At 45.2% G+C, this 72,089-nt stretch overlaps 3 protein-coding genes and 1 long non-coding RNA gene across 4 annotated transcripts in view; 2 read left to right on the forward strand and 2 right to left on the reverse strand.

Moving 5' to 3' along the window:
* Positions 1–5,770: 5,770 nt before the first annotated feature.
* On the forward strand, positions 5,771–11,608 carry LOC127295437 (probable apyrase 1). The gene is made up of 9 exons (XM_051325395.2): positions 5,771–6,550; positions 7,795–7,923; positions 8,007–8,063; positions 8,211–8,303; positions 8,501–8,706; positions 9,426–9,520; positions 10,018–10,235; positions 10,901–11,090; positions 11,179–11,608. The coding sequence occupies exons 1-9, from the start codon at positions 6,188–6,190 to the stop codon at positions 11,289–11,291; spliced, it is 1,464 nt and encodes a 487-aa protein (XP_051181355.1). The 5' UTR covers positions 5,771–6,187; the 3' UTR covers positions 11,292–11,608.
* Positions 11,609–13,373: 1,765 nt separating this feature from the next.
* LOC127348930 (transmembrane emp24 domain-containing protein p24delta3-like) lies at positions 13,374–14,522 on the reverse strand. Its single transcript, XM_051374784.2, has 2 exons — positions 14,050–14,522; positions 13,374–13,460 (listed from the first exon to the last, which is right to left on the reverse strand). The coding sequence occupies exons 1-2, from the start codon at positions 14,482–14,484 to the stop codon at positions 13,374–13,376; spliced, it is 522 nt and encodes a 173-aa protein (XP_051230744.1). The 5' UTR covers positions 14,485–14,522.
* Positions 14,523–23,767: 9,245 nt separating this feature from the next.
* LOC127295438 (obtusifoliol 14-alpha demethylase) lies at positions 23,768–34,297 on the forward strand. The gene is made up of 3 exons (XM_051325396.2): positions 23,768–23,849; positions 30,009–30,574; positions 33,175–34,297. The coding sequence occupies exons 2-3, from the start codon at positions 30,098–30,100 to the stop codon at positions 34,174–34,176; spliced, it is 1,479 nt and encodes a 492-aa protein (XP_051181356.1). The 5' UTR covers positions 23,768–23,849; positions 30,009–30,097; the 3' UTR covers positions 34,177–34,297.
* A 37,751-nt stretch (positions 34,298–72,048) lies between these two features.
* The window catches only part of LOC127295439 (uncharacterized), a 3,262-nt gene continuing 3,221 nt past the window's right edge, over positions 72,049–72,089 (reverse strand). The window contains exon 2 of the long non-coding RNA XR_007847841.2: positions 72,049–72,089. This exon is cut by the window's right edge and continues 323 nt beyond it. This is a non-coding gene — a long non-coding RNA (uncharacterized lncRNA).

Genomic DNA, 72,089 nt, shown 5'->3' on the forward strand with positions numbered 1-72,089 from the left:
CAATCTACTAATATGATTTACTTCGCATCCATCGAACAACTTCTCGAGCTCGTTGTACACCTCCTTGTATGCCATCATGCTATCATTGACTGCGTCACATTGGTTCATAACTTGCTGAGCCACCGGTTGTGAGTCGCCAAAGATTTTTAGTCGAGTTGCACCGCAGCTTTCGCCATCTTCATCCCGTGTATGAGAGCCTCATATTCAGCTTCATTGTTAGATGCGTTAGGGAACGTCATCCGAAGGATGTACTTCAACTTATCGCCTTCAGGTGATATGAGCACTACTCCTGCGCCAGCCCCTTCTAGTCTTTTGGACCCATCAAAGTTCATGGTCCAGGTTCTCGACAAGTCTGGAGGTCCTGTGTTTTGCAGCTCCATCCACTCTGCGATGAAATCTGGCAAAACTTGCGACTTGATTGCTTTTCTTTTTTCATACGTGATGTCCCGAGGGGAAAGTTCTATTCCCCAAAGGGAGACACGACCCGTAGCTTCTGGATTGTTTAGTATATTTGACAAGGGAGCTTCATTGACCACTATGATCGGATGTGCCGAAAAATAGTGGCGCAATTTTCGTGCTGTTGTGAACACTCCATATGCTAGCTTTTGGTACTGAGGGTACCTTTGTTTTGAGGGCGACAGAACTTCGCTCACGAAGTATACTGGCCTCTGCACTCCATGGATTTTGCATTCTTCTTCTCTTTCGACTACTAGCACCGTGCTAACCACTTGAGGTGTGGCTGCAATATACAGCAGGAGAGGTTCCTTTTCCTTTGGTGCCACCAAAATTGGTGGTGTCGAAATTTTGCGTTTCAAATCCTCGAAGGCTCTATCGGCCTCTTCGTTCCATTGGAATTTATCTCCTTGCTTTATCAAAGCGTAAAATGGTAACGCTTTTTCTCCTAGCCTGGCGACGAATCTGCTCAATGCTGCGACTCGCCCAGTTAGCTGCTGTATCTCTTTCAACTTTGTTGGCTTCCTCATTGTTACTATAGCTTGTATTTTGTCGGGATTTGCTTCAATCCCTCTTGCTGAGACTAGGAACCCCAGGAGTTCTCCCGCTGGGACACCGAAAGAACACTTCGTCGGGTTCAACTTTAGGCAGAATTTGTCGAGGTTGTCAAAAGTTTCTTTGAGATCCTCGATCAGCGTTGCCCCCTTTTTTGACGTTATGACGACATCATCGATGTATACTTGCACGTTTTTCCCGATCTGTGTTGCTAAACACTTCTGCATCATCCGATATGTTGCTCCCGTATTTTTTAGACCGAAGGGCATTGTCTTGTAGCAGAACACGCCGTAAGGTGTAATAAACGCTGTTTTGGCTTCATCATCTTCTTTTAATCTGATCTGGTTATAACCAGAGTATGCATCCAAAAAGGAAAGACGTTCACACTGCCGTGGAGTCGATGATTTGATCGATCCTTGGGAGGGGAAAGTGATCCTTAGGACAATGTTTATTGAGACACGTAAAGTCGACGCACATGCGAAGGACTACCGTGTGTTTCTTCGGCACCATCATCGGGTTAGCTACCCATGTAGCTTACGTAGATATCTCTTTGATAAAACCAGCCTCCTCGAGTCGATTTATTTCGGATAGCATGGCTTTGCGGTTTGGTTCGAAAAACGCCGCAAAGGTTGTTTGATTGGTCTTGCTACTTTGGATCCAAGTTTAGGTGGTGCTCGGCAAGTTCCCCTGGTACTCCCGGCATGTCACCGGACACCATGCAAAGATTTTCCAGTTCTCACGGAGGAACTTGACGAGCGCGCTTTCCTATGCGATATCCATATTTGTTGCAATGGATATCGTTTTTTTCGGGTCTGTCGGGTGGATTTGCACCTCCTTAGAATTTTTCTCGGTATTGAAAGTTGACTCTTTATTTGGCCTTCCAACGTCTGGCAGTACGTCGGAGTCTGTCATGGTTGTTGACGCCAAATACTCAGCTTGGATCCCGAGACTTTCTCGATAGCCGATGAAAATCCTTGTCGCATTTATCGGCTAAAGCGAAGCTTCCTTTGATCGTGATTGGTCCCCTTGGTCCAGGTAGCCTCCACAACAGGTATGTGTAATGTGGCACCGCCATAAATCTAGCGTATCTTTGGTCGTCCCAACAAAGCGTGGTACTGCGACGGAAAATCTACGACTTCAAATTCCAGCCTCTCGATTCTATAATTCTCTCGGGTTCCAAACCGAACGTCGAGGTTGATTTTTCCAGTGGATAATTTGGCTTCTCCGGTGTGATACCGTGGAACCTTGTGTCTGTTGGCTTCAGGTTCGCTAAGGATATGTTCATCTTCCTCAATGTATCTCGCATACATGAGGTTTAAGCCGCTGCCGCCGTCTATGAACACTCGAGAGACGTCAAACCCTGCAATAACCGCTGGTAGAATAAGTGCCGATCGCCCTGGTCGAGGAACTTGTTGCGGATGATCCGCTATGGTGAACCCAATATCTTGCCTGACCAATTAAGATACTCGACAGTTGGTGGAGGCATTTTTCTGCCATAAACACTTGTCGTGAGATTACTTTAGAGCTCTATTTGATGGCCTTGCCTTCGAATCATCGACACCGCTCCATGAGAATTGGGATCAACGTAAGGTGGTGGTGGGGGTGCTGCTGCTATTCTGAGCTGATGTCGATTGTCGTCTGTGATTGCGGGAGGTGGTGGCAGGTGGATCTCGCTCCTGGGTTCCCGAGGATTTCTCTGCGCTGCTCGAGCATTAGCGTGCTCTGCATGCCTTAGCATTGCCTGAAAATTTCGACAGTCTTTCTCGCAAGTGCCCTGACTGTCTTTTACCGTTGTTGTCAATGAAAAAGTGCATCCGACACGGCCCGTTCATCATCTCTTCGGGGACATGAAAGGCCTTGGGAACCTGGGCCCGCTATTTTGTCCGTTGTTGCGAGAATCATCCCCGTTGTCGCTTCGCTGCTCATCGCTTCTTCCGATAATCATCTCTGTTGTTTCCTCCTGTATTTGTTCGAAACCCGCCGAGATTTGTCCCGAGCGTCGTAATGCATGCCGAGGAAACCGTCGCCTTGGTTGATAGTTTCGCCCGGTCCTCTTCTCGCGACCCGTGTCGTTTGTTATAGACAACATCTTCTCCATCTGCCCATTTGTTTGCTATCTCCATTAACGCAGACATCGTTCTTGGATTGGTTCTCCCCAAGTCCTCGACAAAATCTCCACGCCCGATTCCCGCAACAAACGCATCTATTGCTCTCTCGTCGGATATATTTTCTGCCGAGTTTTTGATGATATTCCATCTTTGGATGTATTTTCTCATTGACTCATCGGCTTTTGTCGACATGCTCTCAACTCCTCTAACGACGCAGGTTTTTGCACGTGGATCTGAAGTTCTTGACGAACACGTCCTCGAAACTTTCCCACTGTCGATAGATCCCGGAGTGAGTTTCTTTATCCACGATCGTGCGGCTCCACTCAAATGCACCTGAATGCTTTGCGTGGCTGTTGCCCTGGTTCCTCCCGTGAGCTTCATCGTCTCAGATAGTCGACTAGCCAATCCTCCGGATCTTGAAGGCCGTCGAACTTTTTGAAATTGTCGGGTAGCTTGAATCCCGAAGGGACTCGAGTTTTTCGGACTCTCCTCGTGAAGCATGGCAAGCCGCACATATCTTCGTCGTTAAGCTCCGGAGATTGCCGATGATCCCTTCGCTTTGTCGTGCTCGTCGACTCTTGCTTGTGCCGCCGTATCTCTTGCTCCACTTGGCCCTTCGTGGGCTGCCGCCGTTGCTGCTGCAGGTCGTGGACTATTTTGCCTTCTTGTTCCTTCGGGAGGCATTGAAACGAACGCTGTCCCCATAGCTCCAACTCCTGCTATCGCCATATTGTATAGTGTTTCCCTTGGATCACCTGGAGGTGGTTTAGACGCGAGGATAAAAGCTTGTGTCGCCATATACCCAGCTTCTGGTGTCTTAGGGATAATGTTTCCTCTTGTGTCTATCGACATAAAGGACATGTCGAGGTTTTGAACCAAGTGCTCTCTTTCTTCTTCGGGTATGTGTTGTAACCTTGATCTTCCTCTGTTCCGAGCCTCCCTGTGGCTATCACCCGAAGTTCTAGATTGTCGACTCAGATCTGCCCTTCTCCTGCTAGATGCAGAAGCTGCTTCCTTTCTCCTGTTCAACTCAGCTGTCTGTTTTTCCAATTCCCTCGCAGCTCGTGCGAGCCTATATTGATATGCTTGCAATTCCTCTGGTGTGGCCGTGGTAGCCATTGGTTCTGTACCGTTCATAGCTCTCGCGGCTCGTCCCACGCCGTTTGTGAAAGTTGGACTCTATCTCGCGGCTCGGCCCGACGTATTTATTGCCCGTGCCTTGTCGCAGATTGGAGGGATCGACGTATGGATTTCCCAGATCGTCGAAAGCCTCAGATGTTTCCTCTTGATCTTCAATGGCATAAATCTGATGATACTTTGTACTCAGATCTATGTTGGGTTTGGTGGTATCATCGTTTAGATTGATGAAGACCTTGCCCACTGTGATAGATTTGTCGATGAAGTCATAGCTGTCGACATCACTTGAGCCATCGCTTATATATGAGTCCGCAGATGACTCAAACGACATGTCGTTGAAGATCTTGGCGAGTTTCTCTCTTGCTCTGGTGCTGACGTAGCGTGTCGCCGAAGTTTCTTCTTCTCCTGACTCGGTTGACGACGCATAGCTTGAAAAATCGGAATCGACCTTCGACGATCCCGACGAAATCGGAACTTCGACACGATACGATCCTTCCTTCTCGACGCGAAAGTGAAACCTTCCGAACGTCATCTCCATGGGCTCCGCCAGATACGCATATGCATCCAAACGGGAGGGTGGGTGAGGAACAAAATCGACAAGACCGAACGATCCGTTTACCTCGATCCATTGTGTTGCTTGCAGTTGATGATGTCGAAGATCTTGAACGTGCCATCGAGATCAGATCCTTACGCCTCTAATTCCCACAGACGGCGCCAATTGACAAGGTATCAACTTGTCAATGCCTATGGATTGTAGGCTAGGGTTTAGTTAGAAGTAGAGGGCAAGTAGATCTCGAAGGTTTCAGCCGAAAAGTACTCGACGATTATGAAAATTAGGGTTTGCAGATAATGATTTGATGATCTCCTCGTCCCTCGACTCCCCCTTTATATAGGAGGTGGAGCCGAGGGATTCGTGTAGTACAAATTACAGAGTCCAGGACGGTTTCTAACTCATCCCGCCAGATTACAAAATAACACTTCCTATTACAACTCTATCTTTCCTTAAATACATCTTGGGCTCTCGAATCCTCTTATTCTTCGGGTAGTGGGCCTTCAGTAAACACCGGGTACTATCTTCGGCAAGCCCATTTGGGATGCCTATGTCAGGCGACGACGGGGCGGGGCCGTCGAACGCGCCGCCGGGCGGTCAGTAGTCTAGGTTTAGATGAAATCTAGCCGTTTGCATTCAAACTTTGTAATATATAATCAAAATTGAATGAAAACCTTTATTTTCGTGCACAAATATTCATTTGGGGGCGGCGTTTGGGGGACGCGGCTGGGGAGCGACGTCCCCCAAACGCGGCACGAACAAAACATGTCCCCCAAACGCTCGATCCGGCGCGGTTTGGGGGACGGTTTGGGGGACGCGACTGGAGATGCTCTTACATTACGAAACATAGGATATGAAACTGGAGTTGGAGCTTTGTGGAAAACAACTGGATCGGACACCGTAGTTCGAGGTGTGCTGACAGTATAGCCAATTGGCGTCTGCAGCAGGAAGCTGGCCCAGGGAGCAGCGACAGTGCTCCACGCGCCTTTCACGTCACCAGAAACACAAACTAACCACAATCCTCGTCTGCCTGCCTGCCTGCCCTCTCCCCCTTTCCCGATCCTGTCCTTCCTCGAATCCAACCAAGCAAATTCATCATCACCCAACCCAATTCACCACTTCGCCGCTCCGATCGCAATGCCGCCCCGGGGACGGTCGCTGTGAGCCGCGGCGGGGGAGAGATCCCGCGCGCCAACCCCCACCTCGACGCCGTGCGAGGCCGCGCGCGGCCGCCCCGACCGCCGCCCTGGAGCCGTCGCAGCAGGAGGCGGTGAAGCCCTCCCCGACCAACGGCCGCATCCGCTACCGCTCGCCCTCGGCGGCCGATCTGCTCCCGGTCGACGACCTCACGGTCGGCCCGTCCGCCGCCGATGCCGCCGCCAGGATGCGCCGCTTCTCGGCCGCCGGCGCGCGCCAGCAGCAGCAGGGGGAGGCCGTGGCCGACCGCGTGCACCGCTACCGCGGGGTGCTCATGGTGCTGCTCTCGCCGCTGCTCCTCGTCTCCTTCGTGCTCCTCATGATGCCGCGCTCCCCGGCCTACGCCACCGCCCGCGGGGCCTCCGGCGCGCTCGTCGCCGCCGGAGGCAGGAGGTGGGGGCCCCAGGCCGTCGGCGGGGCTGGCGACGGATCCAACAGGTACGCCGTCATATTTGACGCCGGGAGCTCCGGGAGCCGCGTCCACGTCTACCGCTTCGACGGGAGCCTGGATCTCGTTCCGATAGGCAATGAGATCGAGCTATTCAAGCAGGTGACTTGGTTGGGACCTTTCCGGTTTACTTATATATTTTTTAATAACAAAATGTGCTTGGCCTTGTCAGTTGGATCTGGTTTTGGTATTATTATGATCTTATTATTATGCGACAGCTTTAGTTGAGATCGTCGTTCCTAGGTTTATATTTGAAACGACATAGTTTCATTCCTGCAAAACATGTACTGTGTGAATAGACAAAATAACTTACTTTAGATGAATAACTAGTGCATAATATAGATTGCCACACTTCATGAGGATATATTGTTATACGGTAGCACGGCTAGATCATTGAACCTACTAATTACTATCTAGTACCCTCACAATCACAATTAGAAAACTATTGATATGTACATTGGTTGATTGTTAAAGACTTTTAGAAAAAATAACACCAATGGTGCTATTTGTGTGAATGCATTTGGCTTTGCAATGCTAGAGTAGCACGCAAATCAATTCATGAGAAGCTTACAACAAATCCATTTCCTGTGTTTTGATTATAAATGAAACTTAGCCCTTTGGCTTATCATAGGCTCTAGTTTGTTGGGAGCATGGCTGTCTTTGTTGTTCATATCTACCCAATGAACTCAAGAACCTTGTCTGGGCAGTCTATCTAACGCAATCAACTGTTACCTAGTTAAGTGAACCTTATGGATGATCATGTCTATCTAGGTAACTAGGCTGAGTTCATTACTCGTCTACAGTCAGCTGAACTATGGAATGATGTATGTCAAGCAGAATTAGCTAGTATTTTCTGAAATATCAAGAAAAATTGAATGTTCTACCTGCTTTACCTGAATGATGTTCTAGAAGAAATATTGGGAAATTTGTTGAATTTTAGAACTATTCAGTGCCAAACCACATCATATTGCAAGTACTGCTATGGACCGCTGGAAATTAGAGAACCCAGCTCGTTTGTCAATTAGTGTAAGGTGATCTTTATCAAACATAAAACATCAGCAATTGCTTATCATTGTCAAAGCTACCTCCTGTTCTTGGCCAGAAAAGTAGGAAGCACCAATTTATTATCGTAAGGCTTGTCCTCACTTCTGGAAAGGATTTATGCATGATCTTTAGAAGTTTCATGGACCTTGCAGAGAAATATGTTTGTTTCTTCCTAGACACAAAATGATCTGAGTATTACTCCTTTCACCCTGTAATATATTTGAATAGAAAAGACAATTTTCTGTGGAGAAAAGAGTTGGGGAACTAAAATTATCTGATTTTCCATATCTTTTTCCTTTCAGAAAACACCAGGCTTGAGTGCTTATGCCAAGGATCCACAGGAGGCTGCTGAGTCACTTGTTTCTCTTCTTGAGGAAGCTGAAAAAGTAGTTCCCGTAGAATTGCGTGACCAAACACCTGTCAGGGTTGGGGTGAGTAATCATTTACCGTGTCTACAGAATTTCGCAATAGGATTTTCTGGTGATTTTTTTTTTATTGTTGAACCCTTATGCAGGCCACTGCAGGTCTCAGAGCATTAGGAGCTGAAAGATCGGAAGAAATTTTGCAAGCGGTAAATGTTCTCCTTCTGATAATCCATCAATAACATGTCTTATTCATGTCATCTGTCAAGATTGGATCATGCCATTTTCATATAGTATCGTTTTATTTTTAGCTGATATGTCGTTCTTTTGGTTATTATTAATTACCAATTCTGCAGGTTAGGGATCTTCTGCGTGACAAGAGTTCGTTCAAATCCCAACCAGATTGGGTCACTGTTCTCGATGGATCTCAGGAAGGTGCATTCCAGTGGGTAAGATCAATGCAGTCCCAATTGTATATACATTTCCTCCAAAGATTGTGTATATACGTTTAATCCATAGAGAGTTTTTGGTCTTGATGGAAGTAAAAAAAAAACTTTCCAAGGGCTGCTCTATTGTCACCTTCACCATTCAGAAGCAACATGAATTCTTCTTTTACATCAACATGAATACTTTATTGTTCTTATAGGTTACCATCAACTATCTGTTGGAGAAATTGGGAAAGCCTTACTCACATACTGTTGGAGTGGTTGATCTAGGTGGTGGTTCTGTCCAAATGGCTTATGCTATCTCAGAAAAGGACGCAGCAAAGGCTCCTCTAGTTCCAGATGGCGAAGATTTATATGTGAAGAAGCTGCTGCTTAAAGGAACAACATATTATCTTTATGTTCACAGGTATGCATCAAATAAGTTATTGCAGTCCTAACTTCAAATGTCCAAAGATTGTTGAACTTTATGTCCTATTATTTTTCTGCCAAGATACTACACCAATTATCTGTAGAACCGTTTATTAAAGGGGCAAATTTTGCCAAATCAGTCTTTTGGCTATCTAGTTATGGTGCCTCGAGTAGCAATGACCTACAAATATCTTGGATTTGGAGTTTAGACTCCTAGGTCATAAGAACTGTAAGGAAGGCAGCCATCATTTTGGAAGTTGGTACCAGACAGTGACCACTGCCCATTGTAAGGTGCAAGTTTGAGCTGCCCAATGGCCCATCTAGTTGTCTGGCTTCATGACTTGCATTAGCAGAAGGAATCGAGTGGAAGTAAACTACCCAATGAGTTCTGGGTTGTCCCATTTGCATCTCCTAGACAATCTTGCGCAGCTGCCGTCCACCCTGCCACCAACCCCACCCCCTCCAAAAAAATTAGGACTTGTAATGTTACTTTAAATTGTTTTTTTATAACAGAATAATCAAATTTATCATCCTGCTATGTTTTAACTGATGTGCCATGGAGGTCACTACATATGTCCTCCAACCCAGTTTGTCTCACACCTCTCTGATATAGAACAATATTGTTACTACTACTACAAACTGACATCACAATATTTATTTCGTCTAAATAAGATAGGTAAAGACCATTCTCATAACTGCAAGCATTGTTTTTCTCAGTTATTTGCATTATGGTTTGCTGGCGGCTAGAGCAGAGATCTTAAAAGCTGGTGAAAGCAATGATTACAGCAACTGTATGTTGGACGGATATCATGGTATGGCTGCTTTCTTTTGCTTTAATCTTCCAAGCCCATACCCTGACGTTTAGAACTGATACATCATTTCGTTGTTACCTTTCTAGAATTTTAAATAAACTTCATGTGAATTTACTGAAATTATGTCAGCATCATAATGACAGACGCTCATTTTAAAACTAAAACGTTCCTATTTTTCATGAACATTCAATATTGTTCTATCTTATGCAGGGATTTGTACCCTGTGCCAAAATAAGCAACATCTGGTGTCATCCTGTAGAATTTTGCATGCCTTCAAGTACTAATAGAATATTACAGTGTTGTGTATAATAGAGGCATTGATAAACTCAAAGTTCTCTACTGTCAGTTATGCTCAGTAATAGTCTTTTATGTGTATATGCATCTTCCGGTGTTCCCGTAGATAAAAAATTCCTTTGAATTCACTGTGTCAATTGTTTCTTTCTTCTGATCGTGTATGACAATGTTGGAATTTAATTTCCGTTTGCATTGTATTATAGGGAAATACCAATACGGTGATGATACATTTGAGGCATCAGGTTCGCCGTCTGGTGCTAGTTTTTCCAAGTGCAGGGCTGTTGCAGTGAGAGCTCTTAAAGTTGATGAACCGGCATGCACTCACATGAAATGCACATTTGGTGGTGTATGGAATGGTGGTGGGGGAGATGGACAAAAGAATCTGTTTGTAGCATCATTTTTCTTTGATAGGGCGGCTGAGGTAAGTCCTTTTGAGTTTTGACAGAGAAGACTTTTTTCTCAATCAGAAGAGCATTTGTCATGCCGCCACTGCATTGTTAAACCAAGCAGTTAACAATAGTTGAATACCTTCAAAGCAAAAAATAGCGAAGCAAACAGATAATACATACTGATCAAAGTAACATACAACACAGACCCAGCAAATGTTTTTCATCTTGGATAAATGTGTTTCAGCACAACACCTACCAGAGCCTTCATGTTCCAGTTCACCTCAAGGCTATCCTCAGTAGTTCCCACTCTCCAGCCTTGTAAATTGATTGATCTGTAGCCACAACGGGTCATAACAAATGCACCAACGCTGTAACAGGAGCCTGACTATTCTGGGCCCATAACATCCCCTTCAGTCTAGTCTAACCAAAGTTTTCCTCTGAAAAAGAACTGCGCCCCTTAGTTTCCAGACACACATCATGCTGCGACACAAATAGTATTTAGCGCACTGCGATTGTTATCACTTGACTACCACCTAGACATATTCAAAATCGTGTATGTTAGGAATCCCTAAACCACCATAGTTTTCCTCTGGCATAAATTGATGGCTAAGCTTTCTTATTGTTCTTAGGCTGGTCGTTATTGACTTGCTTACCCCTGTCACAACACACATTTAATTGTCTCTCATTGTCTACTCAGGCTGGTTTTGTAAACCCGAAGGCAGCAGTTGCTAAGGTTAAACCGTCAGACTTTGAAGAAGCTGCAAGACGTGTTTGTAAATTGAATGTGAAGGAGGCACAAGCCACCTATCCTGATGTTCAAGAGAAAAACATTCCATATCTTTGCATGGATCTTGTCTACCAGCATACATTACTTGTGGATGGATTCGGTATGGCTCGATGGAAAAGTACAAACAATGCAATAGCGTTAGAAGCTTTCGACATATTTCTTGATTTATTTTGCCTGCATTATTTCAGGTGTGGACCCCTATCAAGATATTACGTTAGTAAAGAAGGTGCCTTATGGCAATTCATTTGTGGAAGCAGCATGGCCACTTGGTAGCGCCATTGAGGTTGCATCTTTATCATAGGCAGAAACAGCTTTGGCAGTAACTTAAGACCCCCCAGCATATAGTTTTGGCTTAGCTTACCATTCTGGAATAGTGAGTTTAGATCCTAAAGTTTGATGTTAGGATTTTTCCTTGATTCAACATTTGTTCTCCATCTTCCATTTTATTTATTTAGTCTTTAAATACATTAACTTATACAAGAGGAATATAGCTTGGAGTTGACCCGTGGGGCCATTTGAAGGTCTATTTTTTTGTACTAAAGAGAGCCAGATCAGATACTTTGTAATCCTTTTGGAATTCGATGCAGATGCATAAATCTATATTGTGTAATTCTGTTTTGTGACTCCATTAGTTTCATACTTTCATGTTATCTTTTACTCCTTCCTTTCAACTTGGTTAAATTACTATTTTTTGTAATTAGTCTTTTTTGAACATAAAAACCCTGTTAGTTTAAAAAACATATTTCAATAATGGTTACTAGGTCTAGGTGTAGTCCTAAACCATATTGGGTTGAGATCGTACAGAACTTACGGCCATATTGCAGACAAAGGACTGCCTGGAATCAGTTCGGGGTTTCCTTGTCACTGCCGAAAAGCATATAGCACACTTAAGTGAAGAAACACAGAAATTAGCAATATTTTCTTTTTCATTAAACGATCTGAATTTATTAATTAACTGATCAAATTACATCAGAAAGAATATTGAACACATGCAAACAACAAATGACAGTTACATCAATTTGGAGATTTGGAGGCATAATACAAAACAAAAAAAAAAATCTCTGAAGCTTCGTTGAGCCTCTGCATCTCACCCTCCCTGGCATTTGTGGTGACCAACGCAGTTTATTAGGATCGATAAGCGACACAAATTCAATGAGAAGAGCTCAGGCTGGAAGAGAGAAAAAAAAAACTTTGAGCAGAAGTCGATTGTGTTACCTTCCACTGAAATATATCATCTCCTCATGTATGAATCGAGCAGAATCATCCAGGTTCTTCAATTCTCCAGCCATTGACTAGGCAAGACAATATTGAGTCTTATAACTGCAAGTAAGACTTAACTAACTCGATGAAATACTAAGGAAATAAGAACTTTTTTTCCTTACAGTTTGCACACAAAAAATCCTTGCGTTCAGCACAAAGCTGTGTTTCCACTCACTAAAGTTAGCTCTTAAGTAAACTTCTCAATAAACACTGGAGACCAGCTGAAGATAAAATGACAAAAAGACTTGTTTGTTATCAGGGAAAGTGGATGGGCATTGGAGCAAGAACCATTCTGCTGAATTCATGTTTATTCACTACTGTTCTCTTCATGTTATCCTTTTGCAGAGAGCTTGTGGGTGTGAGGAAAAGGATTTTTTTTTGCTTTGGCAAGAGTACGAGTGGATTAGGAAATATCACCTGATGAACTGAGAAATTGTTTGTTCCCCAAAGGATTTGGGTCGGTTGGGGTTATTAACCTTGATATTGTGAACATTACCCTCTTGTGTAAAATGGTTATGGAAGTTGGAGAATGAAGATGGTCCTTGGCAACACATTTTGAAGAAAAAATATCTCCAAAAAGAAATATTATCTCAAGCTACTGGTAAATTGGGTATTTCCATGTTTTGGTCAGGACTAATGAAAGTTAAGCACATCTTCTACACATTCTGCTCTAAATTGTGCATCCATAATGCCGCTAGGGCAATGCGTTGTTGCAGAGGCTGGGTGTAATTGGTATCTCCGCGATATTAATATATACTCTTTGCCGGAAAAAATTGTGTATCCTTTCCTTTAATAATATAAATTAAACAAATTAAAACCTTTTTTGTGTGAATATGTCTTTTTGGCTTACATATTGAAGTTAATGTAGTATGAGACTTTGAACAAATTAGTAGGTGAAACTTTGAACAGTTTTTGAGACGAAGGGTTTCAAAGCCCGGCCACTTGTAATAACATTAATAAAACCCAGAAGAGACACCACATACAGAGTTGTGCCGAGGATATCAGCTTAAGTTAGGTACAAGAAAATGGAACAAAACCAAGTTAGGGATTACAGCAAGCAACATAGAAAATGAAGGAGGAACTAAATCTGAGCAGTGGCCTGCTGGACCGAAGATGCAGGGGATTAGGAGTCGACGAACAGCTTCCTAAGCATGGTTAGGATCATCTCCAGGACTGAGTTATCCTTCGCTTTAGTGATTGGCCACCACTGCTGAAGAAATAAGATAGTTTTGAACACTTAGTCAGACTATTGACGTGGAAATTTATCTGCGTTGATAAGCTTTTTTGTAATAGTCCAAAGTGCCCAGCATTGGACAGCAAAATAAATCCGAACATAATACGCGTTCCGTTAGAGAAGCCCCGGAGGATTCTATCGGCAGCCTAGCATTTGGCAAACACCACTCCACAGAACTAAGCAAGCAAGAAAAAGAAGAAGAAGTGGGGAGCGAAGTGCTCGCACAGAGCACAGTGATCGTCAGAAGGGCGAAGGCCCATGACGCTAAACTTTGAACAGTTGACTCGATCAAATCAAGAAACGATTGCAAAATTTTAAGCAGAAAATAATAGCTTTTAAAGTTTTAATCATAGGCATCTGGATGGATTGCATTTCCCCCGCAAATATTCGTGTAATGGTGGCCACCAGAATGCAGCAACAAAATGCACACTGGTTTCAGCATCTACGTTGATCAACTTATGGACTTCAGAAGAGATAATTTAGGAACGAAGTCATCATATGGACCAAGCAGATGCAACATCGGATTATTCAGGGAAAATAAGAGCTCAAAGTGCGAGAAGCATACATCAATCATCTCAATGCTTCCATATTTGCCAGTGGCGACGGTGGCAAGGGGTCCCTCGGCGTGGGCAATATTGCCGATGGCCCACTGCAGGTCGACTGAGATCATGGCGCCGCGCTCGTAGTGAGGTGTCCAGAAACACGCCATGTATTGCCCGTACCCCGCCGCCTGGAACACAAACCGTCCTCTCTTGACGCCCTCCATCAGGTGCAGCTCCTCGCCCTCCGGCCCCATCACGCGGACCGAGACCGTGGAGGCGGCCGCCGAGGTGGACTTCGCCACGCGATACGACACGTGGATGTCCGCGCCGTCGTGTAGCAGCTCGGCAAAGCACTTTGAAGTACCTGAAGGCATGTCGAAGACGAGCGCGTCGACGGCCGCTGCGGCGGCGGAGAGGAGAAAGACGATGACGGCGAGGAGCCGCGTCAAAGTGGTCATTTGGCGTGCGAGGCGAGACCTGGCTGCTGCGCGTGGGAGGGAGCTAGGTTGGTGCGCCGTTGCCGGAATGCGGGTGATAAGGGTATGAGTTGCGCTGCATATGCTTGGCATCGGCGGCGAGACAGTAATCGCCGGCGGTTGATTATTTTACAAATATGCGCAGCATGCTTGCTTGCTTGTCATCGGTGGCGAGATTGGGTGGGCAAAGTGGTTGTGGATCCACATACCCAGCATATGAGTTCAAATCTCCACGGACATAAATTTAGATTCCTACTTATACTTGAGGTTTAGGTTGAACCCTGTACTCATCCAATTTAAATTTATTGTGAGAATTATGTTTTAATTTTAGTTAAGATTAAGAATTATGTTTAATAGTTGTGTGCATCTCTAGTTGATGCAGGGCTTGGGAAGTGAAATCTTCCAATTTTAAAATACTTCTAGATGAAAAAAAGGTTTAAATTAAGGAGACCCATTATCACCAATGTTATTTAACATTGTGCATATAGTAACTATCGTTATTAAGCGTGTAAAGGCTGATGAGAAAATTAAAGACGAATCCCCTCCTTGGCAATCGATTGCTCAAGCGATCAGTCTTGGTCGGCGCGGAGCGCTCGCGCGGAAGCGCGAGTCAATTCCTTTTTTTTGTCTCGTAGTGTTTAATTACGTTCACATGCAGATGTGTGTTCACACCGCTTATGTTCCCACTTGCATGTTGCATACGACCAAGAGCGTTCACACTGCATGCATGTATAAACTATCTCATGGGTTTGCATTTAATGAGCCAACTTTTCAGCACGAGGCTAGCTCTCACAAGTTTCTGCATGCATGCACGTTCTTTTTTTCAGCACGAGGCAGATTCTCAATTCTCTTTATTTGCAATTCCCTTTTGACAATTCTCTTTTTTTGCAATTCCCTTTATGTTGTTATTTTGTACGGTAATTCATGTTTTTCGATTAATTTTTATAATTCTCTTTTTCGGGCTAGTGGTTTTTAAGGGGGGAAATAACGGGTGGGAAGATCCACTTGCAACTCAAATGAACCACCACTTGCTACTCAAATTAAGTACTATTTTTTAAGTTGTAAGCTAACAAAAGTTGCTAAAATATTCTAAATTAAATTTTACCGTTGATAAATAACGGGGCACCGGGTTGATAACTTGTAAACAAAAAAAGAGTCCCTACATATTTTAAATTAAATTAAAATTTTAGGGTTGATATTTATTTATATTTATCATTGATAAATAGCGGGTCACTGGGTTGATAGCTTGTAAATTAAAAGAGACTCGCTAAAATGTTCTAAATGAAATATTTTTTAGAGTTATTATTTATTTATATTTACCATTGATAAATAACGAGGCACCAGGTTGATAGCTTGTAAAATAAAAAATGTTCGCTAAAATATTCTAAATGAAATTTTTTTTATGGTTGGTAGTTATTTATAATTACCATTGATAAATAACGGGGCACCGGGTTGATAACTTGTAAACTAAAAAGAGTCGCCAAATATTCGAAATAAAATTAGATTTTTAGGGTTGGTAGTTATTTATATTTACTGTTGATAAATAACAGGACACCGGGTTGATAGCTTCTAAACTAAAAAAGTTTCGCTAAAATGTTTCAAATAAAAATAACTTTGAGGTTGATAATTTTATACATTTACCGTTGATCACTCAAGTACGGAGGGTTGATTATTCAAACAAACAGGGTTGATAACTTTTAGCCGGAAAAAAAGTTTCTCGAAACATATCAACATGGGTGCTAGTTTTGAAGATCTCGTTGAGACGGATTTATTGGTGAAAGCGAATCTTAATTTTGAGTTGTCGTTTGAAAGTTAAAACGTCTTGAATTTTCAAATTTGGAAAAGATTCCGCTGACATCAACAAATTCGTCTATTTGTGCATGCATGCAGAACTTTTTCTCAATAGCCTTCACCAGGTTGATAATTTTATACATTCACCGTTGATCACTCAAGTACGGAGGGATTGATTATTCAGATAGAGAGGGTTGATAACTTTTTAGCCCGAAAAAAAGTTTCTCGAAACATATCAACATGGGTGCTAGTTTTGAAGATCTCGTCGAGACGGATTTATTGGTGAAAGCGAATCTTAATTTGGAGTTATCGTTTGAAAGTTAAAACGTTTTGAATTTACAAATTTGGAAAAGATTCCGCTGACATCAGCAGATTCGTCTATTTGTGCATGCATGCAGAACTTTCCCTCAATAGCCTGCACCCGGTTGATAATTTTATACATTTATTGTTGATCACTCAAGTACGGAGGGGTTGACTATTCAGATAGAGAGGGTTGATAACTTTTAGCCCGAAAAAAAGTTTCTCGAAACATATCAACATGGGTGCTAGTTTTAAAGATCTCGTCGAGACGGATTTATTGGCGAAAACAGATCTTAAATCGGAGTTGTCGTTTGTGAGATAAAACATTTTGAATTTTCAAATACGGATTTAGAGTTGCTAACACGGCTTTCCCTAATTGGACTGTCGGAAACCGATTGCTCTTCTTTAACCTGACGATCGAGCGCCAGCTAGGGCCGCCCAATTAAAGGGGTGGTCCCTCCATCTGGTTGATGGTGGACTATCTATTCTACAGTATGCCGATGATACAATTCTTTTTGTGAAACATGAAATGAAGAAAGCAAGAAATCTAAAATTAGTCTTGCCAACATTTGAGCAATTATTGGGGTTGAAAATTAACTTCCATAAGAATGAATTGTTCTGCTTTGGCGACGTCTAGGACGACACCTACCTAAATGCCAAGCGATATATAATTCCCATGTCCTACGATATCTTAGTTACCCGAGATTTAATTGTTGGTACCTTCATACCTTGTTCTTATCTCAGTTACCGGTAAGTACTCATTTCTCGTCGTAATAGTGTACCCTCATGCGACCTAGTCACGGGCTTGCAAGCGACTGAGTGTGTATTACCGAGAGGGCTCAGAGAATTTATCTTTACATTACTTGGATGGATAAATCCCACTCTCGATAACATACAACCCAACAAGTATCTTATAGAATACATAAGAGATAGCTTTATGATCACCTAATAACGTAGTGACGTTTGCAACAAGCTATGCATTCTTCCAATACCCAGGAGTTGTATAATCTCATGAACTATGTAACGATATGAGTTGATATGTTTTGATTAGTTCAAGTCCATCATATTATTCTTCCTAATAATATGACCTCGCTAATAAGTGACACTATGTCCATGGTTATGAAAACAGATAACCAACACTTATTTTACGAACTAGTATAGAGGCATACTGGGACACATTGTGTTCATATTCCACACATGTATTATATTTCCGGATAATACAATAAGCATGGTATATAAACATTATCATGAACATGAATTGGTGACAATACATATTCCTTTATTATTACCTCTTAGGCACCAAATCCCTTCACTCTAACCTAGTACGCCATTGGTAGTGGGCTAGCAGTGGCGCACCACTAGTAATTTGCGCCACTACTAGCTATATTGACGATAACTGCTTTCCTACTAGTGATAGGAAAAGAACCAAATATGATGAAGTGATTCTTAGTTTCCATGATGCCAACCTAGAAGTGTGAATCCTTAGGTTTCCAAATAACCTAGGAAATTTCCATTGAGCCTACATACTTCCTCCTGAGTATAGTCTGCCAAACCCTATTTTCAGTTAGCAACTAAGCTAACCATTTACCATGCAACGATATATTCTTAACCTCTAGGTCGTGAACACCAAGCCCTCCATAATCATTTGTCCGGCAGACAATATTCCATTTGGTAAGCCGATACTTCCTCTTCTCGCTATCTCCTTGCCAAAAATACCATGACCAGAAGTAGTCCAATCGATACAAGACTTCTTTCGGAAATTGGAAGAAGGATATCATACCATATTCTCGTTGGTACTGAATTGCTCACCGCGCCTAAGATAAAGGGAGGGATGGGGTTTAGGGAACTCGAGTTGTTTAACCTGGCTTTGTTAGGCAAACATGGCTAGCGTTTTATGACTCATCCAAATTCCCTATGTTCTCGGATTCTAAAAGGCGGATATTTTCCGAATTCGAATTTTCTGCATGCTACAGCCCAAATAGATGTTCTCCTATATGGAGGGGCTGATAAAGCGCATTGGTGCCGGTAGCTCTATTTCAGTTTGGCATGATAGCTGGATCCCTGGATTCAGACTATGAAATCGTCGATACAGCTTGGGAATGAGGACGAGAGGGAGATTATAAATCTTGTTTTCTGATCTATTTGACCACAAAATAGGATCTTGAAAGATTGATATAGTCCGGAGAAACTTCATCGTTCCAAAGGCCGATGCGATTCTCAATATTCCTTTAGAGAAGATGGATGTATATACTGTAAAATCAGCGTATCGTGTTCTAATGAGTCGCAACGAGCAAGCTGCTCTATATGAAGGAGCGATGGCGGAATCCTCAGTTCCAGAGAAACAATTATGGACCACTCTTTGGAAGTTGAAATTTATGCCCAAGATTCGTGTTTTTTGGTGGAGGGTACTGCGAGGTATACTTTGAAGCATCGACACATTGTTCCAATTGGTAGATGCAAAAAGATTCTTGCGTCGGATGAGGACCTAATGGATGCACAGATCAAGTGTGAGCATGCACGTAAGTTTTGGGTGGAAGCTCAATCTTGGATGGATTTCCGCTGGCACGTATGCATAGTTGTCAGAATCATGATTCTGATATGCGATTCTACGACTTTACGACCCATATTGAGTCAAACGATTTAACAATTTTGCCTAGTAGAATCAAAGATTTTACGATTCCAAAAGTTAAGGTCCTACGGTTTACGATCCTACATAGAGGTTCCGATCCGATCTAGAATCACGATTCTGATAACATTTATCCACTCAGTTGGTCACGAGATGATTTTCTGATTTCGATCGATCCAAGAGTTATATGGGTGATCTGGAATTCGAGAAATAGCTGGACGCACAGGGGAAGTTTTGATACTATTAACTCGTTGAAAATGGCTAAGGAAGCGATTGCCGTATTGAAGATACCGCAGAAGTATACGACAATTCTGCCTGGTCATGGTTGGCGACCACCTGATGCTAATGTCATAAAAATTAATACGGATGGTGGTCTAGCAATGGAGGCTCGCAAGGGAGGAGGTGGGGGAGTTGCAAGACTAGCATCCTCTTTCGTTGCTGCTTGGTGTAAACCCTATCACGGTATTACGGATCCTCTCATCGCCGAGGTTTTGGCGCTACAGGATTGTGTCATTTATGCACAGCTTCGAGGTTTTCCTGACGTGGAGATGAAGATTGGTTGCCTGTCGATTGTAAGGGTGTGTTTGGTAGATCGGGTCTACCCAGAAAATCTCCTCCCAACAGAGAATTTTGGGCCATCCAGTGTTTGTTAGGTCGGGTCGGCCGAACTGGGCAGTGCCCACCTCGCACGAAAATACGCCCTCAGCCCTGCCCGATAGAGAAGCCCAAATCGAGCTTCGCTCCTCATCCCGGTCGAACTCATCCCGCAAAGAACTGTAGCGTCACCCGCACACCCCCCAGACCCCCACCCGCACGCCTCATTTCCCCCCATTCTCGCTCTCCCCGTCCCCCGTCACCTGCGCGCGCCTCCCTGCGACCTGTGCGCCGCCCGACGCCACGGCCACAGGCCAGCTCCGCGCTGGACGTGCTCCGCCGCGGCGGCCACGGGCCAGCTTCGCCACCGACGTGCTCCGCCGCCGCCCGACTCCGGCATGCGTCGCGGCCTTCCCGACTCCGGCCCGACGCGCCGCCTCGCAGACGCCGACCTGCGCCCTCCTCCTGCGTCCCGTGCGCCGCCCTCCTCCATGCGTCTGTGCGCGCCCTCCTCCCTCGCGTCCCGTGCGCCGCCCGACGCTGGCCTGCGCCGCCCGACGCCACGGCCACAGGCCATCTCCGCCACGGACGTGCTCCGCCGCCTACCGACTTCGGCCTGCGTCGCGGCCTTCCCGACTCCGGCCTGCGTCGCGGCCTTCCCGACTCCGACCTGCGCAGCCACCTCCCCGACACCGGCGTGCGCCGCCACGCCATGGACACGGGCCAGCGCTGCCACATCAAGCTAGGGACCCGATTGCTTTTGTAATCTACGTACAGGGACTTGATTGCTTTTTTCGTTTTCTTTTCATGGGCCTTTCTGTAAAACTAGGACCTCAGCCTGGTTGAATGCATCGGTGACCACCAAACATGATCTTGTCATAGCATGGGTGAAGGCACCCGACCCACCAAACACATGGCAAATTCTGGACCCAACTTGTATAGGGTGAGAATATCTCAGCTGAGAAAGACAATCTGTGGTGAACCGACCTACCAAACACACCCTAAATCTCCGGAACTCTGGCTGTGACTGTCGCTCAGTAGTGGCACCGGTTTTACAAGAAATTGGAGAATTAGTTCCTAGTTTTAATCATCCGGCTCACCTTTGTGCCAAGTTGGCATGCGACCTGACGGTGACGGATAGCTGGTTCGATTGTACTCCCGACTTTCTGGTGGTTAGTTTGATGGCTGATCAATCAGGCTCTGTTATAGCTGAGTAAAAAAAAGGAGAGAAGGTTTAATTAATCAGAAACCTGACACGGCGCAAGTAGTAAACGAGCATGCATGTGGCGCCTGTCTGCCGGTGTTTGCAGAGGGATGAAGAAGATATAAATTTTTAATTTCTCCCGGAAACAAAATACTAATTCTGACAAAGTCCTAGCCGCCACCGCTCCAATAAAATCAGCCACTGCAACCGCTACAATATCTCATTAAGTTACTGTTCAAGTGGCTGCATTTCAATCACCAATAATGCAAAGCAGTAAGACGAGCAAGTGACCAATGATGCATATATATTTAAAAGTTCTTTGAATTATACTACTTGAAAAACTAGCAGACTCAGTGATACCTATTGCTGGTAACCTCACATATGTCGACACAATGCCTTGGGAAGGATGGAGACATGTCTAGCATCTAATTAGTAGAAGTACTTCCTCAGTTCCTATGTGGTGACCCACCGGTTTTTCGAGCTTTAGTTTAACCACCCGTTTAACCAAAAAATATGAGTTATTTATCATTGCACTATTGAGTTTGTCTTCGAATAAAAAAAATTAGTGTGTAAGTTTTATAACAAATAACACATATATTATAGGTTAAATTAACGGTCTAAGTTTTTAATAATAAATAACACATATGTTATATCATCACGTGTTGTGAGCCCTTGAGATGCGTTCATGTCGTCACTCAGGTCACTCGGAGCGGTTTTGTGCCGCTTGCTCTCCGGTCGCTCGTGCTCGCTCCCCAGCTGCTCGTGGTTGCTCCCCTATCACTTAAAAAAATGTACTCCTTGTCATCTTTCGTGACCCAAAGTTGGGCTGAGGTTGTGGGTGACTCGTCGCTGCATGTGTCTGTGCCGCCAAGGTCCCGTTTGGGGTGTTGCAACGATTCTGATGCCATCGCCAATTTTGAATTTACATTGAAGTCCCAGTTTGCTCTGCTACCCATGGAGCTCCTTCAGTTGCTCGTCGGCCACATCAAGGAGGTGGCTCGTCCCGTGCTTGAAGAGGTGGCAAAAATCAAGCTTATGTTGGTGTGTGTTACTGGTTCTTTGGAGCACGCTTATGGTGAGTCCACTGAGCAGGAGTCGTCTGTCAGCGGAAAAACTCAGACAGCTACTACTAAAGAAGACTCGGTCCTATAATGCCGAGTTCCTAGTAAAAGTTATGGTTACTACCCGGAGAGGAAAGTGATTCAGATTATGAAGTTTCCGAGAGGCGCCTAAGGCTAAGATAAGGTTAGGGAAAGAAGAAGACAACAAGATTATGGCTGGCAGCCAACTCATCGAGTAAAGGCTTCCACGGCGGGTTGACCAAAATGAGGATCCCAAATGGCATGTCTTACGTTGATCATGATGATGTCGTCGGTCATGATGATATGGTCGTTGACATGCCGCTGGAGGCTCGCACTCTTCTGCTCGAGTCCACTGGGCACAAGTCGTCTGTAGTTGGGGAAGAATGTATCTTTGGTTGTTTCTCCTCTCATTTACGCCTTGCGCATCGCCATAGGCTGATGTTCTGGTTACTTCTAAGAGCGAGGGCATCGTTGCGATCATGGCTCCGGTGATGCGGATCATGCACAAGCTACATGAGTTATACGGGAAGCCTTCTTCTCCTCTGTCGATGGTTCATCCACGGGTGGACTCTCTTGGAACCTCGACGGTAGCTTCCACACCACTACTACTGCAGCCCATCGACCATGATGACAAGGTTAATGAGGTTAGGGTATTGTTTGCGGCCACTAGGCATGGGGCAAGGGGTGTCTTTGAGTGACGAGGTTGATGAGTTAGGTGTGTTGGCACCTAACTCTGAGGCTCTATTGGAAAAAAAGATCTTTGCAATTTACTCGTCAGTTTAAAGGCAACTAGCCTTAGATATGGCAAGAAGATTGGGAAATACACTTTGGCTCATAGGAGCATATGCTCTCCCATTATGTGAATTCACATTTCAAAGTATCAAAAACTTCTAAACTAAATTTTTACATGTACTATATATTTTATGTTGGTACACAAGTTTTCAAAACAAAAAATATTTTTCTGTGGCTCCTGTAAAAAAGAAAAAAATTGATGTTGTAACACGACTACGTACATGACATTTTTTTGTCTTGTTTGTACACACCACAAAAAATGTTGTTTTTTCACGAAAACTTGTGAACTAACATAGGATGCCACGATGTATACCAAAAAATTTATGTCAACTTTTTTTACATTTTTAAAATTGTTTTTTATTATTTTCTATAATGGGTGCATATGCATCCGTGTGCCAAAACGCCACCTCCAAGAAGATTACATCGGGAACATATCATAGAACATAATTAGGAAAGTGGGAGGGGGCTCGCAACGAAGGCTGCTTGATTGATGATGGACCCAATTCGAGTTGCCGTGTCCGTTTTGTGGGTCTCTTTCCGGCGAGGTGATCCATGTGTTGTTAGTTTATGGTTGTAGTAGGTTGAGAGGCCTTGTAGGTTTGTCTAGTTGGTTGATCGCTTGTGATTTTGTTATAACAATCTTACGCCTAGTTTTTTGTTAATTAACTGGATCCTTCTTCTTGTTTAATAAATTAGTGCAGATTTGTTTCGAAAAAGGATCACGCAAGCAATCGCCTGATGAGTTGACCTTGTATTGTATATGTTTGGTATCGTCGTGATGTAGATTCCTTTTTTGCTCTAACTTTTTTTTTTTTGCATCACTTCGTGGCTAGGCTATATATAAATACGTGTGAGACCACTCGGGATTCCACGAAACACTTGTGCCATTCTAGTCCTGAAGGTGTATTGTGCGGTGCTAGTTGCATCTATCCAGCTCACTGGAAAACTCCTTGTTCAGGTATATAACAGTCGATCTTGTTCTTACTACTATTATAGCGTTATCCTCCAATTTTATTAATGAAACAACAGTGTCCAGAAATTCATTTTTGATCTCATACGCATATACTCTCTTTGTGGCTGTTTCGATAGGGGAATAGTAGCTCTAGTTTTAGCAAAACACGTTTATTTTGTAGAAAATAGGGGGTTTACTAATTTTTCTGTTAGGAACGAGCGTATAAAAAATCATGTTTGGCATAATACCAAGTGTGTACTGTATATGCAGCTCTTCCCCAAATCGCTATTCCTCTCTCCCTCCTAGCGTATCCACTTCTTCCCCGTTGATCTTTCTAAATTGTTCCTGATTCTCGTTGGGGAATGGCACCTGAGGCCGCCCGCTAGAAGGTCGTCGCGCTGCTGAGCGTGGCCACGGGCCCAGGCGTTGTTGTCCTCAGTCCTCACGAGTTATGATGCAGCTGATGGCCGAGAGGATCGCGGGAGCCCATGCCACCGCTGGGTTCTGTTTAGCAATTTACACAAAAATGATCCTTTTACATAAGAATTGCACAAAATGAATCTCCAGCTAAACTATTTCACGTTTCTAACTTTTTTGTGTGGCTTCCTTCGCAAGGCGCCACACCCTTCTATGTGGCGTCATTCGCAAGGGCGCCACACTCTTCTGTGTGGCTCCCTTTGCAAATGCGCTATACCGACAAATGTGGAGAGTCGCTGCGGAAGTCGTGCCCGATCCGTGTTGCGTGCGGTCGGTGGAGCACTGCGTCGGTAGGAATAGCCCTGGGAGGAGCCCTCTCTCGGGAGAGCCGCAACGACAGCTCTTTGGCTTCCCTCTCCCCTATCATATCTCTCCTCCGCGGCGCCTCCCATCCGGCCTAAGTGCATCTTCACCGGTGCTTCTGATAGCGGTCCTGGTAGTTTTTTGGAGGCCGGAGGCGAAAATGGGCTCGTACAGGCGCGCCCAAACGGCGCCGGCCAATTTTGGAGCCCAATAGAATCGCCGACAACCCTGTGCTGGCCCCTTCGCCAAGGGCGCGAATCGGGCGCGCCGGCGCCTCGCGAGGCTGAAAATTTTGGACGTGGGAGCCGCATGTCAGCCACACATCCGAAAAGTCGACATCGGCGGTACTGGCGGGGCCGACGCGTCAGCGACTCATTCAGTTTTAACCTAACCGTCGCCTACCTCTCAACGGGAGTTAATTGGGGCGCAGCGGCGGTGCAGTTTCCGCAGACGCGCAACGAACCGTCCCGCCGCGCGCGCCTTGCTCTTCGTGCCATCGTTAATGAGCGCCACCACTCCCCGCTCCCCGCCTCCCTCCGGCCTATAAAAAGGGTTGTCTCTCATCGTCCCTCTCACACACAAACCCTAGCGCCTCTCTCCCCAACCCTAGCCGCCACCATCTGAAAAGAGAACGCCATGTCTGGTCGAGGCCGAGGTCGCGGCCGTGGTCGTGGCCGTGGCCGCGGCAGAGGTGCACGCACACTGTCGCCTGCGACGCCGTCGTCTTCATCGTCGGACATGGACGAGCAGGGCCCGTGATGTTCGAGTTCGTCCTCGTCCTCAAGGGCGACCCACGCGGCATCTAGCGGCTGCCCGACACCTTCGACGACTTCGCCGCCGGCGACGACCGCCCGGGCACACTGCATCTGCGGGAGGCTGCGTGCGGCTACTACCGGTGGATCGTGGACGTGATCTACAACGCGCGCGGCAAGATGTACCTCCACATCGGTTGGGAGAAGTTCGTGCGCCACCACCGCCTCCAAGCCGGCTTCGTGCTCGTGTTCTCCTACTTTGGCGACAGGGACATGAGCATCAAGGTGTTCGACGAGACACGTAGCCGCCGCCACTACCACGGCGACAGCACCGAGGAGGACGACGACTGAGTGTTGTTTCTTCGCAGCGAATATCGGCACGCATGTTTTTGGATATTCTTCATCAAAAGAACCAACAGGGACACCATCACCAGCTGGATTTTCCAGCTTGGGTGACTGGGTGTGCCCTCGAGTGTTCTTTCTTGGGAGCGAACACACGAAACCTACGATGGCCGGCCTAGTTAGGTTTAGTTTTTTTGCAATATTCTATATTTGTGTCAACCATGGTTCAAACTATGTATTAGTTTGTGGAAAACCATGTTCCAAATTATATCTTCATGTAAACCACGTTCCCAATTATGTATTAGTTTGTGGAATAAAATATTTTTTATTTATGCATACATTTATGATTTTAACTATCGGGGCCGCCATTTTTGGGGGCGCCGGTGTGGGAACAGCTCCACCAAATAGAGGATGCAGTGCCGGCGTCCCCCAAACAGAGATGTCGGCGCCCCTGCCGGCGCTTTGGAGGCTGTCGGTGGAGATGCTCTACTCCTGAGTCCTGACTCCTGACCCGCGTACCCCGTCTAGCGTATAGCCATATAGGGGGTTCTGGCGCACATCGCAAATTGGAGGGTCATCGGCTCCCACCCACAGCCCCAAACGGGCTCCCAAATCATCAGAGCATCTCCAGTCGCGTCCCACAAATCGTCTACCAAAGTGAATTAGAGCGCACCGGACAAAAATAAAATGTTCCCAGCCGCGTCCCCTAAACCCGTTTTTTGTCCAGCGCAGCCCGATACAGTGTCCGGCGCCCCGAGACCGTCCCCGCCCCACAGGGGATGTTCCGGGCACGCCGGACACGAGGAAAAGTGAGGAGAGGCGTGGCGGGACCGACGCGTCAGCGGCTCGGTAGCCTAAAACCCTGTCGCCTACCTTTGGCCAAGCGACGTTAATGGCGTCCCAGTTTTCCCAGGCGACGCAGGGACGCGTCTCGTCGTGCATGAACGCGTGGCCGTCTGCGCCGGCGTTATTGCGTGCAACCACCCGCTGCCGCTTCGCATGCCACCGTTGTACATTAAGAGGCCCTGCGCTTCATCCCAATCTCTCGCCGCTCCCAAATCTTCTCCTCGCCGCCCCCAAATCTTCTCCTCGCCGTTCCAAGCAATGTCTTCGTCCTCCCGCAAGATCGCCGCGGCGAACAGCTTCGGCCGCGGCAGCCTCACCGTGAAGGAGGCGTGGGCGCTTTACCGCGCGGGATATCCCGCCCCGCCGGATATGCGCCTGCCAAGCGGCGGCGGCTGGAAGATGGCCGTGAACGGCATAGGCGTCCCGCCGCCACCGCCGCCGACGCCAGGCACGAAGCGCTGGAAGGACGCCATCAGGGCCCGGCGGGCTGAACTCGACGCCGAGGAGCAGGCCGATCCGACATGGGCGGCCAAAAACAACAACGGCTGGTGGGGCACCTACTTCCAGGCGAAGTACGACATGGAGATGCGCAGCACCACCGGCCTCGTCGGTGGGCCGAACAGCTGGAATAGGAAAGGGCGCGCCCTGTTCTGGGGCGTTCTGGGACGCACCCTACAGAACGTCATCGATGGCATCCACAACGACGCTCCAAGGTTGGAGGCGCCGTCCTCACCGCCACCGTTTCCCGCAGCGCAATGGCAGCCGAGGAGGACGTACTCGTCCTCCTCAAGACCGGCCCGATCGACGCCGTCCTTGTTGTACCATTCCGCGCCCTACACCGTCCCCAATCGCGTGGTGAAGGAGGAGCCGGCGACGCCCATCAATCTGAGGCGCGGCGGCAGCGGCAGTGGAAGCCGGCGTCAGCAAGAGAGGCGCAGCGGTGCCCTCCTCATCCCGAAGCTGGAGGTGAAGGAGGAGCAGGATGACGAGGAAGCGGTGAAGGCGGCGCGACTAGCGGAGTACGAGCGGCAGCAGCGGCTCATCGCCAGCAGCGACGACCCCGAGGACTGCCCAGGGCTGCGAGCGGCGTACTTGGCGTTGTTGAACGATAAGGATGCCTGGAGGGGCGACCTCGACACGGCGATCGCCATGTCCATCCACGACACCGTCAAGCCTCTCGTGGACCTCACCGACGACAGTGAGGCCGGACCAAGTGGCCTGGTGAAGGACGAGCCCGATGAGCGTGTCAAGCAGGAGGTCATCACCGACGACATGTACAACTTCCACCAGTCCTACGACGCCTCCGGCCGCCTCAAGTACTTCTAGATTACGTTTAGTTTAAATTTAGTCGAATCTCGTTCGAATCTATATAATATATGCCAAGTTTGGATGAATTTAATCGAATCTCGCTCAAGTTTAAAATGTCCGAAATTTTGTTTGGGGGACGCGACTGGGGAGCGACGTCCCCCAAACGCGGCACGAACAAAACACGTCCCCCAAACGCTCAATCCGGCGCCGTTTGGGGGACGCGACTGGAGATGCTGTAAATTCAAATATTGCAAATAAACGCCGATAGCATAGTTTTGCGCCCACAAACCGATCACATAGCCGATTAGCCGCGAGAATCAGAGGGCGAGATTGTCCACCGGGGAATCGGGCACGACGATGGTTGGCGATGGCGGTGTAGTTGTCAACGGTGAAGCATTTATCGGCGGTGAGGTCGAAGCATCCTATGGAGTCGTAGGCGCATGTGGAGTTGCGACGCTGGTCTGGGTCGATGGTGGAGTTTGCCTCTAGGACATGATGATGGCGCGCTGCTCAACATAATCGTTCATGTCGCTTGTGTCGATGAGCAGGATCGCCAATTCATCCTTCCTCTTCTTCGCAGCGACGTTGGCCTTGATAAGGTCGAGCTTCATGTCCTGACACTCCGTGACCAATGCCCATCTTGCCGCCGCGACCTCTTCCATCTTCGCTACCTGCTCTGCCCGGGTGGAAGAGTGCAGCTTCCCGAGGGCAGTGCGCAACTCCCTCCACTTCTCACATGTCTCAATCTGGGCGAAGGCGTGGATGAACTTGAATTCGACATCCTCGTTTTCCTCGTGGTAGGCGGTGATCATGGCGAATTCCAAATACACGACATGCTTGGAATTTGCAGGTGTGGATGGTGTTTTGATCACACGCAACCATGTTTTTTATGATCGCTTGGTTTCAGAGGGGGTGTTGTGAGGCTATACGATATGTTGCCACCATCGGACGTGCCTTGGTTCCACGGTGAAGTCGGACACGGAGAATGGCATGGATCCGGCAAATGAAGTGTGGCAATGTAAGTTTGACTCCTGAGGGTTTAGGCATTCTGGCTTGGTGATTTGTGACTTTGAGCAGCAGAATTGGCAAGTGAGGGTGACAACTAACAACACATGAAGAATTCAGTGTCTTGTGCAAGGTGAAAATCCAAGATCTAGCCTTAATTGGTTGTGCCTGATAATGATGTTGTTGAATGCATTGTTTTATGAGCGTGGACTTTCTCCAGTGTGAAAATCCATGATCTTTGATCAGGACGATGATAACGCTTGTGCACTGTTGGCTTCTTTAACATGTCGCTTTTGGAGTTGACGAATTTCTGATGCTGTTTTGGTGGTATTTCGTCGGCTATTATAAGAAACTGGTCATTGTAGCGGAACTTTTCTTTTATATTTTTTTTTTCTTTTTTTTGGATGTGTGCATTCATATTACCATTAGGGCACTACGTTTTTGTAGAAGCTAGGTGTAACTGGTATCTTCACGGTATTAATATGTTCCCTTTATAAAAAAAACTAAGATACTTTAAACCAAATTCTGTGAAATAAATACAAGTGAGCCCATAATTTGCACTATATATTTGGGATACATGTATATTTATACGTAAAACAGGATTATGTGTAAAAAATTATACATACCACCTACAAAATAGTACATATAGTATCAAAATAATCGTATATATACTTGATACTACATGTACATATTTTCTGGTATGATAGATACCATCTACGTTGTGTCAAACATACATGCATGGGTGTAACTATGCACGGGTGTGCATGTAAAGTTTCTAAGAAAAAACGATTTTTTTCGTCCGTGCAGAGAGACAAAAATAAAATGTCTCGCGAAGGCCCTGATTTTAAAATCAAATTTTATCTTTTTCAATATCAAATTTATTTTGGTCATTGAAGGAAGTCTATCTATATACTGGAAACATAGAGCTCTAACTCATCACAATACTTTACATCGTGATGTTCTAATTACATTTATGAAACCAACTTTATATATCCTGTTGACTGCTACGATTAAATTCCCCTCTTACATTTTAGGAGGTAAATGGAGGCATGTTAAAATTTCTCGCTTTTTAATTTTTATACAAAATAATCTCAATATATTTAACACCTATGTCATCTTCATGTTTATACAGTGCTGGCAGTGGCGGCGCCAGAAATTGGAGCCGTGCTGGTCGTTTTCGAGTTTCTTTGGTTAATCTTTCCAAACTACTCCGTACAAAGGATGGACTCGACAGTCAGTGCTTTTTGTTTCGTCGTAGCCCTTCTTTCCATCACTGCTGTAGTCACAAAGATTGCAAGAAAAAGTATTGCATCTGATGTAATGTCTAGAAAACCTCTGCCACCCGCTGTGAATATTCTTATTATCTTACGACTTCTCCCAACGATTTTCACAACGGAACTACCAGCTATCATTGACTCTCTTCATGAAAAATTTGGTAGTGTATTCACAATAAGTTTATTTGGCCCAAAGGTAACATTTTTGGTCGGACCAGAGGTCTCGCAACATTTCTTTCAAGGGATGAAATCAGAAATCAGCCACGGTAACTTACTTGAATTCACGGTCCCCATGTTCGGTAAACATGTTGGCTATTCAGTAGATGCTGCCACTCGCAAAGAGCAATATCGCTTCTATATGGATGCACTAACCAAGCCATCGGCGTTGAGGAGCCATGTTGATCCCATGCTTCAAGAAGTGGAGGTACGTGCGAACTGACTCTTGCTGACGCGTTGTCACGTGTTATAAATTCTTTTTTTTTTGCGGCTACACTGTTATAAATTCCTAATTCCTCCTTCATGGTATTATTATATTTCATGTAAAACTAAACTTGCAGCATATTGTATTAGGTCGAGAAACATATAAACTTCATATTTAGTAAAAAAAAAGGAAATAAAAAGGCACGTGCATCAATCTTTTTTTTAACATGGGTAGGGTCCGAAGACCCTAGTAGCTGCATTGAAAATTAGAGAGGCGCAAGCATGGAGAGGGAGGCAGATCTGTGGTTGAATCTGTGAGGTGGGTGCTACAAACCACTATAGACCTGGCTTGTGCTGGCAAAGAAAAAGAGAAGAAAACACCAAAGCCTAAACTGAAGTGGAAGCCACCAGATGAGGGTACAGTGAAAATCAATACCGATGCAAGTTTTATTCAGGATTCTATGTCTGGCACTACAGGGTTGGTTGTGAGAGATCACCTAGGTAACCTGATTAGGGCTCAAGCGAGATGGCAACAACACGCGGCGAATGCACGCGTCATGGGGGCCATGGCAATCAGAGAAGGCGTTAACTTGGCTATGGAGAGAGGATATACGAGTGTCATAATCGAAAGTGATTCAAAGGAGGTGGTGAATCTTTGCAATGGAGACGGGTCAAACCGATCGGAGATCATGGCTATTTGTCAGGAGATAGCAGAGTCTAAGATAGCTTTTTCTAGCTGTAGCATTAGTTTCATTGGGCGAGATGTGAATCGTGTTGCCCACTTATGTGCTCAACAAGCTAGTTCTGATAGGAGGATGTGCCTATGGATCAATTATAATCCTGGCTTCCTCGCAGATACTCTAAGGAGTGATTGTAATCCTATCAATTAATCAATAAAACTATCTGAATCGCAAAAAAAGAGAGAGGCGGTTACAAATAACAGAAAAGCCCCTACAGGTCAGGGGAATTCTGGATAAGGCACGAGCTTTTACATATAAGACCCTAACCGAAAATTGGAAAAAGCAATCAGGTCTTCTAAGCTCTTCACCGCATCTGGAGCACGCCGTCGAGTTGCTCCGCCACCAAACTGACACCGGCGCCGGGGACGAACCACTTGGCACATCATCATGGCAGGAGCGGTTGTGCTTCCCCACGGACTTCTTGGTCTCTGGGAAGTAACAACACCTGGAGAAGGGCCGCCAATCGGCCAGCAGATGCAGGGGCGGGGTGGTGACGCCGGCGAAGGTCCCCCGCGGAATAACTTCCCAGGATGAACGCCGCCTCAACGGCGGGGTTGTTGAAACATCCGCAGCTCTCGAGAAGAAGAAACACCACCACCAGTGCATGGTAGCAGCAACACCATGGCCGTCCTCTCCCTCGCCGCCATGGCCGACCGAGAGGAGCAGCTTTGGTGTGCTACCCCGACACCAGAGGCAGCAGGGATAAGATCTCCATCAGGCAGATGCGGAGATGACGACGTGGTTGGGCTCTTCCTCGCCTCCACGGCCGGCCAGGAGCCCTTCCACAGCGTTGGTCGTCGGCGTAAAAGCGCTTTCCCCCTCGCCTCCAAGGCCGGCCAGGAAAAGTCGCCGCCCGCCGCTTCCTCTCTGCAGCAGGAGATACACCGCCTCGCTTTTATTTGAAGGAGCGTCGGTCCTCTGCCTCTCTTTCCCCTCCGACCACCGGAGAGGAGGAAGACGTAGGCAAGACCCTACAGGAGCCGAGATCCAGGCGGCGAGATCTCGTCCTCCGCTCAAACTACTGGGCAAAAAGCCCCCTACCGGCAGACCGCCGCTAAACCTACCTACGGTATATACTCCGGCGCCTCCCCTCCGGCCATCTCTACCGGCTACGCCGGCGAGATCGGCCTCGGGTCGGCCCGGTGTCTTCGAGAGGGCTCTCAGGTACTGTAGAGAGGAAAGAGAAAGGGAGGGGGAAATGAGCTCTAGTCGCTGCATCAATCGAGGCTGGGGCTATGCCTCCCTTTCGAAAAAAGTTAAAAACTTTATAGCGCCTCAATATTATGCTTGCTGTTTAATTAAGAAAAAACTATTGAGGCATATGTCGTAAAAAAAAACTGTAGGTCATTTCTTTAGCACAGTGCATTGCGGACAGGGCGTTTTGCACCCGGGAGCATATGCTCCTGGTTTTTTAAATGAATTTATTATAAACTGTAAAAGAAAAATTGACAAAAAATGTCTCGCATACATCTTGATGTTCTATGTGTTTACGAAGTCGTTTCACGAAAAATCGATATTTTTTGTGTCATGTATGAAAAAGGTAAAATTTGGTGCTAAAAATAAGCTCTTGAGGGGACATTTCCTTATCTTTTTTACATAGGACACAAAAAATATCGGTTTTCCATGAAACTTAGCATGCTCGCATAGAATGTCGACATATGCGCGCGGAATTTTTGTTTAGAAAGTTTTTTATATTTAAAAATGTTTTTTTCCGGTGGAAGGAGCATATGCACCCAAGATCAAAAGTGCATTTCCGAGTGCATTGCACACTACACAGAGCACCCAATAATTTCCTAGATAACCATTTTCCTAAACAAGTTTAAGATGATTGTCTTATTTTTTAATTATGTATATATATTCCCAGGACTACTTCTCAAAATGGGGTGAAGATGGTATAGTTGATCTCAAATATGAACTTGAGTATCTAATAATGCTCATCACGAGTCGGCGCTTTCTAGGGAAAGATGTTCGGGAGAAGCTGTTTGATGAAGTCTACTCGTTAATTCATTGTATTGGAAATGGTATCAGCCTTATCAGTGTTCTGTTTCCATATATCCCAATTCCTGTACACAATCGACGCGACAGAGCGCTTGTCAAGCTGGAAGAAATATTCTCTAAACTCATAAGGTCACGAAGGAACTCGAGTCTAGTTGAGGATGATATTCTACAGAAGCTGATTGATTCAAAGTACAATGACGGACGATGTACCACCGAAGGAGAGGTTTGTGGCATGACTCTCGCTATGATCTTTGCTGGAGAACACACAAGTTCTAATGCTAGTACTTGGACTGGAGCTTCTTTACTCAGCAATGCCAAGTGGTGGTCAGCTGCAGTCGAAGAGCAGAAGCAAATCATTCATGGATCCAATGGTCGAATAGACTATAGTTCATTGTCAGAAATGGATGTCCTACATAGATGCATCAAAGAGGCACTGAGGATGCATCCTACAGCACCAGTGTTACTTCGCAAAGCCCATAAACAATTTGTTGTGCATACAAAAGAAGGCAATGAGTATGAAATCCCAGCAGAGCATACTGTTGTAGTCCCTATGCTAACCAACAGTATGTTGCCTTACATTTATAAAGACCCTCATGTGTATGATCCAGATAGGTTTGCTGATCCCGGGAGAAAGGAAGATAAAGTTGGTGGAAAAAACTCTTACATATCGTTTGGAAGTGGAAGTTTTACTTGCATTGGCGAGGCTTATGCTTACTTGCAACTGAAAATTATATGGAGCCATCTGATAAGAAACTTTGAGCTCAAACTAATTTCTCCTTATCCCAATACGGACTGGAGCTCGTACACAGTAGGGCCTAAAGGGAAGGTATTGGTAAGTTACACGAGACGTTGTCTGTCCAGCACTTAGATTGTCATAAGTTACTTTGCAGTTTGGTTTAGCTGGGTGCAACTTTATGTATTCTTCGCCTTAATACGACAATTAAGTCAATAAACTTCCTTTTATTGAAAAATATTTGTATATTTCTGTATCAGAGAGACTGCATGTGTTTGTTTGTTTCTCGTGTATAATGTCCATGTACTTGTATGCATTCCACAAGTGGTTGCAAGAAAACTATATTTCTTGCATATCATCATCACTGAAGAAAAATAGCATGCAGAAAAGTATTATAGCAATAGCACTACACCAACCTGAGGTTGGATGGTTAGGAGGGTGGTTGTACCCCCAGCCCACCAGAGTTCAAACCCCAGGTTTGACATCTGTGTGTCTCATAAAGGCGGAATATTCATTCAGTGGGAGGCGACGTTCCCGTCGATAGCGAGGCGCCTGTGGTAACTTCGTCAATTTGAAGATCCAATCCGCCGGGTCAGTCTTCCGAAGGTGCTCATAGGGGTAGGGTGTACGTGTGTGCGTTCATAGGGGTGAGTGTATGCGCGTGTATGTGAGCGTCTGCGTTTGTACTGTGTTTCTCAGAAAAAAAATAGCACTACAGCAACGCAAGACTGGTTCAGCATCATGGGCATACCCAGAGGGTGGGCAAGATGGGCCGTAGCCCACCCTAAATTTTGGAAAATCATTTTTGTCATTACAGAATTTCGAACTTCCGAAGCCCATTATACAACAATGTGGGTATTTTCCTCTCATGGGTCGGCTCGAGTCACACGTTTGGTTATTCCTTCGACCAAAATTGTTAAAATCCTTCGACATCACCAGTCTAGATGCATGAGTCTCGAGCAAATGCCATATCTACATATTTAACAAATGATGTATAATAATTTAAAAAAAACAGTCCCAACATGTGACCTATACATGTATGGTGATGTCAAGTTTTTCATCCCAACATGTGGCCTATACATGTGACATATACCCAAATCAATTATACATCGCCAAACATGTGATGCATAATAAATTTACCCCGCGTGAGACACCAACCCTTTCCACCCTTGTGCACCTCCGCCGACTTGGATCTAAGCTAAAAATGCATGGGACGTCGTCACCAACAAGGAGGAGCGCACACCACCACCGTCGCCTGCGGAAGATGAGACACCGTCACCGTTTGCGCCGTTTGCCGTGCCATATTTTACATCATCTTGTGTGGCAGTCGTGCCCTATTTTGCATCATCTGGTAAACCAAAAACGCACGCGTACCCTATATTTCAGTTTTTAGATGCCCTATTATACATCATCTATTAGAGATGCTCTTATTCATTTGGTCCAAAAATAACAAGAAAAAAACACGTGGGTTAGCACCAAAGTTTTTTAGAGGTGTGCCCACCCTCCAATTTATTCTTGGGTCCGGCACAACCTGATGGCTATAAATACCGAGCCACACTCCTGAAAGTCACCATCGTGGTTACACGACACGTATAAGCCGCCAAAAATATCTAAGGGTGAGAAGTAGGAAATATGAGTTAGGGTTTATTTTATGGTCACTTTGAGTGTCCGACCACAATTAATCAAAGTCCCATAGTGGGTCATTGGTTGTTGGAAAAACCCACGGCCAAACCAAGAAACATGCCCAACCGAAGGCCACATCACGCACACCCACATCGGATAAGCCATGAGGAAGGGTGTGCGGATGAAAACTACTTTTTATATTGTATGAATTTTATATCTCATCCAAAATGTTAATAAATAATAAAATATATTTGAAGAAACACACATATAAACAAATATATAAAAAATCGGCAAGGTTGACTATAAATCTTCTGAGATATTTTCTCCGGCTAGGTTTACTATAAATCTTCCGTGATAATTTATTTTTCCGAGCTGCATCTTGTTTTTTCAAGTCGGGTTTTGGACTTTCTGGATCAATCACTATGCCATGTTTGTGTATGATGAATCCTAAGAATTTTTCCGGCTGCACACCGGATGCACGCTTCAATGGATTCAACTTGAGCCTGTACCATCTCATCCTTTCAAACTTCGAGTACATCTCCAAGAAGTGCGTTGAATACCAGCTTCATTGCTCTCTGATATGTGGCACCATCATTCTTCAGCCCTAAGTTCATCACTATCCACTCAAAGAAACCAACAAAATCGGTGTCGAAACTTTGTCTTGGCCGAATCTTTTTCGAGCATGAAAATTTGGTTGTACACCGCGTTGCCGTCTAATATGTTGATGACTTTGTGTCCTAATGCATCATTGATGAGCATGTCATCTATTGGCATAGGATATTCATCCTTAGATGTGACCCTCTTGAGATATCTGAAGTTTACCCTGGTCTTTGTCGGATCATTTCTTATCCATAGGCACAATAGCGAAAATCCACTCGGCATACAGGCAAGGATGAATAAATTAGTCTTTAAGAGTCGACCGATCTGCTCCTTGATCCGATCGTAGATCTTGGGATTGAATTTTCTAGCATGCTGCTTATGAGACTTAAAGCCAGATTCGATGGCAGCATTGTTCAACAACCTCTCGGCTTAACCCAAACATCTCATGGTATTCCACGTGAAGAAGTCCATGTATTCTTCCACATACGTCAGCCTTGGAATTGTGTTTTCTCCAATTTTCTCCTCCTCTAGAGGATCGGCCCGACGTAAAGCCTTTTGATCCAACTTGTCTATGTCATATGGTTATTCAATCGCATTCATATCATTATCTCAACCCTATACCTTCCAGACGCTTTTGTAACCATTCATTGTTGGGATTCATCCAACTAATATAGCCATAATGAATTTCCCTCAATCTGCTTTAGAGAAACTAGCACGAATCTGTCCCTGGCCACACTCACAAAATCGGACAGGTGATGACTTGATATCCTGCATGATCACGGTGTTATTCCAGTATTTAACAGTAGCAATCATTAGTTAAAAGATCGATCACATGAGAGTTTTTGGAGAGTGGACACTGCACAATCTCGTAGTTGCACTGTCTGTGTAGCCACGATTCGCATCCAGACCGTGGTTCGGAAATAGCATATTCTCTAGGTTGCTATAGAACTAATGTAATCAACCAGATAGTTTAATGTAGTTGTAAATAATAAAAAGAATTAAAACGAGGTAAAGTAATTTCTATAGGTAAACTAGGAACATACTAATGATATTTACATGAACCACGAAGGAATAAAGGGCGCTCTTGGGGAAACACGGATTCACCATTAGCATTTGTACTATGTTGATTAGGACCTAATATCTTAGTTGATTAATACGTTGGCGAAGTGACGATAGGCCCGAATAAAGGTGCTCCCAGAAGCATTGTTCCACACCCCTCATGACCACTACCTTCCCAATTCGCGTGACGCGCTAGGTTCAGTAATTAAGAGTCTCCCCGTTGTTGTGGTTATATGCCCTTCTGCCTCTTACTCCTCATTAAGAAATATGATTGAAATAGGCGCGGATTTTTGTCACATGTACGTAGGCCCATGTACCTCCAACCATGCTTAACAATGATTTCCTTCAATGTCTAATGAAAAATATTGCATGGTGCGTAACATACAACATAACCGAAGACAAACATCATTTTCACATATTGAAACAAATCAACATAAATCTTTATTTCAATTCAAAGAATTCCTAGGGTTCCTCCATCTCCCCAAGAACTAGGAGACTACTCAAAATAGAGATATGATGCATGATCATGACAATGAGATGAATGGCAATGGGACATGGATACAAGTGCAACCCAATATAGTCGGCATTACAATGAGATGAATGGCGGTACCGGTGATGAACGTGAAGATGATGGTGGTGGTGATGGAGATCGATGTCGGTGCCTCCTTCTCTATCTCCTACTCTTTTTCCTTCAATGGTGTGATGGTGGTGTTGGTGTAGATCTATGGCGGTGGCACCGTGGCAGGGCTCCGTCGAGACATGATGGGAATGAGATTGATGATGACATCTAGGGTCCCCCTCTCTTTTATAGCCTCACGGGGGGGGGGGGGGGGGTCGATTTCGCAATCTAGGTAACCCTCGCACCAGATATGGTCTTCGGGTCTTCACAAATGTTGTCCGGTTTGACAAACGGTCCCAATGGAGGGTGGTAGGGTCGTCTGGACCATACCACTGGTCGTTAAAGTTCCTGGATTCTGCGGTAATTTGGACGTCATTTCTTCATACAAACTCTAGTTTAGTTGTTATTCGGCTTGTTGGATTTGTATGGACGAAGGATACAACACCATGGTCTAGGATCTTTATTATCTTGTGATGGAAAATTGTGTTTGTTCCACCCTTGAAATGGCTAAGTCCGGCTGCATGTAACTCCTCCATATTGCATCCCTTTGGCTCATTTTCTCGTTCTTTGGCCATAAGGTTCAGAACACCTACGCACACACCAAAGACAAGGAAAAGTGATCAAATCCTAGTAAACCTACTATTTCTGCAAATGTCCCATGAAATGAAGCAGTTTGTGTAATCTTGCATTTCAGGATATAGTCAAAGCTAGATAGAGCATGTAATGAGACAAAAAAAAGGTATATATTTATGTAATAAAAAACATGTTGTTTTCGGACTTATCATCACCCCCCTCCTAAATAAATAATTGCTTGTCCTGAGCAAGATGGTTTATAAACTAGTGATGCCATGTATCCTTATTATATTTCTTTTCTGCAAGGTCAAAACATGCTCAATTATATGTACAAATATTCACCAATACTTATATGCCCCATGTAAAAGTTCAAATCTATCTTGCAAGAAAACTTGTGGTCCTCTATTGGATTTTTATATCTTTCCTCTTTTTTAACATTCATGCATTAAAACAATTAAGAGCGAGAGGACATGTGAAAAGAAGCATATCAATAGAGCAACTCATTTGCAATTCCCACTTATTAAGTCATGGCTTTCCAATACCTTATTCAATTTATTGTCTTTCAAGAACTCGCATAATAATAAGATCATGCCAAAAAATTGTAAACCTGGCAGAATTAAGAACTCTCTTAAAGTGGAGCATTTGTATTTGTTTGCAAAGATGCTCATAGAGGTATTTACCGGGCGTAACATTGTTGTCACAAACATTTGACCAACTGATAGCCAAAATCTGAGATTTCTCTCATGGTAGATCGTTTAAAGCCCAACGGAGTTGTCCATGATATGTCAGTGGGTGAGACACACATAAAGCAATATGTATCTCATTTTATTTAAGTGTTATTGGCATGAATATCAGTTACCGTAAAATAGGGTTCAATCAAACAACTCAATTCGTAAATTACCTTTAAGTCGATCATTAATTTCTAGGGGGTTGAGTATACTTCTAAGGATAGACCCTTAAGACAATTTTTACTACACCAAATTCATCATTGAGATATCCTTTGTCATGTTCTATTTTGTTCATATTTTTTGAAATCTAGATGTCATGGAAATGCTTCTAAGAGGATCACAAATGATATCACAAGCTAGATGGAAGTTAAACAAGGTGCATCAAGATGCAAACTTGCCTCTTATGGGATCTAACATGAGCAAGTATATCGGTTACATAAGTATGAGCAAAACTTATCTAAGAAAGCTTATCAAAATAGTGGGATATATTGTTGCATGAAAACTTTTGAAGATAGAGAACATTTCACAAGACTCTACACATGCAAAAAAAACCGAAAATGCAGTTATCAAAGGAGGGCCAAGAAGTGGTTGATGGCTGTGTAAAACAACCATATTTATCCATGTTTAAAACTGATATTAATCAAGTAATTGATAAAATATCTCTCTCAACTAGCCATTAATCACTAATTATTGAGAAGATGTCTTCTTCTTTTTTTCTCTGTGTGTAGATATGGACATTTTTTGGCAGAATCAAGGGAAATTAATGAAGATTTCCAAGTTTCCAAATCCATCAAGTCAAAGAAGCCACGAAGAGAAGCTTCGGAGAGTTTGGCGAGCAATAATATGGTCGTAGCCCACCAGTACGACACACCTGTACCAGGTGCCACCGCCTTACTCAAGGCAAACGGAACAACTTTCGTGAAGAGGCCTATATATAATGGGCATCACAACCGCCAGAAAAGGGAGACGAACAGAAGAAACAACACACATAGATCAGAAGCCACTAAGAGATCCATTTCACCATTCACATCTGAGGAGAGGGGAACTGATGCTTGATACGTGCATTTTGCATCATCATTATTGCTACATATAGGGTTAGGTTTTCATTGTTATTACCTTCATACATTGTTATCTATGCATTTTTAGATGATTTCCGGGACTTTCCTACAAAGTCCCCTTCTTTGGTATTTAATTCCCGGGAGGCATAAAATCTCCTTTTCGTATTTTATTTGTTTCGGGATTTTTTGGATCGCAAAAATTCGAGGAAAATTTACCTGATCAGTTTTTCACCCGAAAGAAGGCCGTGGGTGAAAGAAACAAGCGAGAGAGACCACGAGGTACAAACGAGCACAGGTGGCGCGGCCCAACTTCCTAGCTGTGCCACCCACCCTCGTTCGCACCTCGGACATTGTTTCAGCCCACTTTTATCCTAGACGCTCCGTTTTGCCCAAAAACCTAAGATATATTTTTCCTGAGATTTATTGAGGCGGTGGCGGATGCGGAAGTCCTTTCCTACTCCCGGAGAGGGCAGATCCTGCTGCACCGGTGCCTCCAGTGAAGGGGAAAGCGGCTCCACCAACATCCCCACTCTTCCTTGGCTTGGGAGGAAGCATCTCCATCAACATCTCCACAACACCATCATCACCACCATCTCCATCTAAGAGATCAACATCATCCACCTCATAGTTTGTGTTGAATTGAACCCCGAATATTGTTTTTAGTGATGTTGCACATGTTTGTGATTGGAACTTTGTCATTTTTTTGTGGGGAGATTATATATTCAGATTGTGTTGGAACCAATATGTGTTTGGTCCATATTATGTTTGCCACTTGTGAGTAGTTTCCCACATTCCTCAGGGCATAGGATGATCTGGCTATGATTCTATATGATGTGCAATGAGTATTTGGTCAAGTTTCAATCTTTTATGTTGTTCTATGATGGTTTTATGCGAATGTCAACTGCATATTACTTCACCTATATGGGCTCACTGGGATGCACTTTGATGTAATGCATTAGTGCTGGAGGGGTCGGAATGACAGAAACCGTCTTACAACACTATGGGTTGCATTAGAGAGGTTTATGTCGGGGACCCTGAATCTTATGGCTATGATGGGATATTTATATCTTAATGATTCTTATACTTGCAAATTAAAATGGCTCTAGGACCCATCATAATGGATGTATTTGCACATGCTTATGGCTGCACCTAATTAAGGCTCCGCCCCTAATTGAATAAAGCTTGACAAGATATTTACCATGTTGACTAGAACTCTGTTGCGGTCAGAAACCCACCGGCGAGCAGCGACGGGCAACACAGTAGAGCCGGGAGGCTCCCAGGACTGCGGCTGGCCCTGGTCCCTCCGAGCGACGGCCCGCAAAGACTCGGCACGCACGTCCGATGCTGGTGCAAGGGCGTGCCACCTGACCTATACCTGGTCAGGAAGGTGATGGATGTGCCTCGCTTAGTTTCCTGCATGGCATACACGTAAACATTAAATACGAGCCTCGATCGGCTCTCAGGTTGTCCTGTGAATCGGCTCAAAGAGCCGATCCACCCATGATCCGTACGAGGTGTACGAATATATGGTGGTCCTGCTTGATCAAAATAAAGCTAAAACGACCTACTACGATTTAGGGTTTTGTTGTCGTCCGAAACCCACCGGCGGGCAGCGACGGGCAACACCGTAGAGCCGGGAACAACCTAGAGCTGCGGCTGGCTGAGGTCCCTCCGAGCGACGGCCCGCAAAGCCTTCTGGTCACACGTCCGATGCTGATTGCAAGGGCGTGCCACCTGACCTATACCTGGTCAGGAAGGTGATGGAGATGCCTCGCTTAGTTTCCTGCATGGCATACACGTAAACATTAAATACGAGCCTCGATCGGCTCTCAGGTTATCCTGTGAATCGGCTCAAGGAGCCGATCCACCCATGATTCGTACGAGGTGCACGAATATATGGTGGTCCTGTTTGATCAAGATAAAGCTAATGAGATCTACGACGATTTAGGGTTTTCACCGCATAATCGGATCATCCTACTCACGGTTGGGCCTCGCGGCCACGCACGGTGATCGTAAGCCGATCCTAAACAAGGCCTAAAAACCAACACACGGTTGATCCCCGGAACATCCTGTTTAGGGCTAGCGAACGACACCCTACGTGCCGCTGGATCCTCCACCCCTTTGTAAGGCCTAACTATTGCAGATATTAAACTAATCCTTGTGGAACAAGGAGCAATCGTAACAGATCAGATCTACTAAATAATGATCAAGCGGGGTGCCGCCCCTACACCTAAGATAGGTGTAAGGGCGGCTAGACATGCAAGGGTTGCACTACGATAGCATGTTACGCGAAGAACTATGCTAACCCTAACACATCTATGATAACTACGTTGCTCGCCATCAAAAAGGCTTCAGTACGAGCAACGCATGAACAACGTGGAGCTTGTGCTGCCTAGATCGCAAGATGCGATCTAGGCAGCATGTTGCTTACCGGTAGAAACCCTCGAGACGAAGGAGTTGGCGATGCGCCGAGATTGATTTGGTTGGTTGAACGTTGGTTGTTGTTTATTCCATAAACCCTAGATACATATTTATAGTCCAGGGGACTTTCTAATTTAGGCGTGCACCTAACCGTGCACGGGTAAAACTCTAACTGACCGACACGTATCCTAATATGTTACAGATACACGGGCAAACTAGCCCAACTTTGCATATAAGGCCGATCCACGTATTTCTTCCGTATACAATCTTCAAATCCATCTTGATCGCGGCCCACCTCTGACTCGGTCAAATTCTGGTGATAACACATGCCCCCCTGGTTTTGGAATTGGTAATTCTAAAATCACTCTGCTTTTCCTTCGTTGGGTCATGTCGTGGCAGAACCGTTGCAGTATCCGTCATCATGATGCCTTGCCTTCTCAACTTCTCCGCGTGACCTGGCAGTTTTTTTTTCTTAGGCACCACTTCCTCGGAAACTGCTGTGGCATTGAATTTCCACTATATCCCCTTTTATTTAACCGCTCCGCACAGTTTATTTCCGCATCTTCTTCGCATTAGCACTCCAAAAGCCCTCCTGCGCCACCATGTCTTCTTCCTCCTCTGCTTCATCGGATCTTTCCACCCAGTCCTCTTCCTCTCGCGAGCGACGCCAGAGCCGAACCCGGTGGAGGTCCACGCAGCCAACACCCGCCGCGCCATTGAGGCCGGGGAGGAGTCTAGCCATGACTTCTCCATCTGGTCGGAGGACGACCAGTCCCTGACCGACGGGGAGAGCGACCTCTGCTTCCTCGCCGACGGGGAAACAGAGGAGGAGAGCGACGACGATCGCTTCTCCTGTGACTTCTCCTCTCCCGAGGAGGAGGAGGAGGAAGAAGAGGAGGAGGAGGAGGACGACACCTCCTCCGACGAGCCGCCGGCCAAGCGGTTCTGCCCCTGGCCGGGCAACCTCAGCGACTTCGACAGCGACGACGACGACGCTGACGAAGAGGACGAGGACAATGAGGGCCCAGTCGGCGGCCATTGGAGCGACGACGAGCCCGCCGGGAGCAGCGCCGACAGTGGCGACGACGGCGACGACGAGGGCAGCGACGGCCCGTAGATAGGACCTCTAGTATAGGGCCAATAGCAGTAGATGGGGCAATGTATCCCCTAGTACTTCCTTTTGAGAGCAATCAGCTCTTTATGTAAGAAATCTCGCCTATCAATGAAGAACTTTCCCCAATTTGATTTTGCCGATTTCCTTTGAGCTTAATTTAGCCGATTTCCTCTTGTACTGACCTTGCCGATTTGTCCCCTTTGCCAATGCGTAATGAGCCGATAGCAACGCATCGGTCCTTTAAAATTCACCCTTCCATTCTTCAACTGATGATTTTGAAATCTGGTGGATAATGTAGAATCCTTAAAGAAGCCTTTGAATTCTTCCAACCAAACCTAGTGGTCACTCATCATTTGTGAAGAAGGTTGCGACGAAAGACCAGCCGATGGTATCCCAATCGGCTCCTGAACAGAGCACCCACCAGGCCTGCTGCCCCCCGAGCCTTACTCGAGGCGAGAATGTCAGAGAGGATGCGCCAAAGCCGATCACCTTTCTTCCTTAGAAAGCCGATAACCCCTTCTGTCAACACGGCTGAACTAGCACCAAAGGTTGGAAATCCTCGACAAGAAGGTTCAGGAACCCGGATCGGCTCGAAGCAGCTGAAGAAGTTCCCATTGTTTTACTCCCGCGAAGAAGCAGAAGGCACCACAGCTGACCTGGATTTGGTGGAGATTCGGTAAACCTCGCATAATTGCACTAGAGTCGATGGCTGCGCATCGGCTGCTTCTCAATTCTAAAGTCGATGCCCTTGCATCGGCTGTCTGTTATGAAAAAAAAAAAAAATTTACTGGCCGATTTTTTCTAATCGGCCCTTAATGTTTCATTGTACACATGTTTACTGCACATGTTCCCATGTTCCTCGTGTTTAGGTGCCCCCCGAGCCGAATCTGTCAGGGAATGGCAGATATCGGCTCTGTAATTCGCACGTCGGCTCCTGATAGGATCAAGGACGAACACAAGCAGAACATGTGGTGAGGATAATTTTGGCCGATTACTGGGATCGGCCTCCATAATGATTGAATCGCTGACTGAAGGTTCTGTAATGTCCCTTCATAGATTTTTGGGACCGATCACAAGGATCAGCCTCGTCACGTTTGCTCATTGCTTTGCTTCAGCTACATGGTCAGGCCAGTGGATAAAACCAGCTTAACCCTTCCCTTCGTCACGTCGATGCGCTCGCAGTCGTCCAAATTGATACCTGAGAGGGGTTCTTGGCCTGCCGCTTCCCATGCGTTCATGCCAGCCGTTGAAATTTCGGCTGAGTCATCGGCCAGGACGACCTCCACCTCATCTCCATCCCACTGTATTATGCATTGGTGCATCGTGGAGGGAATGCAGCAGTTGGCGTGGATCCAATCTCTTCCTAGCAGAACAGCATAAGTGCTCGTGCTATCAACGATGAAGAACGTTGTAGGGATAGTTTTCCTTCCTACGGTCAGATCCACGTTCAGAACACCTTGTGCGTCAGACGCTTGGCCGTTGAAATCGCTCAATGTCACGTTGGTCTTGATTAGATCTGAGCTAGAGCGTCCCAGCCGACGTAGCATAGAGTACGGCATGATGTTGACTGCCGCTCCGGTGTCTACCAGCATCTTATTTACAGGCCTCCCATCGATATAACCTCGCAAGTACAGGGCCTTCAGATGTCTGTAGCTCCTCTCTCGTGGCTTCTCAAAGATAACCGGCCGTGGGCCGCAGTCAAGTTGTGCCACAGGTGCCTCGTCTAATCCTGGAGCACTGAACTCCGAAGGGAGGATGAACACCATGTTTGTGCCAGCCGATGTTTCATCATCGGCTTCCCTTTGCTTGGGGCGCCACTCCATTTTTCGTGGACGACCCTCTTCGTCCAGGGTTCGCTGAACTTTCGCAGCCAGATCAGGTCGTGCCTTCCTTAGCGTATGCAAGTATAACCTTTCGGCTTCCTCCAGGCCGCGCAATCGCTGAACCCTGCGCTTTTGTGAACGGCTGAGTCCATCAGGGCACCACCTTGGACGGTGGTACCTGTCTTCTTCTTCTTTTTGTCCCTCGTCTTCTGAATCCTCGAGATCTGCCCACCGAGGGGACTCAGCGCGTTTGCTTTGTGGTGGGAGAGGCCCTAAGCGTCTGAACACAGATACGTTGGCTGCCTCCTTCTTCTTCTGGTTGCATTCTGGGCAATTGCCGATTGTGGGCAATCGGCTCATTCCTGAATCCCAGCAGTGTCTGAAGAAGGGGCAGTCCCAGTGCCTGTCGTTGTCGTCTTGCTCCCTTGATTTTCCTATGGCACGGCGCTCGTGCTCCTCCTCATCGCGATCATGCCGACGATATCTTCTGGCTTCTCTAGCCAGACGATCTCCTTCATCATCATAGCTGGACCGTCGGCGTTGGTCATACTGACTTACATACTTGTTGAGGAGGTGATCAGAGAGGGGTCGCTGATATCTTATGTTCTTCACTTCTCCCTCTGTGACGTAGCGCTTGCCATCATGATGGAGCCGATCGCGTGGAGCGGCCTCCTCTGTGTCCTTGCTACGAGAGCAGCTGCCCTCGTCTACATCTTTGCCAGAGTGGTGCCCAGGTCCTACCATGTTGATGCTGAACGAGGATCCTGGCTGGCAACCTTCAGGGTAAGTGCATTCTACCATATTAACGGCGGGGAAGGGCTGGGTGTCGACCTTCATGGCGTACTGGTTGAAAATTAGACGCCCTTTTTCTATTGCCGCTTGGATGTGTTGACGCCATACCCTGCAGTCGTTGGTGGCATGGGAGAGCGAGTTATGCCATTTGCAGTATGGCTTTCCGTTCAGCTCTTGCACCGTGGGGAATTTGAGACCTTCAGGAATCGTCAACTGCTTCTCCTTGAGCAGGAGGTCGAAGATTTGCTCAGTCTTGGTCACGTCAAAATCAAATCCCCTGGGCGGGCCTGGTGGCTTTACCCATTTGCAGGACACGGGGGTTCCTCCCCGAGTCCATTCAGCCACTGCTACCTCCTGATCTCCCGCAGAAACTTCGTCTTCCTCTGCATCGACCAGGACTACTGCACGTTTGAATTTGTCCTGGTACAGGTCCGGGTGGCGCTGTTCATATGCCGACAGTTTCTGAACCATGTGCGCCAGTGAGGGGTAGTCTGCTTGGGAGGCCATGTCCTTGAGCGGTGTTGCAAGGCCCGCTACTGCCAACTCGACTGCTTCCTTTTCAGTTATACGAACCGAATAACATCGGTTCCTAAGATTCCTGAAGCGCTGGATGTATTCTGTCACCGTTTCTCCACGCTTCTGACGTAATTGTGCTAGATCGGCAATGCCGGACTCGGAAGCCTCTGAATGGTACTGCATATGGAACTGCTCTTCCAACTGCTTCCAAGTCCGGATGGAGTCTGGTGGCAAAGAGGTGTACCATCCGAAAGCCGATCCCGTGAGGGACTGTGAGAAGAGCCTCACGCGTAGTTGATCCGACACTGAAGCCGGTCCTAGTTGTGCCAAATATCGGCCTACGTGCTCGATGGAGCTGGAACCATCTGATCCACTGAATTTGGAGAAATCAGGGAGCCGATATTTAGGTGGCAGCGGGATCATCTCGTAGTCGTCGGGGTACGGCTTGGAATAGCCGATGGCCCTCCTTTTCGGCACCATGCCGAACTGATCTCTCAGTATGGTACTGATCTGATCCGCTGTGCTGGCTGCAGGAGTTGAACTCTGAAGATTCGCCGGGGTGGCGTACTTTGCCAGCCATGTTTGCTTTTCCAGCTACGAGCCAAGCTGCAGGAGCTGAGCTCTGGAGGTTCGTCGGGGTGGCGTACTTAGTTAGCCACGTCTGCTTCTCAAGATCTGTTGCTGACGTCCCTCCTGTTTTCCCAGAAGTCCCTGATGTTGTGGCCTGGTTTGTGAGTGCCCAGTTACCACAATCTGGCACATACGTGCACGTGTACCCGTGAGGGATCTCCTTAGGCGCCTCAGGCAAGAACTGGTAGTCACTAGGGTCACCACCGATCTTGTAGACGACGAATGTCGGTGAAGCCGGCACTTCTGGTGCTGCCAACGCAAATGGCAGCGGTGGACGGGACTGGAGTGGCAACTCTCCTTGATGCGTCCCAAGAGCTGGTCCTGACGGCGAGTACTGGTGCCTCATGATCTCCTGGATCACGCGAAGAGCGACACGCTCCAACGTGTTTACCAGGTTCTCAGAGTGGCGGTGTAGCGAGTGAGCCACCAAGTAGTTGATCTCCTGCCGCAGGGACCTGGTGCGTTCCTCCGACGGGGCAGAGAGGTCTATCCCATCTAGTGCACCATTAGGCGAGAACCCCTTCCACCTGATGCCATGTGAACGGGTTCTGTGGAAAGAGCCGATGAGGTTGGCTTCGAGGATGACTTTGATCTCGTCATACTTCTTCTTGAGCTCGTCGGTCAGATCCTCGTATGTGACTGGCGTGCCGTCCGCCATCTCAGATGTAGATGGCGATGTGGTTGACGTAGAAGCTTGACCCACCGGGAGTGCCAGAATGTGTTGTCGTCCGAAACCCACCGGCGGGCAGCGACGGGCAACACCGTAGAGCCGGGAACAACCTAGAGCTGCGGCTGGCTGAGGTCCCTCCGAGCGACGGCCCGCAAAGCCTTCTGGTCACACGTCCGATGCTGATTGCAAGGGCGTGCCACCTGACCTATACCTGGTCAGGAAGGTGATGGAGATGCCTCGCTTAGTTTCCTGCATGGCATACACATAAACATTAAATACGAGCCTCGATCGGCTCTCAGGTTATCCTGTGAATCGGCTCAAGGAGCCGATCCACCCATGATTCGTACGAGGTGCACGAATATATGGTGGTCCTGCTTGATCAAGATAAAGCTAATGAGATCTACGACGATTTAGGGTTTTCACCGCATAATCGGATCATCCTACTCACGGTTGGGCCTCGCGGCCACGCACGGTGATCGTAAGCCGATCCTAAACAAGGCCTAAAAACCAACACACGGTTGATCCCCGGAACATCCTGTTTAGGGCTAGCGAACGACACCCTACGTGCCGCTGGATCCTCCACCCCTTTGTAAGGCCTAACTATTGCAGATATTAAACTAATCCTTGTGGAACAAGGAGCAATCGTAACAGATCAGATCTACTAAATAATGATCAAGCGGGGTGCCGCCCCTACACCTAAGATAGGTGTAAGGGCGGCTAGACATGCAAGGGTTGCACTACGATAGCATGTTACGCGAAGAACTATGCTAACCCTAACACATCTATGATAACTACGTTGCTCGCCATCAAAAAGGCTTCAGTACGAGCAACGCATGAACAACGTGGAGCTTGTGCTGCCTAGATCGCAAGATGCGATCTAGGCAGCATGTTGCTTACCGGTAGAAACCCTCGAGACGAAGGAGTTGGCGATGCGCCGAGATTGATTTGGTTGGTTGAACGTTGGTTGTTGTTTATTCCATAAACCCTAGATACATATTTATAGTCCAGGGGACTTTCTAATTTAGGCGTGCACCTAACCGTGCACGGGTAAAACTCTAACTAACCGACACGTATCCTAATATGTTACAGATACACGGGCAAACTAGCCCAACTTTGCATATAAGGATGATCCACGTATTTCTTCCGTATACAATCTTCAAATCCATCTTGATCGCGGCCCACCTCTGACTCGGTCAAATTCTGGTGATAACAGGTTTTCACCACATAATCGGAACATCCTACTCGTGATTGAGCCTGGCGGCCACGCACGGTGATCGTAAACCGACCCTAGACAAGGCCTAAAAACCAACACGAGGTTGATCCCCGGAACATCCTGTCTAGGGCTAGCAAACTACACCCTACGCGTCACTGGATCCTTCAACCCGTTTGTAAGGTCTAACTATGCAGATATTAAACTAATCCTTGAAGAACAAGGAGCAATCATAACGGATCGGATCTACTAAATAATGATCAAGCGGGGTGCCGCCCTCACACCTAAGATAGGTGTAAGGGCGGCTAGACGTCTCAGGGTTGCTCGACGATAGCATGTGATACGATGAACAATGCTAACCCTAACACGTCTAAGATAACTACGTTGCTCGCCATCAAAAAGGCTTCAGTACGAGCAACGCATGAACAGCGAATAAACGTGTACTGCCTAGATCGCAAGATGCGATCTAGGCAGCATGATGCTTACCCGGAAGAAACCCTCGAGACAAGGGAGTTGGCGATGCGCCTAGATTGGTTTGTGGTGAACGTGATTGTTGTTTATTTCATAAACCCTAGATACATATTTATAGTCCGTAGACTTTCTAACGTGGGAATAATCCCAACCGTGCACGAGCCAAACTCTAACTAACCGACACGTATCCTATCATATTTACAGATACAAGGGCAAACTAGCCCAAACTTCGTGTACAAGGCCGATTCGCATATTCTTCCAAATATATATTCTTCAAGCCCAATCTTGATCGCGGCCCACCTCTGATCCAGTCAAATTCTGGTGATAACACATGCCCCCCTGGTTTTGGAATTAATAATTCCAAAATCACTCTGCTTTTTCTTCGTCGGGTCATGTCGTAGCAGAACCGTCGCAGTATCCTTCATCATGATACCTTGCCTTCTCAACTTCTCCGCGTGACCTGGCAGTTTTTTTTTTGTTGGGCACCACTTCCTCGGAAACTGCTGTGGCATTAAATCTCCACTATTCCCCTTTATTTAACCGTGCCGAACGGTTCGCCACTTCATCCCCTTGCTCTGCTCCAGCCATCGGCACCTAAAAAACCCTCTTTCCCTGTAGCAATGTCTTCCTCTTCCTCCATCTCCTCAGGCCTCTCTCTCCAATCTTCCTCTTCGAGCGAGCAGGAGTGGAACTTTGATCCCGTGCCAGATGGCCCACCCGAAGCATTCATCGGGTCAGATGGTGACTTACCTCTGACCGATGGGGAAGACGACCTCGAGTTCCTCATCGAAGGGGAACTGAAGAGCGAGAGCGAAGACGACCTCCATTCCTGGGCGAACTCCACCTCCTCCGACGAGGAGGAGGAAGAAGAAGAAGCAGAGGAAGAAGAGGAAGAGGAGGAGGATGATTCCTCCTCCTCCGCTGGGTATCCGCCGGCGAAGCGCTTCCGCGCTTGGGCGGACAGCGAGGATGATGATGATGACGAGGAAGAAGAGGCTCCGGCCGAAGGCTGGGGTAGCAGCGACGAGGAACTCTCTGGAAGCAGCGCTGACGGCAGCTACAATGGCGACGATGAGGACAGCGACGACCCCTAGAACAGGGGCCAATTAGTGTAGGACTAGTAGTAGCAGTGCACTAGGCATCGGATGCCCCTTTTGAGAGCCATCGGCTCTTTCTTGTAAAGCCGCTCCTTTGAATCAATAAGAATTGTTCTTCCAATTTGACTCTCAATTAATCCAATTTCAAGTCTTCCGTTTGCCGCACCAAGACCGCTAGCAACATATCGGACTTTTCGCCTCAGACGCCCATGAAGCCAGACTCAGATACCAATTAGACCGTCAGTCAAGCACTTCTCAAATTCAGACTGTAATTTGATATCTGACCATAATACTTTGCAATCCTATAGCCGATGGATGTTCATCGGCTGTTTTGAGACTCCAGTCTCCTTCATTTTCTTGCAGCAACAGGACGGTCCAAACCCTGTAGATGACGACGGCTTCCCTTTCAGGCTCCTTCCCGCAGCTCTAGTAGTCTTCTTCTGCAACAACTCACCGCTTTCGAAGAAGGTTATGATGCAGGGTCAGTCGATGACACTCCAATCGGCTTCTAAAAACAGAGGATCTACCAGGCCAGCTGCCCCCCGAGCCTTAGTCAAGGCGAGAATAGCGGTGAGGATGCACAGATCAGACAAAGGGCTTTGAATTCAGGCAATTCTGAGACAGCCACCATGCAGAGTCAGCCAAACTTGGATCACCTTTTCTTTCGCTGCAAGCCGATATTGTAGACGAAACACTAACGGCTTAATGAGAAAAAGGTTGCCTTGCATGCCAAAACTGACTTCCGACAGTACTGCTGAACTGGCGCAAAGGGTTGGAAGTCCTCGAAGAGAAGGTTCGGGCACCAAAATCGGCTCATTGCAGCCGAGGAAGCTCTCATTGTTCACTCCCTCGAGGAAGCAGAAGGCCTCACAGCTGAACTGAAGACCGACTTGGTGAAAATCCGCGTCTTGAACACGTAGCGGGTAGCTCCTGTGTAATTGTAATTTTTTTTTACTGGCCGATTTTTCTATCGGCCCCCAATATTTCACTGCACACATATCATACATGTTCATCTGATTAGGTGCCCCCCCGAGCCGAATCTGCCAGGTAACTGCGGATATCGGCTCTGTAGTTTGCCAAGGCATTGTATTTGAACGTCGGCTCCGGTAGGACCAATGTTGATTTTTCCAGCTCATCAGCCGACGTAAAACCGCTGCCCATTAGATCGACGTTGAACACAGGCAGAATGTGTGGTGAGGATAATTTTGGCCGATTGCTGGAATCGGCCTCCACGTTGATTGAATCGCTCCATGAAGGTTTTGCAATGTTCCTCCATAGATCTTTGGGGGCCGATCCCAAGGATCGGCCTCCCCACGTTTGTCCATAGGCTTGTTCTTGCTAGACGGTCAGGCCGGTGGATAAGACCAGCCTAACCCCGTCCTTTGTCACGTCGATGCGCTCGCAGTCGTCCAAATTGATGCCTAAGAGTGGCTCTTGGCCTGCTGTCTCCCAAGCGTTTATGCCAGCCGTTGAAATCTTGGCTGAGTCATCTGCATGGACGACCTCTACTTCATCTCCATCCCACTGTATTACGCATTGGTGCATCGTGGATGGAATGCAACAGTTGGCGTGGATCCAATCTCTTCCTAGCAGGACAGCATAGGTGCTCTTGCTATCGACAATAAAGAACATCGTAGGGATGGTTTTCCTTCCTACGGTCAGATCCACATTCAGAACACCTTGTGCGTCAGACGCCTGGCCGTTGAAATCGCTCAATGTCATGTTGGTCTTGATCAGATCCGAGCTAGAGCGTCCCAACCGACGTAGCATGGAGTATGGCATAATGTTGACTGCCGCTCCGGTGTCCACCAGCATCTTGTTGACAGGCTGCCCATTGATATAACCTCGCAAGTACAGGGCCTTCAGATGTCTGTAGCTTCTTTCTCGTGGCTTCTCAAAGATAACTGGCCGTGGGCCGCAGTCAAGTTGTGCCACGGGTGCCTCGTCTAATCCTGGAGCACTAAACTCCGTCGGAAGGATGAACACCATGTTTGTGCCAGCCGATGTTTCATCATCGGCTTTCCTTTGCTTGGGGCGCCACTCCATTTTTTGTGGTCGACCCTCTTCATCCAGGGTTCGTTGAATTTTCGCGGCCAGATCAGGCCGCGCCTTCCTTAGCGTGTGCAGGTATAACCTTTCGGCTTCCTCCAAGCCACGCAGTCGCTGAACCCTACGCTTTTGGGAACGGCTGAGTCCATCAGGGCACCACCTTGGCCGGTGGTACCTGTCTTCTTCTTCTTCATCATCGTCTTCCAAATCCTCGAGATCTTCCACCCGAGGGGACTCAGCGTGCTTGTTCCGAGGCGGGAGAGGCCCTAGACGTTGGAACACGGACACGTTAGCTACATCCTTCCTCTTCTGTCTACATTCTGGGCAGTTGCCGATTGTAGGCAATCGGCTCATTCCTGAATCCCAGCAGTGTCTGAAGAAGGGACAGTCCCAGTGCCTATCCTCGTCGTCTTCCTCCCTTGACTTTTCCTTGGCACGGCGCTCGTACTTCTCCTCATCACGATCATGCCGACGATGTCTCCTGGCGTCTCTAGCCAGACGATCTCTTTCACCATCGTCGTTGGGTCGTCGGCGTTGGTCATATTGACTCACATACTTGTTGAGGCGGTGATCAGAGAGAGGTCGCTGATATCTCACATTCCTTACTTCTCCCTCTGTGATGTAGCGCTTGCCATCGTGACGGAGCCGATCGCGTGGAACGGCTTCCTCTGTGTCCTTGCTACGAGAGCAGCTGCCCTCGTCTCCGCCCTTACCAGAGTGGTGTCCAGGTCCTACCATGTTGATGTTGAACGAGAATCCTGGCTGGCACCCTCCAGGGTAAGTGTACTCCACCATGTTAACGGCGGGGAAGGGGTGAGTGTCGACTTTCATGGCGTACTGGTTGAAAATTAGACGTCCTTGTTCTATCGCCATTTGGATCTGCTGACGCCACACCCTGCAGTCGTTGGTGGTATGGGAGAACGAGTTATGCCATTTGCAGTATGGCTTTCCGTTCCGCTCCTGTACCGTGGGGATTTTGAGGCCTTCGGGTAACTTCAGCTGTTTCTCCTTAAGTAAGAGGTCAAAAACTTGCTCAGTTTTAGTTACGTCGAAATCAAACCCTCTGGGCGGACCTGGTGGCTTAACCCATTTGCAGGATATGGGGGTTGCCCCCCGAGTCCATTCAGCCACTGCTACCTCTTGATCTCCCGCAGACCCTTCATCTTCTTCTGTCTCAACCAGGACTACCGCACGCTTGAATTTGTCCTGGTACAAGTCTGGGTGGCGCTGTTCATATAACGTCAGTTTCTGAACCATGTCCGCTAGTGAAGGGTAGTCTGCTTGGGAGGCCATATCCTTGATTGGTGAAGCAAGGCCCACCACTGCCAACTCGACTGCTTCCTTTTCAGTCACACGAGCCGAATAACATCGGTTCCTAACAGTCCTGAAGCGCTGGACGTATTCTGCCACAGTTTCTCCACGCTTCTGACGTACTTGTGCTAGATCGGCAATGCCAGCCTCGGAAGCCTCTGAGTGATACTGCATGTGGAACTGCTCTTCCAACTGCTTCCAAGTCCGGATTGAGTCTGGTGGCAGCGACGTGTACCACCCGAAAGCCGATCCTGTGAGGGACTGTGCGAAGAACCTCACACGCAGCTCATCTGCTGCTGAGATCGTGCCCAGCTGTGCCAAATATCAGCTCACATGCTCGATGGAGCTGGAACCATCTGATCCATTAAACTTGGAGAAATCAGGGAGCCGATATTTGGGTGGTAGCGGGATCAACTCGTACTCGTTGGGGTACGGCTTGGAATAGCCGATTGTCCTTCTTTTTGGCACCATGCCGAACTGGTCTCTCAGGATGGTACTGATCTGATCCGCGGTGCTGGCTGCAGGAGTCGAACTCTGAAGATTCGCCGGAGTGGCATACTTAGCCAGCCATGCTTGCTTTTCCAGCTCTGAGCCAACTGCAGGAGCTGAGCTCTGGAGGTTTGTTGGAGTGGCATACTTAGCTAGCCACGTCTGCTTCTCACGCTCTGTTCCCGAAGTTCCTCCTGTTGTTCCAGAAGTCCCTGCTGTTGCAGTCTGGTTTGTGAGTGCCCGATTCTGCGATCGGCACGTATGTGCACGTGTATCTGTGAGGGATCTCCTTAGGCGCCTCATGCAAGAACTGGTAGTCACTAGGGTCACCACCGATCTTGTAGACGACGTATGCCGGTGAATTCGGCACTTCTGGTGCTGCCAACGCGAATGGCAGCGGTGGATGGGACTGGAGTGGCATCTTTCCTTGGTAAGTCCCGAGAGCTGGTCCTGACGGAGAGTACTGATGCCTCATGATTTCCTGGATCACCCGAAGAGCGACACGCTCCAAAGTGTTCACCAGGCTCTCAGAATGGCGGTGTAGCGAATGAGCTACCATGAAGTTAACCTCCTGACGCAGGGACATGGTGCGTTCTTCTGACGGGGCGGACAGGTCCACTCCATCGAGCGCGCCTTCAGGTGAGAACCCTTTCCACATGATGCCATGTGAGCGGGTTCTGTGAAAAGAGCCGATGAGGTCGGCTTCGAGGATAGCTTTGACCTCATCATACTTCTTCTTGAGCTCCTCGGTCAGATCCTCGTATGTGACTGGAGTGCCGTCCGCCATCTCAGATGTAGATGGCGATGCGGTTGATGTCGCAGATCGTCCCACCGGGCGTGCCAGAATGTGTTGCGGTCAGAAACCCACCGGCGAGCAGCGACGGGCAACACAGTAGAGCCGGGAGGCTCCCAGGACTGCGGCTGGCCCTGGTCCCTCCGAGCGACGGCCCGCAAAGACTCGGCACGCACGTCCGATCTTTGGTGCAAGGGCGTGCCACCTGACCTATACCTGGTCAGGAAGGTGATGGATGTGCCTCGCTTAGTTTCCTGCATGGCATACACGTAAACATTAAATACGAGCCTCGATCGGCTCTCAGGTTGTCCTGTGAATCGGCTCAAAGAGCCGATCCACCCATGATCCGTACGAGGTGTACGAATATATGGTGGTCCTGCTTGATCAAAATAAAGCTAAAACGACCTACTACGATTTAGGGTTTTCACCACATAATCGGAACATCCTACTCATGATTGAGCCTGGCGGCCACGCACGGTGATCGTAAACCGACCCTAGACAAGGCCTAAAAACCAACACGAGGTTGATCCCCGGAACATCCTGTCTAGGGCTAGCAAACTACACCCTACGCGCCACTGGATCCTTCAACCCGTTTGTAAGGCCTAACTATGCAGATATTAAACTAATCCTTGAAGAACAAGGAGCAATCATAACGGATCGGATCTACTAAATAATGATCAAGCGGGGTGCCACCCTCACACCTAAGATAGGTGTAAGGGCGGCTAGACGTCTCAGGGTTGCACGACGATAGCATGTGATACGATGAACAATGCTAACCCTAACACGTCTAAGATAACTACGTTGCTCGCCATCAAAAAGGCTTCAGTACGAGCAACGCATGAACAGCGAATAAACGTGTACTGCCTAGATCGCAAGATGCGATCTAGGCAGCATGATGCTTACCCGGAAGAAACCCTCGAGACAAGGGAGTTGGCGATGCGCCTAGATTGGTTTGTGGTGAACGTGATTGTTGTTTATTTCATAAACCCTAGATACATATTTATAGTCCGTAGACTTTCTAACGTGGGAATAATCCCAACCGTGCACGAGCCAAACTCTAACTAACCGACACGTATCCTATCATATTTACAGATACAAGGGCAAACTAGCCCAAACTTCGTGTACAAGGCCGATTCGCATATTCTTCCAAATCTATATTCTTCAAGCCCAATCTTGATCGCGGCCCACCTCTGATCCAGTCAAATTCTGGTGATAACAAACTCGGATGCTAGTGCATCCATGTCGCCCTCGGGAACTTTTGTCTCATATAAGCAAACACACTTTAGCTTATACTCTTTTTGCATGGAGGATTGTGCTTTTCTCTCATTGCAAGCATTAACTTATTTACGATTTACTTTCTGTACTTTATTTCTATTGCAAACTATATACCCAAAACACCAAAAATCCGTCACTTTATTATTACTACTTTCTTGTTATTTTTGCTCACCAATACCTTAAGATCCTCGTGGGTTCGACAACCTTTTTTTATTGAAAAGTACTACAATTGATCTCCTGCACTTGGGAGCCATCAAGACACTTTTCTGGCGCCGTTGCCGGGGAGCGTAGCGCTATTGGTAAGTGAATGGTAAGGAAGCTTTTACTGTTTTTATTATTTTCTATTTGTCTCATCATGGATACTAGCCGTGATGAGGTTGGTTTGATTTTATATGATTATGCTTATATTCAATCTCTGAGAGAAAATTAAGAGAAACCACCTGAGCTTAAGGTGGCATTTCAAATTCATGTTGCTATTGCCAAACAAGCTATGAAACTAACCTTCATAGGTGATAAGAGTAAATCTTCTATGGGACATTTACATGATATTGAAGATCTATGCTCTTTATTCAAATTGGCGGATGTTCCTCGTGATCATGTGAAGAGGAAGTTATTATATATATATATATATATATATATATATATATATATATATATATATATATATATATATATATATATATATATATATATATATATATATATAGGTCTGCTATTCTCGAACCGGTTCGAGAATAACTATTCTCGAACCCTTTCTGAACTTCCCGCTGCACGGAGGGTGAACTTCTCGGCGGGACACAAAATTTCTTGTTTCGACGGACAGTGTTTCAAGGGTGATTAATAAACTGAATGTCGGAATGATGCATATGATATACCGTTGGAAAGATATGAAAATTTCGCAACTTTATTGTTCACATAGTTTTCCCAAATTCGGTGTAATTGAAAAATAATTTCAAATATACTAAACTCTATTTTCGTGCTATTCATTGTTTTCGTAAAGTTATTTGGACGCTATTTTCAAACCGTTTGCCGGATTGAGGCATATGAGGTACCATTGGAAAGGTATGAAAATTGCGCATCACTTTCGTTCAGATTGCTTTCCTAAATTTTATACGGTTTAAGAGCAGATTTAAATATACTCAAGTTTGTTTTCGTGAACTTCTCAATTTTCGTACTATATTTGGACACTATTTTCAAACCACTCGTCGATTGATAGATATGATACACCGTTGGAAAGCTATGAAAAATGTGCAACTTTTTCATGCTGAACATTTTTCCAAATTGTTAACAGTTTTAAAGTAATTTTAAATATACTAAAAAGAAGATGTTCATCGGCACGCCACGGGTTCAAAATTGACATGGCTTGGGTGCTCACTTGGGGCGAGGCAGCATATTAGAGTGAAATTAGGATCATATAGATGTCAACTACTCAAGGCAGGGGTCGATTTGGTCAACTGTAGCTTGTAGGGATGAATTGAGTACATAGGATTTCCGCCCGTAAAAATGGAGAGGCTGAACTTCCTTCTGACATATAGGCGAACTTCCTAGTAGGTGCTACTGAACTTCCGATCGCGGTACAGATTATTTTCGCTGCACCTGGCCATTTCGTTTTCGTTTCAAACTGTAACCTGAAATGATACAACTAATATACCATTGGAAATCTATGCAAATTCCGCATCTTTTCATATAAATCAGTTTTCAAAATTCTTACAAATTCAAGAGAAGATTTTAATATGGAAGATTTGTTTTCTAAGTTTCTCGATGTTTTTCCTAATGTATTGTAGAGTGAACTTCAATGTCACGTGCACTGAGCTACTTAGTTCACTTTGTGAAATAAAAACAGAGAACATGAAATGAATCCCAACACTAATAAAACAGTGAAATCGCACTTTACACAAAGTATATTTCCTACTTCTCATCAGCCGTCTAGACAAAATAAACTCCCCCAAAATATAAAAGTTAACTCCCCAAAAATATAAAAGTTAACTCCCCATGTTAATAAAATTAACTTCTTAATTTATCTTCTCGGTCACAAATCTGCAACTCACATTTGGCTATATATGTTCCAAATTTCTTTGTATACTCCGGTATTTTTTTTTTGCATATTGGACATCAAGTTTTCATACAGTGAATTATTTCTCTGCTTGTTACAAAGTGAATTTTAATATAATTTATAAAGCAAACTTCTATCCTGGAGTGAAATCTATTGCTTTTATACTGCAAGCATTATTAATTTGTGGAGTGGAATCTGATTTTGATTTTTAGGGATGAGGTGTACTCCTCTCGTGAATGAAATGAACTCTTGCATACAATGAAACTCAGGTTCGATGAAATATTTACTATTACACGGAAATGAATAAACAAGAAAAAGAACTTTACAGACTAGACTTCTGCTGTTATACGAAGTGAACTCCACAAAAATAGAAGCAAAATCCCTCACTTGGCACCAGCGGATATTTCTCTTTTTTTCTGTGAATACTGGCGAGAAACTACTACCATTTACACGGAAATGAATAAACAAGAAAAAGAACTTTACAGACTATACTTCTACTGTTATACAAAGTGAACTCCACAAAAAAGTAGAAGCTAACTCCCTCACTCGGCACCAGCAGCTATTTCTCTTATACTGAACTTCGTCTTCGGACGAATTGAACTCCCTTGGAAACGATAAAAATGAATTAGTAGTGATACACAGACCATAGATAGGCAGCTGAGAATCACTGAAATCTTGCAGTTTGTTTTCTACAGAAAAATTTGTCCAAAGGTGAGTATCTCGTAGAGAACATTTTTAAAAGCATCCTTTAATGTGTGTTTCATCAAAACAAAATTATAAACCATATTGATCAAAATGAACTTCGCCTATTTATGTGTCTGAACTTTCGATATAATATCAGTCAACTGCTAAATAAATTCGCTTGCAACAGTGAACTACAGAGTTCATCTTTCAACCGAGTTATGCACAGGTCGCTGGTAAGAGGAGCCACAAAGATCATATGTATGCCAATAATAAAAGAAGCAGTTCACCACCTCAACAACAATAACACAAGAGACCGATGGCACGCTAAAACAATGGGGTAATAAGTTGGTTCAAAATCATCCGTTAACAAAGATATCAAACAACACTCCAGAATTTCAGATATCACACCAATGTGATTATAAAGTGTGCTGATGGAGGGCATGTTGGCGGAGAGGCATGTGCTCGTGCTGTGTGTACAGGGCGAGTTCTCACCCGAATCTAACTTTTCAGTGTTCTTCATTCTTAGGGATGAAGTTAACTTGAAATAACTTTGCTAACAGTACAACCGAACTTCGATTTAAATTTTCTATTTCCAGATGGAAGTAAATAAACATGACCACTCTCTAAACCGAACGAATGAACTTCATAAAATAAAAGCTATACAAAGGGAATTTTGCTTTTATCTTTTTTAACAAGAATGTGAACTCCCTATTTTGGCCAAATCGAACTGCTCGTGATTATAAAGTGAACCGCTCAGTCATGTAAGAAACACAAACTAGTACGGCCAAGAATAAATTCACAGGCAGCAGTGAACTTTCAAGTGCAAATGAATTGAACCTGCGACAAAAGAAAACGAATTGCCCAAATTTATGAGCAAACATATGTCCACTGTTATCTCTGTTTCATTGGCCAAGATCAGTTGATCGGTTTACATTTTTTCTAGTTGAAACAGATTGATAGCACTGAACCGTCGTGGTTTGCAGAGTGTACTTTAGTTTTTAGGGATGAAATTAACTCGGAATGAACTTTGTCAACAATAGACCAGAACTTCGGTTAAAAATTTGATTTCAAGATGGAAATAAATAACAAGTGCACTGTCTAAACCGAATGAGTGAACTTCCTAAAACTAACAGGTGCACTGAGGGCATTTTCTGCTATCTTTTTTAACAGGAAAGTGAACTCCCTATTTGGCCTAATTGAGCTTCTCACAATTAACATGTAACCCGCTCAGTGTTGTAAATAATCAAGCAACTACAACCAAGAATAAAATCATAGGAAGCAATAGCATTTCGCATAGCAGCAACCATCATAGCAGCCATAGTCCACAGTGCGAGTAGCAGGCTGACCTGGGCATGAGAGACTCGCCAAAGCCGTGGACTCCTAAGACATTATTGCTTCCATGACGTGAGTGAAGTTATCTGGCAGCGGTCCGCCTGAGTATCCACGGAGCTGCAGGTGGACTTCGAGGTGCGGTCGCGTGCTGGACTCCTTCGAGAAGCCCGCTAGACTGTCGAGGATACACGAGTGAACCCCCAGTGTAGCTACATTTCTGCACATGGAGCTTTACAATATCAAAAAGAAATAAAATAATATTCCATCTAGCAAGAATATCTAAACTAAAGTAGCAGGAGATGTGACCTTCACGAATTAGGAGAAGTGAACTCCGCGGATTACGAAAAGTGAGCTCTTCATCTCCGCACCTTAATTCCTGTTGTGCACACTTGTGCTCGGCTGCTTCACGCAATGAAGAGCATGACTTGCAGTGACAGCCGCAGGAGCCAGCCGCAAGAACTCCCAGCTCGTTGCAATGCTCCTTGTGGGTACTGTGATGATAGTTAAGTCATATAAAAAAGCAAACTTCACATATGGAAAAAGGTGCACTACGCCAATCAAGTAATGTGAATTTCAAAAAAGAAATTCCACAGATCTTATTAGCATAAAAATCACAAACTCAAGTGCAGGCTTGTGAAGCTTTGTAGGTTTCAGCTACTTTTGAGATTAGTACTGCACAATTAGTTGCAGAAAAAAATGTCAAATTGTTCTACCTTTTTTAATATCATATATCATTACTAGCATCCGAACTACTATACATTTAAATCTGAACTTCAATTTAGAGATAAAACACAAGTAAGGAAATGCACTACAAAATGTTTTCGTGTTTTTCCTTTGAGAAGTGGAATATCATATATCATTTATATTTTACAGACTGGACTTAAGTTTTTCAGTAAACTAACCGCTCTACCTTAATAGGTGGACTTCCTTTTCTAAGTATACAAACCGGTCTGGAGCTCACGCACAAGACACGGCTTCCGAATTACAATAAGCCAACCTCTTGACAAAAATATGAACAATTTTGACTCCACACTCAAGTGGAATTGAATTTCTCCCACGAATAAAGTGAACTTCTTCGCCACTGTTTCTCTTTTTAATGTTTTGTGATTTGAACTAAAATATGCATGCCAATAAATGAACTTCTCTTTTTTCTATACCAACTGAATCAAACACAAGGAATGAATTTTTCAGGATATAAGGAATGAACTTGAAATCAAGCTTCCTGTAAAATAGGTATTTCTACTATGGAAAATATTTTTTCACCTGTAATAATTTTTTGCCACCAGAAATATGCAAATTTGTTGTGTAAATTAAACGAACTTTCTCGGCCAAAATAAATGGACTTCCTCCGTAGGACGAAGTGAAAACCAGAACAAATAAGATTGAGAAGTGAACTTCGGAACAACATTAGTTTTGCTACCGATTCTGTAGTGAGAAAACCCTAGGTATAATATATCATTAAAAGAAGATCACCTGTGTTTCAACAAGACATGGTGCTGGATGTTGGTGCAGGACAGGGCAGCACGCGCTCCGTGGCATAGACAGTGGCAACGGGAGGTCTGAGCACAAGCGGACGGTGGCGGATTCGAGCAGGAAAAATCCGCAAGAGGCGGCGATTCAGAAGCTTCCTCAAAGAAGTTAAGTTCCAATAGCATATGAGATGCAGTTGACACCACAACCAACACATGCCCAGCCGACGTGGGTGTCGATGCCTTCTCCTAGCGGAGAGATGCGCTCTCCTGATGCGCACTGCCGCGCTTGTCGCTGTGAACCCCAGCTATCATATCACTGTACAGTAGAGCAAGGGAGTCAAGGTTAGCATGCGTGAGCAGTCCAGGTCGGCGGGCGTGGAAGTCATGAGTGGTAATCTCTCGCAATCTATTATCATCAGACTAAAGGATAAACCGTACCAAAATTTCCTTACTCTTAGCCAGGCAATACATGTATACGTACAATCATCAAGAAAGAAGGACAAAATCAGGCCAAGTATTAAATCTCTGAAGCTGAAGGAAAAAATAGCACCACAACCTCTTTTGCTCAAATATTATTTTGCTAAGAAAGAAAAACCAGAAACCAGAGGGCGCATCTCATCGAGCAGATTGTAGTTAAACATCACCGGACATGAAAATACAAGTGTTGTACGGGGCTATAAGAAAAATCTTGGTGCTGTTTTGCTATCCACCAAATTATACTTCCGGCCCAGAATGCATCCAAGCTAAATAAGATGTTCTACACATGGCCGACTTCATTTAGGCAGACCAAAAAGTTTTCCTACAATATAGTCTTCAGAACAAAGAGCAAACGGTAATTTGACTGTGCCGAACAAACCAGCAGAAAAAGATGAGAATACAAGTTATCAAGTCAGCAATCCAAGGATAACTTGTTTCCAATGCTGCAACAACTGCCGCTGAATTCAGAACTTGAGAAATTGGCGGACCAGCAGACTTTAGAAACAGCCTGACAGTAGTTCAGTCCAGAGCAGTAAATAAAATAGTCTGGCACCTGCAGAAGTTCTTGGGAGGCCGTTGGAGTGGGGAGCTCGTCTGGTGGCCAGGACGAGCGTGGCGGCCCCTGGCATCGAGGCCACTCCTCCCGGTGTGACCTACTCGCTAGGAAAAGAGTTGACTTCTAGCCAGATCTGTAGTTTTACAGTATGTATGGTCCTCCTAGCTGTAATGTTGGACTCCAGAACTTGGTGTCGCTGTAGTACGCAGTGCAGGGCACCAAGCCGCTGACCCGTGCGCACGCCCAATCCTAGGAGCAGCTGTCTACACCGCTTGAGTTGGAGTTCACAAACCTGGAGATGGAGCCGCATGAGCATGCAACCGCTCGCAGAAGGTCTCGGCCAGGGAATCGGGGGCGCAGGGAATCTGGAAGGGCGAGGAAGGTTGCGTCCCTCATCCAAGGAGACTGGGCCGCTGGCCTCGGCAAGGGAGAAGGCGCCGTAGGCCCTTGTCTAGGGAACGGCGGAGACTGGATCCCTCGCGCCAGCGAGGAAGAAGGCGGGCGGGAGTATGGCTGGGCGGCAGGGAGGAAGAAGGCGGGCGGGAGTATGGCTGGGCGGCGGCGAGGAAGAAGGCGGGCGGGAGGATTTGGGCGGCGCCGCTGATGTAGGTACCTGCCAGAGGAGGGGATTTGGGATTTTGTTCGGGAGGAGGGAGTTCACACGTGCGGGACAGGTGCGGGAGGTTTTCTCGGCTTAAGGGGTTCTAGAATAGCTATTCTAGAACCCCTCTTAAGGGGGGTTCGAGAATAGTTCAGCTCTATATATATATATATATATATATATATATATATATATATATGGTTTAAATCTCTGGATATTAAATGTCGTCTTGACTGGGAATTATTGAGGAAGGCTTTCTACACCAAGTTTTATACTCCTAAAGAAGCTTATGATGATCGTTTTCATATTTATAATTTTTGGCCTCATCTTGGAGAAAGTATTGGTCAAGCTTGGGGGGACTTAATGAACTCATATGTAAGAATCATTGTCATGGTATTCCTGATAGCCTTATATTGATAAACTTCTATGTGAGGGTGCCACATCATCATAGGGATTTTCTGGATAATTCATCTGAAGGGAGTTTCAGTAATAGAACTCAACAAGAAGCAAGGAATTTATTGGATACTATTGCTAATAACTCAGATGCATGGGATCTTGATAAAGGTAATGAGCCTCGTTTTGGTTCTGAATATGAATGTGTAGAGAATTTCTCTACTAATATGATGTTTGAAGAACTGAAGGATAGGTTTGGCCTTGATCCTCATATTTCAGTATAAGTTACTAAATCTTTTGCTAACCATTTGAATGTTCCTAAGAAAGGATTTAATGTATTTGCTGAACCTATTAAGACTTCACCATATATTGCTAAAGTTGAGAAACAGGTTCAACAAACTTCATCGGTTCTTATTGAAGAATATGTGGAATCTCCTCCATATCCGAACAGGGTGAAAGAAAATTTGCTCACCGCTGTTGCAAATAAGAGTGCTAAAAGATGTCATGAGCCTTATGAACAAATCTCTATGAAGTCTCAAATTTCTGCCATTAAGGAATTAAATGAAGAAACTCCTTGTGATGTCTATTTATGCGAAGATTCCACTAAGGCAATTCAAGGTAAGACTACTAGAATTGGTAAACCTATTATATCTTGTGATATTGGAACTTCATGTTATCATGGTCTTTGTGATATTGGAGCAAGTATAAGTGTGATACCATACTCTCTTTATCTTTAAATCAAGCCCGATATTGATCCCATACACATGGAGGAAACAAGTATAACTATTCAACTTGATAATAGGGAATTTATTAGTCCTCTTGGTATGGTAAGAGATGTTGAAGTATTAGTAAGAAAGATTAAGTATCCAGCTGATTTTATCGTGCTTGCTTGCTCCCAAGATGCATGTTTTCCTATTATATTTGGTAGACCTTTCTTACATATTGTTGGTGCTGAAATTGATTTGCCAAAAGAGATAGTGTTTACTAAATGTGCTGGATAAATGTTAGAATTAATTTTTCCAAGTTTATTGATAAGCATCTAGAAAAAGAAAAGTTTCAAAAATATATTGTGGAAACTCTTGCTTCTGTGGTAGTCGCTTCATCGAACGCGATGGAACGGTATGTACTTAATCAACAGAAACCATATAGCAATGAAGAAAGAGAAGCATTAGAATAAATTTTATATCAACAACCGCCGCATTTACAATTGCATATTCCACCTAATAATCTTGGAGTGTTACCACCACCCAAGGAAGATCCTAGTTTTGAATTAAAACCTTTGCATGATGATATGAAATATGCATACCTTGATGAGAAATATATATATCCTGTTATTATTAGTGCTAATCTTTCCAGAGAAGAACAGACAAAACTATTGGAAGTATTGCATGCGCATAGGCCGGCCATTGGATATTCTCTTGATGATCTTAAAGGTATAAGTCCAGCTCTATGCATGCATAAGATTAATTTAGAAGAAGATGCAAAGCCCATTGTTGATTATCAACACTGTCTTCATCGAAACATGAAGGAAGTGGTAAGAAAAGAGGTAATCAAACTTATAGAAGCTGGTATCATCTATCCTATAGCTGATAGTAAATAGGTGAGTCATGTTCATTGTGTTCCTAAGAAAGGTGGAATCAATGTGGTTCCAAATGATGAAAATGAACTTGTTGCTCAGTGTACTGTTATTGGTTATAGGATGTGTACTGATTTCAGAAAGTTAAATAAACCCACTCGTAAGGATCATTATCCTTTACCTTTTATTGATCAAATGTTAGAAAGATTATCTAAGGATTCACACTTTTGTTATCTTGATGGTTATTCTGTTTTTTCTCAAATACCTGTGCACAAAGATGATCAAGAAGAGACTACATTTACTTGTCCCTTTGGTACTTTTTCTTATAGAAGAACGCCTTTTGGTTTATGTAATGCTCCTGCTACTTTTCAAAGATGCATGAATGCTATATTTGATGATTATATTGAGAAGATTATGGAAGTATTTATGGATGACTTTTCTGTCTATGGTACCTCTTTCGATAATTGACTATTCAATCTTAACAAAGTTCTGCAGTGGTGGGGGGATCAACACCTAGTCCTTAATTGGGAGAAATAACGACGTTTTATGGTTACAGAAGGTGTACTCCTTTGCAATCGAGTATCTCGAAGAGACATTGAAGTGGACCACGCGAAGATAGAAGCCATAGAGAAGCTACCATATCCACGGGATATTAAAGGTATAAGGAATTTTCTTGGGCATGCTATTTTTTCATAGAAGATTCATTAAGAATTTTTCTAAAATATCAAAGCCTCTTACTAATGTTTTGCAAAAGGATGTTCCATTTTCTTTTGATGATGATTGTGTGGAGACTTTTAATGTTTTAAAGAATGCTTTAATTAGTGCTCCTATAATTCAACCGCATGATTTACTCTTATTTTTGTTCACCAATACCTTTAGCTCCTCATGGGTACGACAATCTTTCTTTATTGAAAAGTACTACAATTGATCTCCTGCACTTGGGATTCATCACTGCTCCATCACCATCTCCATCAACATCTCCATCCTCCCCCTCTCCTTAGCCCTAGATCATACTTTTACTATTGATCTCATAACAATTGGTGGAATTGTAAGACTATTTTATATTTATCTTAAGAATTCCTTTACAATTTTTATGATTTTGATCTTATCATGTGTCAGTAGTCCTCACAGGGTGAGTGCCAAGGGCTGAGGCCTAGCCTCGCATCATCATGTCCATCTAATCTTGATGGGGCAAAGGTGTCCGATCTTTCGATGAGATGAAGATAGATCGATTTGTTGGTGGAGTTCGTGCTTGACGATCTGACTACACGTGCAAAGCTCGTGCGCCAATGCAATCGCTAGGACAATCTCCGGGAGTTACTGATCTTGCGGGAGCACGATCAGCCTGACCAGAAGGTCTTAATTCCTACCTGAAATCGAGAACAAGTAAGAACTAAAGATGCAATCGAAATATTGTGAATAGAGAAGAAAGCTTGATTGATAATGGTGGGATTCCGAATAGGCGGTCTTTTTCTGGGCGTTGGCCTCAAAAGAAGTACACGAAGTTGCAGTAATTGGATAACTTTTAATCTAATCAAAATCCAAGTTCTAATGACGGCTATAGAGGGATATATATAGGGGAAGTGAAGGGATTTTCGTCCAACCAGCTAGGGTTGGCCAAAAACACCCCTAAATGGGCCTTCATCCACTTATATGGCCTCTTAAAATCCCCTAAAATACCTAATCCGAAAATACATGGGCCTGGCCCATTAAATAAGGTGACGCAACACCAAAAATAACTCTTTGGACGAATTTTATGATGGAGTAACTTGTATAATTCATCCAAACATCGTTGCTTCACTATGGTGGCTTCAATGTTCTGAAATCCTCGCTTGCAACACCATCCTGAATCCTCGCAGGCATGCTGCCATCTCCATGCACGTTCCTAATCCAATGCTTGACATCCATGCTAGATCCATTCCTAAATCTTCTATCTCTTAATAGGAAGCCCCCACTAGTAGATTTCTCTGCACATGCATGCCTCCACGTTGTCTCAATTACTGGTAGCCGTCTGATTAAAATCATCTGACATCTGGTGTGTGGTGCCCATAAGTTACTTGGAAGCAGAAGTTCCCACATAAAGGTCTTTCTTCTTTACTTTTTCATCTAAAAACAGCCCAACAGGTTGTTATGTAACTCCCCAGTAACTCTCCCTTAATTACTGACCCGTTCCTCTCCTGCCCACTATTGCTAAGAAAAAGAAACCGATGAATCTTCCCCACCGAAGAACTAAAGGACTAACCAACGAAGAGTTGCCCTGCAATTTAAAAAGTGCAGCTGCTCCATTTCTATCCTCCCCACACTTGGTCCTCGCGCCCTCTAGAGCTGCTCCAATTTTGTGTTGAAGCTCTGTTGCTCGAGATTTAGCAGACTTTACCGCCTGTGCCCCTGCTCAAGATTCAGCAGAGATTTCGTCCAGGGACACCACTGTTCTTGATTGGAGGGAAATGAAGTCTCTGTTGTCGCTCATGGATTAATGATATCGAGCGTGCAAGCCGTGATGCATCTGCAGCCCTCGCCATACACTCGATCCATTTTAGTCCATTATCTATACCAGGTTCATACTGATCCTCACTGTCCCAATGTTCACCGTTCAATTATTAACATGCATGTTGATTACTTATTCCATTGCTTTGTTTATTATGTTCATGCATGAGTAAATCCGGCCATCAAGGTCGTCATGATTCAAGATGTACTGCTCTGCACATATCACATATGGACCGTGTGGCCAGCTTTTCTTTCAGACTCAACTGAGTCAGCAACGACTATCAATTCCTAGCCCTACAGATGCCATAATTAACAGGTTCTGTTTCTTTTCTCCAATCCCCGTTTCTCTCAGGGGAGGCATTTCATGTTTTTCAATTTTTTCTCTCTACTAATTTCATCTATCTGTAGATTTGTTTTTCAAGAAAGGGTCTATATTCAGAGTAAAAGAACGTAATATATATGCTACATATTGATGGCGCTTGGGTAGAGGTAGCAATACAACATGGATATGCTTCTACTTATAGGGGAAAACGTCACTTCATGTTTATTCAATAAATTTAGCAAAAGATGTATCATATTGTATATTCATTTATTTTTTCGAACTTGCAAGATTGATAATAGCCATGTACTTTTTAGCTAGACTAGAAGGTTGATTCGCCCTGTCCCCCTGTTTTGGTTTATTTGTAATTTGTGCAAAAATTAAGAGTTTTCAAGATTAATTAGCAGAAGTATATTCCTCCCCGCTGAGTTCTTGAGATGGACTCCAAAACTGCAGAGTGAGATTCACTACAAGACCCTCAGTAAGTATATTTCTCCCTGTGGCTTTGTTTGTGTAAGTTTTATTGTGAAAACGGAAAGTTTTTTACATGGGTTCATATATCAGTGCTCCTTCTTAAGAGCTAATTCTTCTCCATTTCAAGTAAGGGATTTCTAATCTATTGGGACATGGGAAACTTTATTTTTTAGTTTCATTGTGAAAACTGATAGTATTTTTTATCTATTGGGTTCATATATCAGTGCTCCTCCTTCAGAGCTTATTCTTCTCCAATATTGTGTACCAGTTTGGGATATGGGAAGCTTTTTTATATTGAAAACAGTGTTCTTCAGGTGGGTTCATATATCAGTGCATGTCCTCCTTCATAGCTCATTCTTCCCTCCACGTTGTCTCAATTACTGGTAGCCGTCTGATTAAAATCATCTGACATCTGGTGTGTGGTGCCCATAAGTTACTTGGAAGCAGAAGTTCCCACATAAAGGTCTTTCTTCTTTACTTTTTCATCTAAAAACAGCCCAACAGGTTGTTATGTAACTCCCCAGTAACTCTCCCTTAATTACTGACCCGTTCCTCTCCTGCCCACTATTGCTAAGAAAAAGAAACCGATGAATCTTCCCCACCGAAGAACTAAAGGACTAACCAACGAAGAGTTGCCCTGCAATTTAAAAAGTGCAGCTGCTCCATTTCTATCCTCCCCACACTTGGTCCTCGCGCCCTCTAGAGCTGCTCCAATTTTGTGTTGAAGCTCTGTTGCTCGAGATTTAGCAGACTTTACCGCCTGTGCCCCTGCTCAAGATTCAGCAGAGATTTCGTCCAGGGACACCACTGTTCTTGATTGGAGGGAAATGAAGTCTCTGTTGTCGCTCATGGATTAATGATATCGAGCGTGCAAGCCGTGATGCATCTGCAGCCCTCGCCATACACTCGATCCATTTTAGTCCATTATCTATACCAGGTTCATACTGATCCTCACTGTCCCAATGTTCACCGTTCAATTATTAACATGCATGTTGATTACTTATTCCATTGCTTTGTTTATTATGTTCATGCATGAGTAAATCCGGCCATCAAGGTCGTCATGATTCAAGATGTACTGCTCTGCACATATCACATATGGACCGTGTGGCCAGCTTTTCTTTCAGACTCAACTGAGTCAGCAACGACTATCAATTCCTAGCCCTACAGATGCCATAATTAACAGGTTCTGTTTCTTTTCTCCAATCCCCGTTTCTCTCAGGGGAGGCATTTCATGTTTTTCAATTTTTTCTCTCTACTAATTTCATCTATCTGTAGATTTGTTTTTCAAGAAAGGGTCTATATTCAGAGTAAAAGAACGTAATATATATGCTACATATTGATGGCGCTTGGGTAGAGGTAGCAATACAACATGGATATGCTTCTACTTATAGGGGAAAACGTCACTTCATGTTTATTCAATAAATTTAGCAAAAGATGTATCATATTGTATATTCATTTATTTTTTCGAACTTGCAAGATTGATAATAGCCATGTACTTTTTAGCTAGACTAGAAGGTTGATTCGCCCTGTCCCCCTGTTTTGGTTTATTTGTAATTTGTGCAAAAATTAAGAGTTTTCAAGATTAATTAGCAGAAGTATATTCCTCCCCGCTGAGTTCTTGAGATGGACTCCAAAACTGCAGAGTGAGATTCACTACAAGACCCTCAGTAAGTATATTTCTCCCTGTGGCTTTGTTTGTGTAAGTTTTATTGTGAAAACGGAAAGTTTTTTACATGGGTTCATATATCAGTGCTCCTTCTTAAGAGCTAATTCTTCTCCATTTCAAGTAAGGGATTTCTAATCTATTGGGACATGGGAAACTTTATTTTTTAGTTTCATTGTGAAAACTGATAGTATTTTTTATCTATTGGGTTCATATATCAGTGCTCCTCCTTCAGAGCTTATTCTTCTCCAATATTGTGTACCAGTTTGGGATATGGGAAGCTTTTTTATATTGAAAACAGTGTTCTTCAGGTGGGTTCATATATCAGTGCATGTCCTCCTTCATAGCTCATTCTTCCCTAATGTTGTGTAACCGTTTGCAATATAGAAACAACTTTTTTCCTTTAGTTATTATGGCCAGGTTTGATTTCTTCGATTGCACATAAGACATCAGCTGCAGTTAAAAGAAGACTTAACTGTACAAAAAATGGACACTTATTCAGTCCAACATACATGTACTTTTCTTTTCTCTGAATCTCTGATTGATATGACAATATCAAAACAGTATATTTAGATTTCAGTGTATTTGAGATTATTCATCACATATATGAGAGCTGTAAATTGTTAGCCTGCTCATTTACATCGTCGGGAGCGAGGCAGCTGAAGGTTTTTTATATATTCGAAAAGCCATATCTCTACATGTTGAAGAATTTGCATGCTTTGGGCTGTACACTTAAATCACGTGCAAGAAACTGCTGCAAGGACTTCTTCACCTGCAGGCAGTTGTTACTACTGGACTTCGCCATACACACAATATCATTTAGAAAACACTATTTCCGCACCCAAGTTTTTGCCTATTCATCAAGGAAACTTACAAGTGCATGGAGAATATGACGGATATGTCATGTTCAAATTGGGTCCGGCTCTCCTGCAGGGAGCCCTGCACGCACTATCCTGCAGGCCCAATAAATAAGACACCTGTCCTGGCAGGCCCCACCTCTCAAATAACACAGCGTATATTTCTGATTCAGTTAATCTCCA

The sequence above is a fragment of the Lolium perenne genome, chromosome 4 (assembly GCF_019359855.2).
Source record: "Lolium perenne isolate Kyuss_39 chromosome 4, Kyuss_2.0, whole genome shotgun sequence".
Taxonomy (NCBI): Eukaryota; Viridiplantae; Streptophyta; class Magnoliopsida; order Poales; family Poaceae; genus Lolium; species Lolium perenne.

Excerpts from the sequence above, each read along its gene's own strand:
- LOC127348930 (XM_051374784.2), bottom strand. The coding sequence starts at position 14,484 with ATGACCACTTTGACGCGGCTCCTCGCCGTCATCGTCTTTCTCCTCTCC. Across the intron at positions 13,461-14,049 it reads GAAGCATTGAGATGATTGAT|CAGTGGTGGCCAATCACTAA; the intron begins GTATGCTTCTCG and ends TTATTTCTTCAG.
- LOC127295437 (XM_051325395.2), top strand. The coding sequence starts at position 6,188 with ATGCGCCGCTTCTCGGCCGCCGGCGCGCGCCAGCAGCAGCAGGGGGAG. Across the intron at positions 6,551-7,794 it reads AGATCGAGCTATTCAAGCAG|AAAACACCAGGCTTGAGTGC; the intron begins GTGACTTGGTTG and ends TTTTCCTTTCAG. Across the intron at positions 7,924-8,006 it reads AAACACCTGTCAGGGTTGGG|GCCACTGCAGGTCTCAGAGC; the intron begins GTGAGTAATCAT and ends ACCCTTATGCAG.
- LOC127295438 (XM_051325396.2), top strand. The coding sequence starts at position 30,098 with ATGGACTCGACAGTCAGTGCTTTTTGTTTCGTCGTAGCCCTTCTTTCC. Across the intron at positions 30,575-33,174 it reads CCATGCTTCAAGAAGTGGAG|GACTACTTCTCAAAATGGGG; the intron begins GTACGTGCGAAC and ends ATATATTCCCAG.